At 47.8% G+C, this 59,266-nt stretch overlaps 9 protein-coding genes and 2 pseudogenes across 11 annotated transcripts, besides 2 other annotated features; 8 read left to right on the forward strand and 3 right to left on the reverse strand.

Annotated features, from left to right (window-relative positions):
* Positions 1–2,157: 2,157 nt before the first annotated feature.
* NCS54_00756100 lies at positions 2,158–6,587 on the reverse strand (annotated as a pseudogene). Its single transcript has 2 exons — positions 4,701–6,587; positions 2,158–4,641 (listed from the first exon to the last, which is right to left on the reverse strand).
* Positions 2,158–6,587: a sequence feature.
* Positions 6,588–16,859: 10,272 nt separating this feature from the next.
* Positions 16,860–19,569, forward strand: NCS54_00756200 (Beta-glucosidase; the record flags this gene model as incomplete). The annotated part of the gene is made up of 4 exons (XM_053152983.1): positions 16,860–16,913; positions 16,967–17,038; positions 17,121–18,144; positions 18,209–19,569. 4 exons carry the CDS (start codon positions 16,860–16,862, stop codon positions 19,567–19,569), a joined length of 2,511 nt encoding a protein of 836 aa, XP_053008958.1.
* An 854-nt stretch (positions 19,570–20,423) lies between these two features.
* On the forward strand, positions 20,424–23,207 carry NCS54_00756300 (GH43-C2 domain-containing protein; the record flags this gene model as incomplete). Its single annotated transcript, XM_053152984.1, has 3 exons — positions 20,424–20,586; positions 20,650–22,064; positions 22,662–23,207. 3 exons carry the CDS (start codon positions 20,424–20,426, stop codon positions 23,205–23,207), a joined length of 2,124 nt encoding a protein of 707 aa, XP_053008959.1.
* Positions 23,208–27,853: 4,646 nt separating this feature from the next.
* On the forward strand, positions 27,854–28,804 carry NCS54_00756400 (HTH CENPB-type domain-containing protein; the record flags this gene model as incomplete). The annotated part of the gene is made up of 1 exon (XM_053152985.1): positions 27,854–28,804. The coding sequence occupies one exon, from the start codon at positions 27,854–27,856 to the stop codon at positions 28,802–28,804; it is 951 nt and encodes a 316-aa protein (XP_053008960.1).
* A 658-nt stretch (positions 28,805–29,462) lies between these two features.
* On the reverse strand, positions 29,463–30,726 carry NCS54_00756500 (Hypothetical protein; the record flags this gene model as incomplete). Its single annotated transcript, XM_053152986.1, has 2 exons — positions 29,463–30,432; positions 30,722–30,726. The coding sequence occupies 2 exons, from the start codon at positions 30,724–30,726 to the stop codon at positions 29,463–29,465; spliced, it is 975 nt and encodes a 324-aa protein (XP_053008961.1).
* A 109-nt stretch (positions 30,727–30,835) lies between these two features.
* NCS54_00756600 (FAD linked oxidase) lies at positions 30,836–31,482 on the forward strand (the record flags this gene model as incomplete). The annotated part of the gene is made up of 2 exons (XM_053152987.1): positions 30,836–31,002; positions 31,101–31,482. The coding sequence occupies 2 exons, from the start codon at positions 30,836–30,838 to the stop codon at positions 31,480–31,482; spliced, it is 549 nt and encodes a 182-aa protein (XP_053008962.1).
* A 3,390-nt stretch (positions 31,483–34,872) lies between these two features.
* On the forward strand, positions 34,873–36,515 carry NCS54_00756700 (Hypothetical protein; the record flags this gene model as incomplete). Its single annotated transcript, XM_053152988.1, has 2 exons — positions 34,873–35,022; positions 35,076–36,515. 2 exons carry the CDS (start codon positions 34,873–34,875, stop codon positions 36,513–36,515), a joined length of 1,590 nt encoding a protein of 529 aa, XP_053008963.1.
* A 1,016-nt stretch (positions 36,516–37,531) lies between these two features.
* NCS54_00756800 lies at positions 37,532–39,095 on the reverse strand (annotated as a pseudogene). The gene is made up of 3 exons: positions 39,081–39,095; positions 38,334–39,038; positions 37,532–38,278 (listed from the first exon to the last, which is right to left on the reverse strand).
* Positions 37,532–39,095: a sequence feature.
* Positions 39,096–39,887: 792 nt separating this feature from the next.
* NCS54_00756900 (MFS domain-containing protein) lies at positions 39,888–41,655 on the forward strand (the record flags this gene model as incomplete). The annotated part of the gene is made up of 4 exons (XM_053152989.1): positions 39,888–40,557; positions 40,614–41,065; positions 41,129–41,247; positions 41,307–41,655. 4 exons carry the CDS (start codon positions 39,888–39,890, stop codon positions 41,653–41,655), a joined length of 1,590 nt encoding a protein of 529 aa, XP_053008964.1.
* Positions 41,656–42,416: 761 nt separating this feature from the next.
* Positions 42,417–44,429, forward strand: NCS54_00757000 (Hypothetical protein; the record flags this gene model as incomplete). Its single annotated transcript, XM_053152990.1, has 3 exons — positions 42,417–42,616; positions 42,687–43,890; positions 43,956–44,429. The coding sequence occupies 3 exons, from the start codon at positions 42,417–42,419 to the stop codon at positions 44,427–44,429; spliced, it is 1,878 nt and encodes a 625-aa protein (XP_053008965.1).
* A 12,230-nt stretch (positions 44,430–56,659) lies between these two features.
* On the forward strand, positions 56,660–58,742 carry NCS54_00757100 (Hypothetical protein; the record flags this gene model as incomplete). The annotated part of the gene is made up of 4 exons (XM_053152991.1): positions 56,660–56,770; positions 56,829–57,184; positions 57,251–58,163; positions 58,227–58,742. The coding sequence occupies 4 exons, from the start codon at positions 56,660–56,662 to the stop codon at positions 58,740–58,742; spliced, it is 1,896 nt and encodes a 631-aa protein (XP_053008966.1).
* Positions 58,743–59,266: the final 524 nt, after the last annotated feature.

Here is a 59,266-nt window from a genome sequence, read left to right on the forward strand (position 1 = left end):
CCCTAACCCTAACCCTAACCCTAACCCTAACCCTAACCCTAACCCTAACCCTAACCCTAACCCTAACCCTAACCCTAACCCTAACCCTAACCCTAACCCTAACCCTAACCCTAACCCTAACCCTAACCCTAACCCTAACCCTAACCCTAACCCTAGCGACGCCGCCAGCGCTTGACCCCGTCAGCGTTTACCTCCAGCCCTGCTCAGCGTTTAACCCCGTCAGCGTTTAGCCCCGTCAGCGCTTACCTCCCGCACTGTTTAGCCCCTGACCCCAGTAGCGCTTGCTCTTGTCTTTCTTTTCTTACTTACTTAACTAACCACTTACACTAGCGGTTCGCCTCCGCCTGCCTTACACCAACCCTTACGTCAGTGGTTAGCCCCTTCCTTCCCTCTCCCACAGCACTTTTGTCTTCACTCCTTATTTTGTCTTCACTCCTTAACTCCTCTCTTACCCCAGATCTTACCTTACTTCTCCCGCCCACTGGCGGTTACTTTTACCTTCCTAACCCTCGCCTCACACCCTCTGTCCTTTTCTCTCCTTACCTACTTAACTAGAACTTACTAGCACTTAGCTTTACCTCTCTAACTCTTCTCTCCTGGACAGTAGCGGTTACCTTCACCTTCCCAACTCTCCTCTCCTAGACAGCAGCGGTTAGTTTTTACTTTCCAACTCTTCCCCCCCGGACAGCAGCGGTTAGTCTTGCTTCTTTAACTCCTTTACCTCGTACCTTCTCACACCCTCTCTTTGTTTCTTTTCCTACTTGTGCTAGACGTCAGGGCCTTTACAACACTAACCTCCTTACCCGTTCTAACCCTAACTCTCCTTTTCCCCCTAACCCTAGCCCGACATTGGGGTAGGGTTAGGGTTAGGGTTAGACTTAGGGTTAAGGCTAGGCCAAGCTTGGGGTAACGGCTAAGCAGTCCTTGTCTCTCTTTGGTCTAACCCTCTGAAACACCCGCTAGGCTCTTACCTTCCCCGATTAAATGAAAATTTAACGTTTTGCTTTAGGGTTAGGGTTAGGGTTAGGGCTAAATACCCCCTCTAGTCTCTTTCAGCCAATACTTCCTAGGGGCTACCCTAGGGTTAGGCCTAAGTTGGGGGTTTTTTTTTTTTTTCTTTCTTAACTAACCCCTTAAAGCCAACTTTTCTAATTACTTCCTAGCTTAAAGCAAAACTAAGGGTTAGGGTTATATACTTTTCCTTAATTTCTCTCATTTTTAACCCTAGGGTTAGGGTTATATACTCTTCCTTATTTTTCTTTTCTTTTATTCTCCGGCTAGGCCTATATACTTCCCTTTTTTTTCTTACCTTAAGGTTAGGGTTATATATATATATATCTTCTATTATCCTAGGGTTATCCTAAGAAGATTTCTTTTTATTATTAAGACTTTTTATCTTTTTTTTCCTTTCTTTTATTTAAATATCTAATACTATTTTACTAATAATAACTAACCTCTTTTTATATTACCCTCCCTTTATCTTATTCTCCCCTCGGTAGTTGCCATTATGGCTGCCTGCTGTGCCGCGTTGACCTGGTCACCTTGCCGTCGTCTTCGTGATACCCTCATGTGCCAGCCCCATCTCGACCTTAGTAACTTTGAGAGCGAAAAGGCGCTTCAGCTTAGTGGTCAGAGCGATCCCTCTGACTAAGGGACAGACCCGGGTTCGAGTCTCGGAAGCGTCTAGCCAGCCTCAAAGAGCTTTTTTTGCTGATTAGAATGATATTATTTTTGCCTACCCTGGACTACTATATCTTTCTCTTTTTCGTCTTTCTTCTACTTCTTTTATTTTTACCTCCTCTTATATTATTTATACCATCTCCTATAAGCATTCTAATTATATAGTTAAAGCCAGCTATTATCACCAAGTCCTATTCGTATGTATAGTTACCGTTAAGTATTATGTGGGTAGTATACCTACTGTGGGAGCCCCCCTTCTCTCTCTCTCTCTCTCTCTCATATACTCCTTTGTTTTTTTATTTTTATTTTCCCTTCCTATTATTGCCTATCACATCACATTATATATCATTATATATAACTAGTCAAACGTATTACACTATGCGTAAAACATAGTAATTAACTAAGCTCTTGAGTTTGTCTCCACTTGAGCACTAGATCAAAGACGGCCATAGCATTGGTCATCTCTCGCCCGCATACCAACTTGCTATGCTTACGGCCCAGCCAGTCAGCATAGTCATCCCGACCTTTGAAGTCTCGACCGGCAGCCTCCTGGACTTGCGACCATATATCTGCCTCCGTCACGGCGGCCAACGCCATAGGGACTACAGCATGCTTCCACCGACATGATGCTCCTTTGGTCTCGTAACCGTCCCGACAGAGCTCCTGCGATACGTGACAGTAGAAGCAGCTCAAGAAACGTGCCTGTGGATCCTTCTTGTAGTTGACCAGACCCTGAAAGATCATGCAGCTGGAGAAGGACAGATCCTTCTCTGCTGTGGCACCACAGGTACCCCACTGGTGCCCGGCCTCCTTGACGCCATCGAACATCCAGCAGATGCGGCAGCCCATCTTGCCAAGCTCCTCTATCTCCTCCAAGGCGGCCTCGAAACGTTCTAGAGCGAGGGCATCGCGCCTGCCGCGGGCATGTGATGCTATGATACCCTGCGAGGATAGCTCACTCTTCCACAACAGCTCATCGCGGCGGCAATTATCGCATCGGACGGCATCGAGATCTCCACAGTCCCGTAGGTCACCGTCCAAGCATTGGCCAAGGAGGCGGCGACGGCAACCTTGTGTCCGGATCAGACTGCGTACCTCGCGCGTGCTCAAGTCTAGGTAGCTGTCGCGGATATGGTCCTCAACCGGCCAGTCCTTCTCCTCGACGACTATCTCTGCGGTGACGGGCTCCCCAGCTCGCCCGCCCCGCCCCGCCTCCTGGGCGTAGTCGATGATGCTGAATGGGGCCTCGAGATGGATGACATGGACGATGCCTGCAACATCAAGGCCCGTGCCTAGAGCCGCGGTAGCCACGATGTAGGGTGTTTCGCCGTTGACCCATGCCTGGAAGCCCTGCTCGCGCTGGGCAAGGAACTGCGCATCGCTATCATCGCGCTGAGCGTGATAGTAATGGCAACCAAGCTGCCGGGCAAGCGCTCTACACTTCGCGTGGCTGGTGCAGTATATGACCCCCTTCTCCCCCGGTGCTAGACGTGGGAGCCGGGCGTCCACCAGCCTCTTCACCTCCATGACGCCCCGTCCGTTACGGACGCGAAGGACGGAGTACCGCACGTTCAGCCGATGGCTCGAAGCCCGTATGTAGAGCGGAGCCTGGAGCTGCATGGCTTCTTCGAAGTCGCGTTGACGGAGCGGCGGCAGGGTCCCAGTGAGGAATACGAAGGGACACCCCAAGCTCCGCAGGAGAACGAGGCACCGGAGCTTCGCGCGGTAGGTTTCGGCGGCAGTGAATGACAGATGGCACTCGTCAATGACCACTCGGTCCAGCCTTCCCCTGACACTCAGATCAGCGGCCCACTGCAGGAAGTCATCGGTGACAGCCGCCTCGGCCGAGACCAGCGTAACCCTGGGCCAAGATTCACGCGCCTCGGGCCAGGACTTGCAGTCTAGGCCGGCATCGACGCAGCGTGTGACTAGCTGCCTCTTCAACTCGGCGAACGGAGCCACCACGATGGTCACGCCTGCACCTGCCAGCATAGCCGGGACCATGAAGACCAAGCTCTTCCCGCCGCCCGTTGGCAGCACGGCAACCAGCGGGCTCTGCTTCGCCGCGGCCAACCTGACGGCCTCTTCTTGCTGGGGTGACCGAAACTGGGCAGCGTCATCACGCAGGACAGCCCGGAGTGCCCGCAGGATCATGTCGTCCTTCTTCTTGTCCCCCACTGCTGCTGTCATACCTGCCCTTAGCTTCTCGAGCGAGGCGATCTTGGCCCGCTTCCGGGGAGGGTGGCACTTCTTCTCCTCGCCGCCAGACTCGGCCGCACCCTTGCGCTTCGAGGACGAAGTTGACGGCGGCGGCTCCAAGGCCGATTGCTGCTGCGCGTCGCAGCCGAGGAACTTGTGCCAACGACGGCTCACCTGCCCGAATATGTCCAGAGACTCGGCCGTCAAGCGCTTCAGCACATCGATCGTGACACCGTAGTTGGCGGCTGTCTGGCCGGTGTGACAGGCAGCCAGATCGTCCGGCGCCTCGTACTGCTCCGACTCGTCATCGTCGTCGCCGTCCTCAAAGTCTGCCCGAGCGGCCCCCCGGTCGCGAGCGTGCTTCTTGCTGATGGCGATGGCGATGTGGCGCCAGTCTTGGAGCGTGATCCTGCGGCCGATATAGTGGGAGGTCCACTTCCCCATGGCCCCAGACATACGACTGCTCTCCCATGGCCCCGTCTCGTTATGCCAGATGAAGTCGCTCGGCGGTGCCATCTTGCCATATAGCTCCCATCTGTCCGCCTCCCAGCGATCCGTCAGCGGTCGGATGTAGACCATGTACATCACGAGCAGCTGCCCGATCCTCTCCGGCAGGAAGCGGGGGATCACCTTCGGCGAGTCGAAGTGGGCCAGAGACTTGTGGTACTGGGTGACGAGCACAACATCGCCGTCGATGACAAAGACGTTGCGGTCCCTGTTGATGCCGTTGACCAGGCGCAGGCCCGTGATCTCTTCCCTCGGCTGGGCTGGCCGCCGGTGATGTGGGAGAGGAGCAGCAGAAACTCCTCGAACTTCTTCACCAGCTTCAGGTACTTCCTGATGCCCGCCCACTTCCACTCGCCCGCTCGATCTAGGAACTCTGTCTTCCGCGAGCCCATGACGAGGTCCTCGAGCATCTCGACCTCCTTGCCAGCGAGGTCGTTGGTATGGATGAAGGACCGGCCTCGTCTTGTATGGGTGAGGTCATCCTCAATGCCGGCCAGAGGAAGGATGAAACGCTCGTCGTCGCCCTCCTTGAACATCAACTGACCCCACAGCAGGTCCTCGGCGTCTTTCGTCATCCTAGCCACCATGTGACGAATCTTCTCCATCAGGATCGGCTTGCCCATGAAGTACATCATCTCGCCGTCCTTGCTCCAGGACACCATCAGCCGGCTACCAGTCTCCTGCGCGATCTTCCTTCCGTATAACAGCAAGCTGAGCGTATAGCCCATGGGAGAGTATGTCGCCTTGCAAAGCCAGGCGTCTCGAACCTGGGCGAACCGTTGCGCGAGGTCCGTCATCCCGGCCCGCTCCCGGGTGGGTATAGCCCACTCTCCCAGCAGCGCCCGCCCCGTGAAGACGAGTCCCGCAAGCACGTAGGTGAATAGGTGGGCAGGTCGGAGCTGCCCCGTCTCGCCGTCGATTCCCAGCACCCCGACGAAGTGCCACAGCGGGCTCGCAAAAGGGTCCCCGTCGAGCCGCTGCATCCAGAAGTCCGCCAGAATCTGCAATATCTCTTCCTGCAGCCCCTCGCCCGACTGTTCCTCGTCCTGCAGATGCGCCCAGAGCAGCTCGAGGCTGGCCCTCTGTGCAGGCGTGAAGCGAAAGCCGTGTTCGGCAAACAGCGCATCCTCCTCCAGCGACAGCACGTTGAGGCAATAGCATAAGAACCGCTTCACATATACCAGGTAGCGATCCATGCTGGTCTTCTCCTGCAGCGGCCCAAACGGTCGGCTGTGGGCATCGTGAGGGTGGGGGCTGGCCAGGAGCAGGCGGGTCATCAGGGGCATGCTCTTTAACCCGCCGATGCAGCGGTCGAAGAATAGACGATCTAGAGCCGTGGCCATCCGTCGCAGCTCGTCGTCGTCACAGCCGGGCATCCTGCTGCAGGCTTGGATATCCACCAGATTCCTCCCGGCGAAGTGGGCTGACCAGCCGGTCCTCTTCAGCCAGTTCGTCGTCTCGTGCCTCAGGATCCCCTCCTCCATGACCTTCTGCATCTTCTCCTGCTCCTCCTGCTGCAGTGACCACCCTTGGGTGATGTCGGCGATCATCGTCTGATCTTCCGGGTGCGTCTGCTGCCTGTCTGCCATCGTCGCTCTTCTCCCCCTGCCGACCGGCGTCGGAGGATCTCCTGCTGCCGAGACAGCATCATCGTTACCGCTGGTCGAGATTCTTACGCAGAAGTAGTAAATCGCCCTCTTTGGACCTGTAAAGAAGGTTTGCAGATAGACGCCGGTCCAGAGGCCCGCCTGCGCCTTGGCTCCCTTTATGTTGTGCTCGCCGTTGAGGTGAACCCGCAGGCACTTCCAGCTCGGCGTGAGGTGCCTGCAACCCGGCCAGGTGCAAGCGAAGCCCCGGTGAACGACGAGACCCTTGACGGCCCGGGTCGGGTTTGACGCACCGTGCTGGACGAGCTGCTCCAATGCCGGCCCTTGCAGCTGTAGACCCTTATGGCGGTGGATGATATCGCTGCGGGCCCGATGGTCGATGTCTGGGTGACGGTCCCTCAAGTGACCCTCGAGGCTGCAGACCGCATAGCCGTGAAAGGCGCAGATCAACGACCGGTATTCGCCATTATATATAAGCCACCCTTCTCCCGGTTTGGTGGCTTCTGCATGAACACAGCTGGCGGACTCTCCTGTATCTTCTTGCCGCTCCGGTTCGTTGCCGCCGGGCGAGTCTGTGGGACGCCCTCGGGCCATGGCTGCGATCTGGACTATGTCGAGCCCTTCCCTACCTCCCTCTGGTTCCTCCTCTTAGGATACTGTACGTGCAGTCCTTGTTTCCCTTCTTTCTTTCTTTTCTTGATAGTCTCTCCCTCGAATGATTGCCGCTTGCTGGGAAACTGCTCGGTCGTCCTTAGTTGCGCTCATTTTATAGACTCATGTCCATATGAAAAGGATATCCCTCGTTCACCCGGTCGGTCGCGAGAAGGCTGGCCTTGGGAGACGCGTTCTGTTGTATTTCCCTCCTTTGCTTGCTTTTTCCTTAACCCTGAAGTTGCCCTTCCCTTTATCCTGATTGGCTGCAGCATGAAATGGTAGTTTGGGACTGGTAGTTTGGCCCCCCTGCCCGCGTCTGGGACCCACCCCCGCGTGTATCCCTGCATGCCCATTCGTCCGTGCCCCTGACCCCGAAATGGTAGTTTGGCCCAAACTACCACTGGCCTCCCGGTTAGGTAACTAATTAAAGGAAAAGAAGACGGAGACGGGAGACTTCTAGGCTGCTAGTCAATAATTGGATGTGGTTAAGAAGTGGCCAAAGGAGTATAGATAGGAGTCAGGGAGAACAAATCAGAAAGGTGGAGGAGAGATGGAGGCTTAGAGGTTTGGGGAGGGGAGGGTGCGCATGGATACCTAAACCTAGGTTTAGGTGGGTCCGGGGTAGAAAAATGGCAAGTTTAGTAGCAGGCTTCTAAAATATTTGGGGCTCGTAGTATAGATAGCCCAAAGATACATAACTTTTAACCCTAACCGGGACCTATTCGGGGTGTTTTTTGACTGTAATTTCTACCTTACCTAGGCCAAGGACCTATTACCCTCAAAGGGCCACGAGTGCCTCTAGGGCCTCTTTAGCTCCTTCTAATAGCCCCACTAGTCCTAATCAGGTTAGCCCGGGCTTAGTCAGCTACAGAGGCCTTATAGGAAGAAAGAGACCAGCGAGAACCCCTTCTCCACAGCTACAAAGACCTACAAGGCGGCAAAGGCAGCCACAGCCTAGCCCTACCCTAGAGGGGCCTACCCTAGAGGAGCTTACCCTAGACCAACCAAGCTCCAGGGAAAGCTATAGGTCTTTTTCTAGCTATGAAGAAAGGGGAAGACCTTCTAGCCCTAGGTCCCCTAGCCTCTCTAGGCCCTCTAGCCAGGGACCCACTCTAGAGCCCCTAGAGCCCCTAGAGGAGCCTACCCTGGAGGGGCTTAAGGAGCCTGCAGAGGCTGCCGAGCTTAAGGAGCCTGCAGAGGCTGCTAGGCTTGAGGAGCCTGCAGAGGCTGCCGAGCTTGAGGAGCCTACCCTAGAGGGACCTACCCTAGAGGGACCTACCCTAGAGCAGCTACATAACCAAGCTATAGCCCCAATCCTAGCTAAGGCCTCTATGCAGAAGCTACTAGCTTTTGCAAAGATCCCTATACCAGAGAAAAGGCTACACGCAAGGCAGGCTGCTATTTTCACAGCTACAGCCCATAAAGCTGCAGCTGCCTTTGTAAAGAGGCCTACTGAAAAGGCCCTATTGCATTTCCTTATCTTACCTAGGCTACTAGGGTTAGGGTTGCAAAAAAGGAGGCCTAGCTACCCTTCTTAGGTCCTTCCCTTCTAACCTTCTTACCCTAGAGAGCCTAGAGTCCCTTGAGCAGTAGCCCCCTAAGGCAGCTAGACCCTCTATAGCCCCTAGCCCGGCTCAGAGGGCAGCTAGGCTACTAGAAAGAGGCTACTTAGGCCGGGCTGCTAGGGCTCTTATTGATCCGACCCCTATAGCACCTAATTCAACGGAAAATAGGGCTAGGCTGCTAGAAAAGCACCCTATCGGATCAAAAGACCCCTTCCAAGGCAAGACCCGCCCAAGGGCCGGCCAACCAATCACATCAGAGACAATTATAGCAGCTATAGCCTCTATAGGCAAGGAAAAGGCCCCCGGCCTTAGCGGCTGGACTAGGCCCCTTTTGGACCTAGTGACTAAGAAGGATTCCCCTGTAATAGCTTTCCTAAGGCTGCTAGCTGATATGATTCGCTAAGGCACGGCCCCTGGGGCCCACTTATTATGCGCTAGCCGCCTAATAGGGCTTGAAAAGCCCGATGGAGGGGTTAGGCCTATAGCCATAGGAGACCTGATCTATAGGGTAGCTATGAAAGCGATCCTGATGACCTCCTATCGGCCAAATATGCTCTTACCCTTCCAGCTAGGCGTGAACAGCCCAGGCGGGGTTGAACCCGCTATTTTCCTTCTCTACGAGGCTATTATAGGCCCAAATGAGGCTAATTTCCAGCAGCTAGCCTCTATTGACCTCGCTAATGCCTTTAACTCAGTAGATAGGGCTTCTATAGCTGCCTCGGTAGCTATATATGCCCCTACCTTCTATAAGGCAGCAGCTTGGGCCTATAATGACCCTTCTATCTTAGTCACAGAAGAAGGGTTAGCTATAGCCTCGGCTAAGGGCGTAAGGCAAGGAGACCCTCTTGGACCTCTTCTTTTTTCCCTTGCCTTTCGACCTACCCTAGAGGCCATAGCTAGAAAGCTACCTAGGGCAACCTTAGTAGCTTACCTAGATGACCTCTATATTCTTAATAAGGCTCCGCAAGGCACCCTAGAGGCAGCTAAGGAGGTCTTAAGAGGCTCTCCTTTTAGCCTTAACCTAGCAAAAAGCAAGGAAAAGGCTATAGAAGACCTTAAGCTAGAAGGCTTATATGCCTTGGGCACCTATATAGGCCCTATCTGGCCTAGAAGAGCCTTCTTAGAAGATAAGCTAGCTACCCTGCAGGAAGCCCTAGAGGCCCTATAAGACCTACCTAAGCAGCACTCTTTGCTTCTTCTTAGAGGTAGTATCCAGCTTCTTCTAAGGCACCTTCAGAGGCAGCTAGACCCAATTGGGCTAGAAGACCTTTGGGAAGAAGCTGATTCCCTTATAAGGGAAGCTATTCTGGCCCTAGTGGCTAGAAGCCCTAGTGAGTGCCCTAAGGAGCCTAATCCAAGCCTTATAGCCCTTCCAGTCAGAGAGGGAGGCCTAGGAATACCCTTGCACAAAGACCTAGCCCACGAGCTATTCCTAGCAGCTAGGGAGGCCTCGCAGCCTACCCTAGACCTTATCCGGAAGCCCCTAGCCCCGCAGCCTATCCCTGCCCCGCAGCCTACCCTAGACCCAGGCCAGCCTAGGCTAAGAAAAACAGCACAACAGGTGCTAAAGGACGTAAATAAGGCTAGGCTAGCAGGCTTCCTAGAGGGCCTCCCCTCTAGCTATAGGCAGGCTAGGCTAGAAAATGCTAGCTATCTCGGCCGCAAGTGGCTTGGAGTCTTGCCTACCCAAAAAGCCCTATCTTTCACAGACTCCGAGATCACTGAAGCCCTCCGAAGCCGGCTTTTCTACCCAATCAAGCCTATTAGCCTACCCTGTAGCTCTTGCGGAGCTATAGCCGCCTTAGGCCATCAGGATACCTGCAAGGGTGCTAATAGAAGGTGGATTGCAAGGCATGACGCAATTACTAGGGCCTTTTTCAAAGCCCTAAGCAGCCAGCCTACCCTAGAGGTCGAGAAAGAACCCCTAGTCCACCCGGAAGGTAGCCTAAGGGCCGACTTCGCAGTCACCCTAGGAAATAGCCGCTATTACTATGATGTTCAAATCGTAGCTATTTCAAAGGATTCTGCCAAGGAAGACCCTTATAGCACCTTGAGAGAGGCTGCAGAGGAAAAACGCAGAAAATATAGGTCTCTCGGGGCCTTCTTTCAGCCTCTTATCATCTCAGCAGGTGGCCTTATGGACCTAGAGACCGCTAAGACCTATTAGAAGCTCCAGGACCTTATTGGCCCCTTTGCGGCTAACCAGCTAGACTCCTCTATTAGCCTTGCCCTGATGAGGACTAGGGCGACCTCTGCGGCTTCTATAGCCCGAGATCCCTCTAGTAACCTAGCTAGGTCTTATTAGAATACTTCTAGGGCTTCCTAAGGCTATTTTGCCTCTATCTCTTATCTCTTATCTTTTATTTCTTATCTCTTATTTCTTATCTCTTACCTCTTATCTCTTATTTTTTATTTCTTACCTTTTATCTCTTATATCTCTTATATCTCTTATATCTCTTTTCTACCTATATCTCTTTCCTTTAGTTATATCTCTTTCTTAGCTATATTTCTTTCCTAGTTATATCTTATTCTTAGTTATATCTCTTTCTTAGTTATATCTCTTTCTCTTAGTTATATCTTTTTTATTTCTTTCTCTTAGAAAAATCTCCTCTCTTTACCTTATAAGCTATATCTTTAGCTAGAAGAAACCTCCCGGGCAGACTAGCTTAGATAGTAAATACTAACCCTAACCATAACCCTAAAAAAAAATACCTCTAGAAGGTCTTCCTAAGGCTAATTTCTTCTCTTATATACCTCTTATCTCTTATCTCTTATCTCTTATCTCTTATTTCTTATTTCTTATCTCTTATCTCTTATTTCTTTCTTTACCTCTTATCTCTTATCTCTTATCTCTTATATCTCTTATATCTCTTTTCTAGCTATATCTCTTTCCCTTAGTTATATTTCTCTCTCTTAGCTTTATCTTTCTCTTTTTAGTTATATCTTTTTATTCTTATATCTCTCTTACTTTTCTTTCTTAGAAAAATCTCCTCTCTATACTCTATAAGCTATATCTTAGTTAGAAGAAAACCCCCAGGCAGACTAGCTTAGATAGTAAATACTAACCCCAACCATAACCCTAACCCTAAGAAATAAGACTTTAAAGCTATCTAATTATATTAATCTAGGTTTTTAAATTAGCTAGGGTTTTAAGGAATTCTAAGTTATATAAGGCCTAGACTTATTTATTAGTATTTAATAATCTTAGATTATTTACCTTAAACCTAAGTAGCTATATTAATAGGTATATTAAGAAGGATTTATTTATTAATAAAGTTATATTTTAGTCTCTAAAAAGAGTAAAAAGGGTATAAAAGTATTAGAGGTATTTTTTTATAATATCTAAGAAGATTATAATATTATTAATAAAAGCTATAATATACTCTTAATATAATCTTAGGATATTATCTATAAACCTTTATATATATATTAATAAGTTTTTAAAACCTATAAAGGCAACCTTAGATTATTTTAGCTCTTAGTAACTAATAATTATAAAATAATCTTAATATTTTATATAAATAAAAAACTAATAAAAAAAGGATTTAATATTTATTATACTAATATATTATTTCCTCTTAAGTTTATTTATTACTTTACTTTATAAAGGTATTAAGTATATATTAATAAGTATAGCCTTATTTAATACTTAGAGGTTTATTATAACTCTTTTTTTCTTTTTCTTATTAATTATTTACTAAACTATAAATATAAGGCTTATAAATAATATAGGTTTTTATTAAAACTCTATTTAGTTTTAATTATAAAGGGCTCTAAAGGTTTTATTTAGGCATTTCTTAGCCTTTAGGCTAAGTAAATATAATTAGGACCTAAGCTTTTATTAATACTAGTTATTAATAAGTAGGATTTTTATTTACTTATTCTTATTAATAATAATTAGTCTTATATCTTTCTATAGGGTTAAGAATTTTATAAATAGCGCGAAGATTATATTAATAACTAATTTACCCTAATTATAGATTTATATTCCTAGGTTAATAATAATCTCTAAGAGGTTTTTTAATTAAATAATTCTTAGCTTAAGTCTTAGATCTAGCTTAAATTATTAAAGCTAATTATTATATAGGGGGCTATTTAGTCCCTAGGGAATTATAATTTTATAAGCTAGCTTATACTTAATTATATATCTAATAGAGCCTTTTATAAAAAATATAATAAGTCTCTTACTAGGTTTAAGTGCTATTATTTATAAAAATATTTACTTATTTAATATAATATCTCTATATATTACTAGAAGTTATACCTAGTATTTTCCTTTAAAGCGCTTATTAATATTAGCTAGCCTTAGGATATTTATTTTCTAGCCTTAATAAATAATCTAGGCTTTTAAGGACTTATTATAAAAAAAAATATTATTAGTTTTTTATATTATTATTAATATATTACTTTTAATATATAATTTAAAGAAAAAATTATTATTTCTTTTTACCTTATATATTTTTATAGGGATATATACCTCGCTATAAGCTAATATATTAATAATTACTTAGGCTTTAATTTATTAGGCATAGAATTACTTAAATTAGCCTAGGGTTATTAAGATTAAAATCTTTTTAGCTAATTTAATATAAATATAATTCTTATTATTAAGAATATCTAATTTATATAAGGTATTAAATTCTTATCCTAAGAGTAGTTTTATACTAAGTTAATCTATAATCTAAGTGCCTATTCTAGCTTTAGCTATAATAGGCTACTTATCTTTTATTTTAGGGATATATAAGGTAAACTTAGCTTATTTAATAATATAAAATTACCTTATTTTATAAAAAGCAATAATTTAAGTAAGGTCTTATTATATATCTATTAAAAAAAAAAGGAAGTCTTATTTAATAACTAAATATCTAGCTCTTATATTAATATAAATTTCTCTTTAGGTTTTATTACCTAAGGAATTTATAATTTATATCTATATAAATATATAAATAGCTAATTAGCTAGGTCCTAGTATAATATATATAGACTTATATTTTATTATAATAATAAAAATTAGCTTATTATATACTTTTATTATAGATTTTACTTATTATTTATTAAGTATAAAATTTATAATTTCTAGGATCTTAGCTATTAATAGGGCTTTTATTATTAGGTTAATTACCTCTTTATTTAGTTTACTAGTAGTATTATAATTAGATATTACCTAGGTAAAATATATATAAGTTTTTTTATTCTTAATAATAGCTTATAAGGTAATTTATTATTTCTTAGTAAAAAAATATTTATTTTTTATATTTTTTTATATTTTTTTAATAATAATAAATACTTAAGTTATTAATATAAGGGCTTAAGAAATATTTTACTAAGTATTATTTTAGGAAGATATAATATTATATATATTTCTTATATAATCTAAGGGTTAATAGCCCTTAGCTAGGCTTACTAGGTTATAGTAATTACCTAGGCCTATTTAGGCCTTAGATATATAGACTTATTTAGTATTCCTATTAGCTCTTTTTAAATTAAGAAAGCAAGGGGTTTATATAATTACTAGGACTATAAGTTAATAAGTTAAGGCGCTTTTTTAATTAACTTAATCTCTTATTATTACTTAGATATAAATATTTAATATTTTCTATTTATAATCCTCTATTTAATTATTAAAAGAGTCTATTAGCTATAATTAAGAAAAGTTTTCTTTTAGGTAATTATTAAGCTAGATATAGGCTTATATAACTAATTATAAGTTAAGTTACTTAGTCTTTATTTTTATATATTTTAGGGAGATTACTTAGCTATAAAAGTCTTATTTCTTATAAATATTATTAATAATAAATCTTTCTTTAAGTAAGGCTTAAAATATTATATTTAATTATAAGTAAAATTATTTATAAAAAAGGTTTTTTTATTTCTAGAAGCTCTATATATCCTATAATATATATCTTTTATTTATATTAATATTATTAATATATTATTCTAATATTATCTTAAAGAGTAAAAATAAAATATTAAGTATAAGGGCCTTAATATACTCTTAGCTTTAGGTATAATATTAATTAAAGGTATTAATAAATTATATTATACTTTAAAAAATTATATAAGTGCCCTAAATAATTACCTTATTATAAGTCTAATTATAATTATTAGCTAATTAAAATTTTCTTATATCCTTAATATAAAAATAGATTTAGGGTTAATAAAATCCTTATATAATACTTATTAGTTATTTTATTTAATCTAGGCCAAGGGTATATAATACTAATAAGGGCTATAACTAGCTATTATTATTATTATTATTATTTAGGCTTAAGCTTTAGTAAATTTAATCTAAGAGAATAAAATTAATAAATAGCTAATTATTATTATTATTTATTAATATACTCCCTAATTATAATAATAATTATATTTTTAAATTATTTTAATTACTCTTATTAATAGCTAAGGCTTACTAAGGAATTATATTTTACCTTTATAACTAAGTAATTATTATCTTATTATAATTACTAAAAGTTCTTATTCCTAGATTTTTTATTATTTTAAAGGTTATAACTTAAGTAGCTACTATAAGTAAGCCTAGGGAGTTTAGCTCCTTTAATTTAATCTATAATAATTAGTTTTAGAATTAGCGCTAAGAAATAATCTAAGGGGTATCTTTTAAGGGTAATAAGAATATTAATAAATTCCTATGCTTATTAGTTTATCTAAACTAAGTTTTAAGTCTAAGTACCTATAAAGGTAAATAAAATTTAATAAATTAATTAAATTAAATTAAAGCTAAGTAATTCTAATTTAAGGAGAATTATATAAATTAATTAATAAGGGAATTATTAGTTTTTTAAGACTTATAATAAAATCTTACTTTTAGAGAGACTAATCTTAATAATAAGAAATACCTAGGAAATATAAATAATTACTTTAACTAAGAGGTTATATCTTTATTTATTTATTTTTATAAATCTTCTTAAATATATATATATTAATAATATATTTATTATTATTTTATATTCTTAGCTATAATTATAAGCTATTTTTCTTAAGAGGTAAGTAAGATTACTTATTTTATAGCCTTAAGGTATTATTATTTAATTATAAATAAAGAGATACCTTAAGAAAATTAATTCTTAAAATAAATAAAGTCTATTACCTATAGGTCCTTATATTCCTTAAGCTCTTTAATAATAAGATCTAAAAAGCTCTATAGGTATTTATTAGTTTTATATACTAAGTAAAAATACCTTCTAAGTAGTTTTTCTTTAAGTATAAATAAAAAAGAATAAAGATTTAATAATAGGTAATAATATTATTAATTATTATTATTTATAAGGGAATAATATTAATAATACTTATTTATCTCTTCTTAAGCCTCTTAGAAATTATAGGTCCTTAGAGAAAATATAGATTTCTAAAAGGGATAATAATAAAGTAAGAATTTAATAATAAATTATCTAGTCTACTTAGGAGTTCTTATAGGAGATTTTCCTAGGAATTCCCTTAGTTTTCCCCTAAGGATCCTTTAGGGAATTCCTAGGGAATTCCCGGGGATTTCTCTAGGAAATCTCTAGGAAAGTAGGTCTAAATTCTAGGGAATTCCTAGGGATTTCCTAGGAATTTCCTAGTTATATAGTTCCTAGGGATTTCCCTAATATATTACTTAGTATATATAATTACTAAGCTAGCTGCTAATGCTTATATATTAGCTATAAGGCTGTAATTATATTAATATTTATATTGCTATATAAATTTTATTAAGTCTTATTATTTTTAATTACTATTATTTTAATACATTAAGATTTACTTATTTAAATAATCTAGAAGTATTATTAATTAATTTAATTAGCTATTATATTTAATAATTTAATAAACTTAAGATAATATAAAGGCCTAAACTTATAAGTAAATATATTTAAAATATATCTTTATATTTACTTACCTACTTAATCTCCCTTGGTATTATGAATATTTAAGTATATCTTAGCTTAATATTATATAATAAGAATAAAATTAAAAATATAACAGCTATAATATAAATAAGAAAATCTATTATAAGCCTAAAGCTTTTACGTTTTAGGCGAGCTATTAATAAGAGGCGTAGCTCCGCTTATACTTTTTAGCTCTAGTTTAGCTAATACCTGAGAGAGACCTCTCCGCCGAGGTTGCGGGATATCTCCGGGGTTTACTTCGGGTACTACCCGGCGAAAGGGGAGAGGGGGCAAGCGAGGGGAAGCCTACCCCCCGGACAGCCCGGGTCATGGTCGGTCGCGTTCCAACTCACGCGCATGATCAATCCAGCTGCAGTATGCGTTTCGGCCAAATCCACTCAGTGCACGCACGTAGCGCCGTGAAAGTGTGTCCAAGGGCGGTATTCCAAGGCTGAAGGCCGGCGTGAGGTCGGCAAATGTCCGGCAAAAACTAGGCTCTTCATCGGATTGGAGTGAGAATGGCCTCACCGACCCGCTCTTGGTGTGCCCCACCATGAGTTACTCCTGGGGATACTCCCCGGCGCTCATCGGTGTCCCGGGCTTTTGTCTCACCCCAGGCTTTCACCCCACACTCGTGTTGCTAGGCCTCTGTCATGCCGTGTATAAGAGAGGGGAAGCAGCCGGGACGTGGGATGTCACGATGCGTAGCAGCAGCTCTTGCTTTTGTATTCTTCTTTGCCTTTGTCGTTCACCAGTCCTGACCCACAATGGCTGCCACTGATACCAAGGCCATACTGGCCTCGCTAACACTCGAGGAGAAGGTCTGTACCCACGATAGCGGGCAACCAATGGGTGATTGCTAACCAGTTTGTAGATCAGCCTCCTCGCCGGTGCCAACTTCTGGGAGACTGCCCCTGTCCCCGCAAAGGGCGTTCCTGCTCTCAAGGTGAGCAATTGGCAAAACAGCGGACGCTGACATTGGCCTTCATCAAGTCGCGACAAGAGAAATTACGACTAACCAACTTCAGACCAGCGATGGCCCCAACGGTGCTCGAGGTGAGACCTTCGCCGGCGGCACCACTGCTGCTTGCTTTCCCGCCGCTTCCAGCGTCGCCTCCACTTTTGATGTCGACCTGGCCCGCAAGATCGGTGTCGGCCTGGGTGAGGAGACCCTGACCAAGGGCGCCCGCTGCCTGCTGGGCCCTACCGTCTGCACCCACCGCCACCCTCTCGGTGGTCGCAACTTCGAGTCCTTCTCCGAGGACCCCTACCTAGCTGGAAAGATGGCCTCCCAGAACGTGCAGGGCATCCAGAGCACTGGTGTCTCTGCGACCGTCAAGCACTATGCCGTTAACGAGCAGGAGACCCAGCGATTGTCTGTGGACACCATTGTTGGCGAGCGAGCCCTCCGTGAGATCTACCTGAAGCCTTTCGAGATCGCCGTCAAGGAGGCCAAGCCCGGCGCTATTATGACCGCCTACAACAAGGTCAACGGCATCCACGCCGATTCTCAGCCTTTCCTGCTCCGGAAGGTCCTTCGAGGCGACTGGGGCTGGGATGGCCTCGTTATGAGCGACTGGGGTGGTGTCAACTCCACCGCTGGTGCTCTCAACGCTGGTCTCGACCTTGAGATGCCCGGCCCTACACGCTGGCGTAAGGTCGACCAGGTCCTCGAGGCTATCAAGGAGGGCAAGGTCACCGAGCAGGTCATTGACGACCGTGCCCTGCACATCCTGAACTTCCTGGAGCGCGAGAACTGCTTTAAGAACCCCGAAATCCCCAAGGAGCAGGCCATCAATAAGCCTGAGCACCAAGCCCTTATCCGTGAGGTTGGAGCTAAGGGCATGGTTCTGCTTAAGAATGAGAACGCCACTCTTCCCCTGACCAAGGAGAAGGCCCGCGGCAAGACCATCGGTCTCTTTGGTCTGGCTAAGGAGTGCCTCGCCCACGGTGGTGGCAGTGCTTCCCTAAACGCCCACTATAAGATTAACCCTTATGATGCCCTCACCGAGGCTTTCAAGGGCGAAGATGTCACCTTTACCTACTCTCAGGGTGAGTATCTATCATCCTTCATAGCGAACATATGGAAACATGAACTGATCAATGATGTCTATAGGCGCTCACATGAACAAGCAACTTCCCACTATTTCCTCCAATGTTACGGATGCTGAAGGCAACGCCGGCTTTACGTGGCGATTCTACGACGCCGGTAGCTCAGAGCCCTCCGTTGTTCAGAACGGCAAGGCTACATCTGAGGTTCACGTTATGGACCTCGGTGATATCAACAACAAGAGCGTCCAAGTCGACGGCACCTGGACCCCTTCTAGCTCTGGAACCTACTACTTCACCCTGATGGGCCTGGGTCGTACCAAGGTCTCCATCAACGGTACCGTTCTTTCCGACCAGCCCGAGGACTGCTCCGACCCCATGGGTTTCCTCCTTGGCGGCGTCCCCGTCCCCATGGTCAAGTTTGATATCGAGGCGGGCAAGCAGTACAAAATCCTTATCCAGAGCGCTCCTCCCGTGCCTGGAAACGATGGCGAGTTCGGCATTCTCGAGGGCAAGCTTGGTGTGCGACTGGGCGCCATTCATGCTGCCGAGCACGACAAGGATATCCTGACTGAGGCTGTCGAGCTTGCTAAGGCTGCTGACTACGCCATCGTCTTCACCGGCCACACCCTCGACTGGGAGACCGAGGGTCAGGACCAGTACAGCTTCAACCTCCCTAAGGAGGGTAGCCTGGATGCCCTCGTTTCTGGCGTTGCTGCCGTCAACTCCAACACTATTGTCGTCAACTCCACTGGTGTGGCCGTCGCCATGCCCTGGCTCGACAACATCAAGGCCCTGGTCCAGACCTGGTTCCCTGGTCAGGAGGCCGGTAACTCCATCACCGACGTGCTGACCGGCGCCGTCACCCCCGAAGGCCACCTTACCTGCACCTTCCCCAAGAGGCTCGAGGACTGTCCTGCCTATGGCAACTTCCCCGGTACCTACGAGGGCAAGCAGCTTGTCGTCAAGTACGAGGAGGGCGTCTTCGTCGGTTACCGTCACTTCGACCGCCTGTCCGCTGACAAAGTCAACTTCCCCTTCGGTTTCGGTCTGTCCTACACCTTCTTCGACTTCTCCGACCTCTCCGTCGCGGAGACCTCTTCCGAAGAGTGGAAGGTTAGCATCAAGGTTGCCAACACCGGTGTCGTCAAGGGTGCCATCGCCGTCCAAGTCTACGTCGGCAACCAGATGCAGTCGTCAGAGAACCCCATCAAGACCCTCGCTGCTTTCAAGAAGGTCACCCTCGAGGCCGGCGCCTCCCAGGTCGTGGAGCTTCCCGTCAGCGCTCGGGACATCGCCTTCTTCAGCGAGAAGGACGGCAAGTGGATTGTCGAAGGCGGTGCCTACAACTTCAGCGTCGCCAAGAGCGCCGGTGAGGTTGTCCAGAGCGCTACCGTTAATGTCGCTGCCAAGGAGTACGCTCCTTAGGAAAAGCCTAGTGATTAAAGTAAAATAAATAGAGCGAATAGATTCTCAATTTTAGCGAGGTCTTGCGTTTAGTAATGCGTGTGCTACTTAGGTATTATGTGAATGATTTGAACAAAGGAGGACCATCTGTCGTAGTGTCCCAACAGCTAATTTGTCGGTGACAGCTTCAGAATCTATTGTTTCATTGGCTGGATGAGCTCTTAGCCCAGAAATAGCTGGAAAGATGCAAGAAACCGCCACCATAGTGCTTACGTTTGTGGCCTGGGAATCGTTTTCACCTAGTCTTAGCTTGAGGTGCCGAATATTGCCGGCGTAGGGCCGCAGGCCAACCACGACAGATGAGCTACACGTCCACGAACCCAGTGGCTTAGGTCTAGATCCATGGCAAGATCAGCTAAGTTGGCATAGGGCGAAGGGGGAAAAGCTCAGGACCACAGTTACTCCACACAGGGTCTCCAGGTGGGTTTGTGGGGATGCCGGTGTTCGCATATGAATGACAGGTGCTGTGCATGTAGCTCCTCAATCTTTGTGGAGCTGCTCTTGGTGTGGTGTGATGTGAGGATGCTGCTGGTCTTTCTTATTTCTCCGAGGGCTCGGGGAAACTCGAACGTACCAAGGTTGCTTCGGTGCCAATTTCCCCGCTCACTCCGGGTTCTCGGCGCGGGCCGCTGTCTAGGGCCGAACAGCGCATATATCAGTAGGTATGTTCAGGCGCCCAGTCGCGTTCAATGGGCGAATGTGGGCCTGTAGGGCGGGGTGAGCTTCTGTACTTTAGGTGCTTCGATCTCCCACTCGTAGTGTCTCAGTGTTCCCGCATGCTCGACAGCGTTTCTTTGCATCATACATAAAGGAAAATGGCGACAACCACGTACCAGAACCCCATAGTGCCGGGATTTGCCCCTGATCCGTCTGTGCTGTTCGTGGATGGCGTTTTCTACCTCTGCACCTCGTCCTTCCACATCTTCCCGGGCCTACCCATCTATGCTTCTCGGGACCTCAAGGAATGGACACATATTGGTATGCACCCAAATTCACTAATCGTCTGGATAAAAGAAATGGTACACTGACTATGTAACTTAGGCAATGCCTTCAATAGGATCGAGCAGATGAGCCTGAAGGATGCGACGACGAACAAGTCCACGCTGGATACTGGCAAGATTATTGTCGCCTCGGGTGGCCTGTTCGCTCCCTCGATCCGATACCACAACAAAACATTCTATATCATCTGCACAAATGCTGCTATTACGGCCGCCAGTTTTAGGACAGACAACTTCATTGTGACATCTACCGATCCTCTCAAGGGCGAATGGAGCGACCCTATCTATATCCCATTTATGGGCATCGACCCTGACCTATTTTTCGACGACGACGGAAAGGTCTACTTTCAGGGAGCCCACTACTTCCAGAAGACACAGCCCACCTCTGTTATTCCGCAGTTTGAGCTAGATATCAAGACTGGCAAGCATCTCTCCGAGACCAAGACCATCTGGGGTGGACATGCCAAGTACGATACGGAAGCGCCACATATATACAAGCGCGGCAAGACGTACTACCTCATGGTGGCAGAAGGCGGCACTTTTGAGCACCATATGCTGTGCATTGGACGCTCCGACAATATCTGGGGCCCCTACGAAGATAACAAGCAGAACCCGATCCTAACGGCTGACGGCACTGAGGAGTACATCCAGAATAGTGGGCACGGCGATATCTTCCAGGATGGTGATGACAACTGGTGGGCAGCTGGTCTTGCGGTGCGCAACGAGAATGCCAATAGCAAGGACACCTTCCTGGCTCCCCTGGGACGTGAGAGCTTTCTATCGCCGGTTGAGTGGCCCGAGGGTGGATGGCCCAAGGCGCAGCGATTCAAGATGGAATTTTCCGCCACATCGATTAACCCTACCGGCGGTGCTCCGTTTACCGCACCTCCACGGGTTGAAGACTGCTACATAAGGACTCCTGACCTGAGCAAGTACCAAATTTCCGAGCAAGATGGTGGGGAAATCGGCCTGTTCCCGAGCACCACGAACCTCGATGCACCTAACGGCACCAGCACCTTCATTGGCCAGCGACAGCGGTCGCCGACTTCCGTTGCCACCGCAAATCTCGATATTTCAAGCGTACAGAGCGGTGCCGAGGCAGGCCTGACCATGTACAAAGACCATCTGCGGCATGTGTCGTTGGTCTACGCGGCGGACAGCGGCAGAGTGTCCTGCCGCTTGAGATCTGTCGAGGATCTGGAGACAGTGGGAGGGGAGCTTGCCGTTGAGGGATCCAAGTCGGTCGAGCTGCGAATCACAGCCCACCCTACGAAGTGGTCCCTATCCGCTCGAGTCGGCGAGGGCAACTGGCACGAGTTTGGAGACGTGCCCTCTTTCCGATTGTCGGTGCGCGAAATGACTGGCCCGATCTACGGAGTGTTTGCCCATGCGGTAACAGCCCATGCGGTAACAGCCCAGGCTGATGCCAGCAGCGCTATGAAGTTTGTTGAATTCAATGTACAGAATTAAGACTAGACGACTGTAGCGTACAGAAGCACAGAAAATAGACCACACTTCTACCAATCGTTGCTCCTCGTTCTGTCATCAGTGGATGCAGCCCATGCCGGCGCAGGTCATGGATTACCTCCCCATGGGCAAGTCGCCAGCTCAGGTGGGGCCCTATTTTTCCGCGGCGTAATTTTTCAAGTGCAGGTTGAAGAGGCACAACCATTGTTAGTCGGGTGGCCACAGAATCAAGCGAAATTGAAGAAGAGACAGCGACAAGGGAGCATTCAATAGCGTGTCCGATCCTTATTGAATGATATGACAGTCACCATGGAGCCTCTTCAGCCCAATCTCAACGCCGACTGCAACATCCAAGAATATTGATTCAGCCTAGCCATCATGACAATTGTTGAAGCCCCCCATCTGCAGCGCACAAAAACCTCGGCACAGTGAATTGTCAAGGGAAAACCCTTCTTGATGCTGCCATGTGAGACTCACAACTCATCCTTTTCATCTGCCGACGCTGGGGCCTTTGCCGCCCTACTGCGGCACATCAAGGAGGTAGACAAGAGCTTCAGCACCGTCATGATGGTTCAAGTCGAGAACTAGTGCGGCATCTTGGGCGACTCCCGGGACCGAAGCAAGCTGGCAGACGAGGCGTTCGCTCAGCCTATCCCCGCTGATTTGCTCGAGGATCTGACCTTGAAATACAAGCTGCAACCAGAATTTGAAAGGAAATTCCCTAACTTCCGCACGGCCGTGTCTGCTCGGGGGCCTAAGACGTGGGAACAGGCTTTTGGAAAAAGAGTTTTCGCTGATGAGTTGCTCATGGTGCGGGCATATGCCAACTTCTTGGGTAAGGTGGCCAAGGCTGGCAAGAAGGAGTATCCGCTTCCCATGTTTGCCAACATTTGGCTGAACACCGATAGTGAGTCTATATTCGATGGCGATGATCTCCCAGCGGCTTTTGGCAAATCTATGATGGTTGGAGGAGGCACAAAGCCTCGTGTATTTCCTTCTGGAGGTCCCTGCCCTCACACTATGGATATCTACCGATTCTGTGCCACAGATTTGGACATGCTGACGCCGGCAGCAAGAACCATGGTTGCAGAATGTGCAGTGTATGCGATTGAGGAGCCGGAGGAGCTATTTTGAACACATTAGAGATTTTATGATATGGTTGAGCAGTAACGTACATGATAAGCGAGTGGACCAATTTGAAATTTCTTAGTATTTATACCGTATTTAAAAATATCTTTAAATAATTCTAGAAAATTCAAACTAAGCTTAAAATAGCCTTAAATCTTATATAATATTTGTTATATTTATGTAATAAGTATAAATTAATTTTTAAAATTTTTTAAAAACTAAATTAATATGCTATTTAAGATGAGCTTATTTATATAACTTTTTTTAGTTTTTTTTTAGTTTTTTATTATTTAAAAATTAAGTAAATTATTTGAAAATCTATAAAAAATATTATATAGTTATTATAAATCCCTTTGCTCTAGTAAGAGATAGATATATTGCTAGAAATAGAAGGGGGATAGCTGTTAGATTAGGACCTGTAGAGTAGCTTAGAAGGTGGTCACGTGACTTTAATAGCTGGCCGGGTGATCTCTGGCTCTTTAGTGGACTAGGCCTAATTAGGAAGGCTATATTGCGGCCTAAAGGGGAAAGAGGGAATTATTATTAAAAATAATAATATAAGTAATATATATAAATAAAGGTAATCTATAAGGATAGCCCTGGTTTGCAATAATAGCTAACTCTGGCAGCTATCTAGTTAAAATAAACATAAGTCAGAATGCAAAGAAGGCACACAAGAGGTAATTTAATCTAAGTTGCTTCTTCCTATCTAATAGCTGTTGGATTTAACTATTATAGAGCTAGATTTATTACGTGGGGGGCCCTAGTGACTGGGGCATGTAATAATAGTTTTCTTTTTACTTAAAAAGCTAAAAATATTCTTTTTTAGATTTTTAATAATTATATAGCTAGTTTTAGAAATTTAGGGTTTAGCTCTTTCAGTGCACAGTATAAGTAGTCCACTCGCTTGTCTGATCCACTCGCTTATCACGTACGTTATGTCATTAATATCTAACTTAGTTATGGCAATATGAAAATGGGCCTTTGCGCTTCCTCCATTATCGACTGCCGACAAGTCTATCTGTGTTCCTTGATATCTTCGATCGCTTGAGGCCATTCAGTTGAAAGTGCGGCAATTTCTAAACAACCGTGCCACACCTCCAAGACCCAGTAGGACGGTCACGCGTCGTATATTGCGGTAATCCTATCCTAGGCCCACACTACCGATGCTGATGTTCTACGTCCCCACTTATAATTCTCCCCGGAGAATTGGCCCCACATAATATGGATTGACTCAGGAATCCCCGAAGTCTGGCATCTTGGTGTGATGAATCCTTTGTGCCGGACGAAGTGTGCATTGCAACAATTGAAGCTGCCGGACCCCGTATTCTCTCCATGCGACGAGCGGTTAAGCGAGGAGAGACTGGAGAAGGCGCCGGCAAATTCTCCCTCCCCAGGCTGTCCAGCTGCCCAAGACTGGGGAACGGTTGCTAGAGTGTGACAAGTCTTCACCATCGCTCCGCATGCAACGCCGGATGGACTCGAGAGCGTACGGGTTCTCATGGCTCCCTTGACGGCACTTATGCGCTAGCCATTCTAGGCTCTCATCGAAAACGCCTCAGGATTATAAGTACGACAGGGAGACCATGGCCATCTCATCTTCCATCCTCACTATCAAACTCGAACATTGAATCTTACGACGTAGCAATCCTGCAGTCTTTCGCCATGTCGTCTGAAGCAAAGCACTCCATGGAGAAGGTTGGCGCGGCACGTTTCTCCATTAATAGCACGTTCTAATAGCAACAACAGGATGGCTGACAGGGGTTGTAGGAGACCAACCATCACGAAGACCTCCATGTTACCAGGCTCGCAGCCGGAGCCAATGAGTCGAGCTTCGGCTTCCAGCAGTGGAAAGAGAACCTAAAGTCCTTCAAGGATCACAAGCGCGTCTCAATGTGGTGTCTCATCGCCCTCCTGCTGCTCGTCAACTTCGGTTTCGATGGCATCATTTCCAGCCAAGCCCTTGCCTTCCTCCAATTCCGAAAAGACTATGGCAAATACTACGAGCCGGCCAGCGACTACGTTGTCGATTCTACATGGCAGTCCCTCTGGGCGGCCGCAAACACACTTGGAGCCATCATTGGCAGCTTCGTGTCCGGCTTCACCAACGACAGATACGGCCGCAAGCTTGCGTTCTGGATGCACATTGCGACATCTATTGGCAGCAGCTTTGCGCTCGTCTTCGCCCCAAACCTGCAAACGCTCTTCGCTGCAAAGCTTATCTTTGGTATTGCTATCGGCATGGCCTACACTACAGCACCGCTCTACGTGGTCGAGAACGCCACTACAGAGGTCCGCGGCGCTCTTATGTCCATGTTCAACACCTTTGTCGTTTTTGGACAGTTTCTCGCTGTTGTCGTTGCAAATCCGCTGTCGACCGTCCAGGGATCTTGGTCATATAAGGGCACCTTTTGCCTGACGTTTTTTATCCCTGCGATTCTGTTGTTTATTTTCCCCTTTATGCCTGAGTCGCCGGTGTGGTACGCGATGAAGGGACGGAATGCCGATGCTCGTAAGGCTATTGTGAAACTTCACAACATTTCCGACCCCCAGCTTGTTGAAGAAAAAATGGCAGAGATCCTATCCATCATCGAGTCATCCACGCAAGAGAACCAGACAGAGAAGGACAGTAGCTATCTCGAAATCTTCAAGGGCGGAAACCTGCGCCGCACTCTCCTGATGACTACCATCTATACTCTGCACCACTGCAGTGGCATGCCCTTTGTCCTCTCATACCAGGCCTACTTCTTTCAGCTGTCCGGTGTCGGCAATGCATTCGCTATTACGTTAGGATCTTTCGCTCTCATGTTAGCTGGCAACATTGGTGCCTTGATCTTGCCTGAGTTCGTTGGCCAGCGAAATGTCATGTTGTATGGATCTGCCCTACTGATAATTTGGGATCTCGTCATTTCCGGGGCTGGATTCGCTGGTACAGCCAACAAGTCCGCTGTCATGGCGTCTGTGGCTTTCGTAGCATCCTGGGCCTTTTTCTACCAGCTCACTATTGGCACGATAGGCTTCGTCGTCGCGCCTGAGATGCCGACCCAGCGACTCAGGGCTAAGACTCAGTCTTTTGCTACAATTGTAGCCAACATTGTCGGCTGGGGTATTGCTTTTGCTATCCCATACTTGGTAAGTGTTATTCCTTCTAGTGGTTGTCAGGCAATCTTTGTTGGCTAAACAATTTCTGCAGTTCAACCCGGACCGGGCTAATCTTGGTGCCCGCTTGCTTATTATCTTCGTGGGGCTCGCAACTCCTCTTACTGTATACCTCTGGTGGGCTCTGCCCGAAACGAGGAACCGTACCCTTGAGGAAGTTAATGCCATGTTCAATAAGACTAGCCCTGATGCTGAGAAGCAGGAGGCGGATTCTGCCTAGATAGACAGATACATCGCATCCGCTATTTCGGCTGCCGCCTGTCCATGTATTGGCACATGACATCAATGTTTAATGAAGCAAAACACTTCACTTTGAAAGCATCCGCCCTTTCTCCCCCCGCTGTATATAGTAGAGAATGCGTGCTGCATGTTTCCTTTCCATTGCGGACTCTGGCGACCGGTGAAATACCTCCAAAATAACCAACTCACGTACACATTGACCTGTCCATGCTTTGATGTCGGTACCGCTCTCCAATAGGCTCAGTACAACATGCTCTCCACAATATTCCAAATACACCCCCTTCGTATCCTTGCAGAACCATCCCGGCGGAAGACCCCGCGGATGACTAGCGCCAGTTGAGGGCCAAATTGCTAACTCAAGTAGGAATGGGGCCTTGCGGAATCCACACCTTCAATGTTCATTAGCGACTAGAATCCCCGCATGAGAAACTCCGCGACGAAACTCAGACCTGGATTCTTCCGTATTCAAGCACACGACGGCACTCAGGCGATTATCCGAACCACACAGCAAAGACCCATCGAACCCTGCTCGTGGCATCTCATCATGCCTAAGCGGGCATGTGATGCATGCCGGCAGCGAAAAGTCAAGGTACACTGCAGCATCATTGCGTGTAATGTGAGTGGTTCTGATGGTCTTGTAGTGCGATCAACACGCGCCAGCATGCAGCCATTGCAGAATTTATGACGTGCCCTGCACTTATGCAGTGCCCCAGCGAAGAAGAGGCCCGAAGCCGAAATATGCGCCCGACTCTAGTACCTGGCAGGCCACGGAGCCTGACACCAGCGGCGTCCCACAGGGAGCGACGCCGTCGCCCTTGGCTACCCCAGGATCGAACACTGTCTCCCCGAGGATCCTGGGGTCCCTGCCATCCCCAGAAAATCGTGGCCCGGCTTGTGTGAGGACTCATCCTGATGGAGCAGAATCATCACCAATCCTCGTGGATACGTTCTCTCCCGTCTCCCAGCCCCAGGCCACTCTAGTTGAGCCCGAGATTGGATTCTCTGCTCACCATGCCTTACTTGCAGAGATCGCCAAACACACCGACCATTCTGTACGAACGGAAGTGGATGGTTGGATTGATGAACTCATGTATACTACCTTCACGATAGTACCCATCTTTCATGAGCCAACCTTGCGCGCCCAGACCACATTAGTCCCGCCTCCTAGACTGGACAACTGTAATGAAGCAGTCACGTTGGTGATGGTTGAGAAAGCACGAGCGTATTGCTTGATGACTGCAATCTGTGCCTGCATGTCCCAGGTACCGCTGTCAACCGGCGCCACTTACGGCAAAGCACTTTCTGACCATTTTGCGAAGTCCTCAGAAAGTGTTCTGGGCCCGTACATGGTACATGACGTGGCATGGCCAAGCTCCACCAGCATATCTATTCGCCTTATTCTGTCAGCACATCATCATTTGAACGGGAATGGCTTGCTTGCTTGGTACTACAAGGACCAAGCGGCTGCCCTTGTGCATCAGATGCGTCTCTGGGACGAGGATTCCTACAGAGGACTGGATCCGGTCGAGGCAAAGCTTCGGCGTATTATTTTCTGGCACTGCTTTATCTCGGATAAGTCGGCTGGGCTATTGAACAACCACCCTCAGCAACTCAACGAATTCGTCCTGCAGCAACCAATAACTACATCTCGGCTGATAGACTTGAGCCCTCCCCTGCTTGACGCTGATCGGAACACAAACCGGGGTCTGTCCGAGGAATTTATCTTAGAATGCTTCAAGAAAGATCTTGAGGTATGGGATCGCGGATCTTCCACACTGGCTGAACTAGGACTATTCGTGGCCGCCAACAATCGTATTGGTGCTACGATGAGCGATGCACAACGCCGGAGTCTGTGTGAATCGTACATGCGTTTTGCAAGTGTTAAGGATGACATGCCCCAATGCATAAACTACTCGCAGCCCGCCACTGGCCTCCAAAACCTAGTCAGCAACAACTATCAAGAAAATGGTCTCTGGATGCAAAAAGCCAATATTTTCATCACATACCGCTACCTGAATATGACGATTCTCTGTCGATTTGCGTCCTTGGGCTACGCAAGCCTTCTCGGGCTCGGTGACGATTCGACATCTCTTGCCTGGAGGAAAATTGAGATCGCTCACGAAGTCTTGCAAGAGGTCAATAGTGTCCCACTTGAGTCTGTAAAGCGCAATGGAGAGCCTGTTGTAGGAATCCTGACTACCTAAGCTCTTTGAACAAGCCATGCTGATTTACTTGCAGGTTGAGAAGCTGCGATTTATATGCGCTACCCTTCTTGAGGTAACACAAGGACAGAACATGGAACTGGTTATTGAAAGAGCAAAATCCCATTTTTTGGCTTTACTGGATGTTCTGTCTCGGCTGGACTCGAAGGTTTCAGACAGATTGGCGGCGTTGTACGCCTAAATGGTTGCACCTCCTATCGAGGAGGTTGGACCTAGAAAAACGAAGGCAATTGGGAACTCGATGTTGATTTCGAACACGTGATGGGTTTTATGATGACAAAGAGGCGAGTTTATTGCTGATTCATGGTCCATGGGATGGCGCTACATATCAATTTGGCCCTCAGTAGGGGCTTTTCACAATATTGCATGTCGAGTCGTGCTATCCTAAGCTGTTGTGGGCTGCTCTAATCTATAGTAAGGGGTAAATCCTAGATCTGGATTGAGGTTATCCCAAATTGAGAAGGGCAAAAAGCTAGCTGAAGAAAGTTTGTCGTAGGGAAAGTTCGTATGAACGTCTTAGGGCTAGCCAGCAAAAAGTGGTCAAACGAATAGCACGACTCTGAATAATCGTTATTAAAGATCGAACTGTCAAAAATCGAGAAGTTGCCCTTATTTATTAGCTCTTTACATTAATGTAAGCTTAGACTGTCTTTGTGGCTGTGCCCTTGGTGGTGGCATCATCCTCGTGCGTCGTCTCAGCCAACTCAACTTCCTTCTCCATTCCGGCACTCATCATGGCATTTGAGTAGTCGAAGCCCTCACTTCCATCGAAAATAACTGCCACCTCCTCCAAGGTGAGACCACGCGTCTCCACAAAGGTAAAGTAGACAATTGCCAGAACCAAGGCGTTGAAGACACACTGTACGATATAGTACCGCCATTGAATGTTCTCCAGGGCTACCGGATTCAGGTAACTGGCGATAAAGTTGGATGCGTTGACGCAAAACATTGTCCAAGAGAAGAAAATACCTCGCTGCTTAGTGGTAACCATCTCAAGTGGGTACGTGATGAGCAGCGGGATCCAGCAGATGGCTGTGAAGAAGGAGAAGGCGAAGATAACGAGAATGGTATCGATACCATAGCCATTTTTAGGGTCACGGAGGTATGTAGCGGCCAAAGCAATCCAAATAATGAACGTGACAGTGTTACCAGTGGTGGCCGTCAGGAAAGTGGTGCGTCGTCCAACACGAGGGATGACAAAGGCTGCGGTAACGGCGTAGACCCACTGCCAGATGTTGACCAAACCGTTGATGAGCTTTTTGTCCTTGGAGGTAGTCATGCCGACCTGGTCCAGAATAAGAGGCAAGTAAGTCGAGACAAAGTTGCTGCCGAGGCATTGAGAACCGATTGCAGTCCAGAAGCTCAGCCACAGACGGTGACGGTTGCGCTTGGAGCCAAGAATCGTTTTGATGCCTTCCTTATTAGGCTTCAGCGTGGTCTTGTTAGCGTCCAGGCCTGCAATGATCTCCTGTAGCTCCGCCTTGACGACATCATCTTCGACGCCATTGCCATGATACTTGATCAGAATCTGCCTCGCTTCTTCAATACGCCCCTTGGAGACTAGCCAACGCGGGCTCTCGGAGCAAAACCAGGTGGTGGGGGTTTGGTAGCTTGGTAGGGCCAGTTGCAAGATGCACTTACAATATGTGGTAGGGTTACTACACCACCATTCCCAACTCAAATGCCGTGGGTGCAGTTCTCGGTGGGGGTAATATGTCGCAGAATAGCCTGCATGGCTTCATGGTCGACAATGCCCTCTCGTTCCGCATCATCACCGCGGAGGGCAAGACCATTGAAGTTGAGTCATCGTCGACTGGAGAGGATCTCGCCTTGTTCTACGCTTTGTGCGGTGCTAGGCATGGCCTCGGAGTTGTCATGGCCGCAACGATGAAGGCCTACCCCATCTCTTCTCTGCGTCTGACCGAGAACAAGGTGTAGACCCGTGTGCTGAGGTTTCCTCCCGCCGCCCTCAACGATGTGGTTGAAGCATTTTCCTCCTTTGGCCCACCAGCCATGCCTCTCAACGTCCAAATCACGTTTCTATACAGTCCGCCTAGTGCTCCCGCCGCTGGCTCACCCATCATCGTTCTCTCAGCGATATACTATGGTCCTTCTGAGGATGCTGAAAAGGCCGCTACCAAGTTGTTCGAAGTGATTCTTGTCGGAAAGGTCCTCAAGGCGTACACGCGCTCGTGTCTTTTTCCAACATCAACGACGGCTTCGAGTCGCTCAATGCGCATGGCGGATTCAAGAGCATGAATGCCGCGCCAATCAAAAGCTTGACTCCCCAGGCCATCAAGGAGAGCTTTGCAAAATGGGCTCAAGTCATGGAACAGCCTCCCGATGCGGCTCGCACGTCAGTCGTGTTTTACAAGTTCAGCCCAGATAAACTCCGCACCAACGGAAATATGAAGGGTATTGAGAACAGGTTCCTTGAGGGGCGAGATAGGGGCTCGACAGCCATGGCCTTGACGTGGTGCGTAGCTCCGGCGTCGAGAGACAGGCTAGTCGACTTTGTAGACGAGTTTTTCAACACTTGTCGATGTGCAGGCGGAGTTCCGCCGAAGACATTTGCGAATACGATGAGACTCCGTGTGAATTTGGACGAGCTGTTCCAGGAGGAGAAGGTGGAGGAGTTGCAAAGGGTGAGGGAGCGTTAGGACCCGCATGGCGCGTTCTGGAGCCCGTATAAGCCGAAATGCTTGCTAAGTATGGTAAGTGCACCACCGGGAAGCAGACCATTCTGGAGGGTCAGTGCTACGACACGGAGACGGGCTTCAAAGGCGGGAAAAGATCTTGTACTACTGTGCCAAGGGTTGCTTGTAATTTAATAAATTCCACACTTTCCGCCCGTTCGCCGAACCCCCTGTCTTCGTACCTTCATGAAATTATCCTTTCTATTCATGCACGCTCGTTGGGTTCAAGTCTTTTGATCCCTGATGGGGCTTTTTCCAGTACAACGCCACGACTTCCACTCTCAGCCTCAGGAGCTGCATCCCTCAGGGGAACATACCAAATCATACGAACATGAAGCCCTCGGTGAGGTTAAAGTGGCCAACCTCATAGTCACCACAAGCTATGAGTATAATTGCGCCTTAAGTAAAGCTTCAATGGGAGCATAAGCTATATCAATGTCAAAATCCAAAGAGCATGGGTTTCATTCATTATCTCAATATCTCGTATACCAGCCTTGTGCGTCAATCACAGCCCCCATGTGCCCGGGCAACGGTTCTGTCGAACTACTCGCCAAAGTCCATACCAAACATGTCCGTTGCTAGAGGCTGTCCATTGATCCAATCAGCCAAGATTGACGACATGTCATCATTAAGGAAGCCAGAGAAGCCACCAGACTCTTCATGCTGACCCTTCCAGTATGGCAGTATCATGCTAGCCAGATTTAACCGGGCAACGCCAAATGGGTTCAATAGCCACAACCCTTTCCCCCCGTCGCTAGTAGGCCCCAATCAGTCAGCCTCATTGGACGGTTGCTGGTTTATTATCCATTGATGGCGTCATCAGGTCGCTTATAAAGGCGTGTGCAGTGGAACTCAGGAGTCCGTAGTCGGTTTCTGTGACTCTTATCTAAACAAACTTCAGATACGCAGGATATACATCCACATCTTCATGTAGGTAATGTGTGAAAGAAACAGGCAGAGGCTCTAACAGATGGAGAACAGGCAACCGGGCATGTAATTCAACGGAGGTATTGCCAAAAACTAGCGAGCATCGCCGATCTCAGTACAAAAACCCTTTGCGCTTACCCTAGACTGGAATTGAAAGGTGGAAATGTCACACGCGCACAACTCCCCTGCAAAAAGTCATTCTTCCCCGCAGCTGGTAGCAGCAGTTTGCTAGTGGAGAGGCATTTTTCAGGCCACCCGACCACGCATTTGCCTTTGAGGCCCCATCGGGGCCTTAGCATTAACTTTGCCTACATTTGAAGCTAATCCCCGCACCGTCTCCTGTACGTTCCTGGGGATAGCGTGGGGGGAGGATGGCCCCTGAGTCGAGTCTTGATCCACAGCGGAACACAGTCCGATAGGCTTATGGATATCCATTCTTGATACTACGGTATGATGGGTAAAGTATGTTAGCTCGCCCCACACAACAGCAGGGGTCAAGGGGGTCACTTTCCCAACTCACGATGTATCTTCCAGCTAAATTGGCTATGGTCTTCATCTAGAATCGAGTATGCATTCCTCTAGCATCAATAACAGCTTGGCAACGGTCTTTTATTGACTCTAGTAGCTGTAAGAAGAAGCTATTATCAATTTGTTCCCAAGCTTCCTTAACTGCAGCTCGTAGTCGGTTATAAGACTGATCTTCTGGGAAGTGTCTCTCAATATATTCCTTCATCTCGTTCCATACGGTCTTAATTGGGTTTAAATCGGGTGAAAAAGGCGGCTAATTGATAATCTTGATCCCTTGAGCTTCGAGCTCGGCGATAGTCTCTGCTGAAGCGTGGGTAGGGGCGTTATCTTGTATAAAGATGTGCCTACGATCTGGATGAAGACGATGCTAACCGCATACGATAGGTACGATATGTTTAATATAGCTCGAAGCTTTAATCGAGCCCTAATCTTTCTCCCAAAAAACTCTAGGGCCCTTGCCTGTTAGCCCCGAAAAACAGGCCCAAAATATCTATCCTTTCTTCCGTTGATGACGTTCAATAATGCAAGTCGGGTTAAGCTCTTCGCCGGGCCTGCGAGTGACCTAAGTTCGAGTATGCCTTCCCCCTGTTACCCAGGTCTCATCAGACCATAGGATAGCTTTCCAATCGTCAAGGGACCAGTCGATGCAACGCTCAGCAAAGGCAAGCCGTTTTTGCCGCGTTGGCTCTGTTATTGGCGGTTTCCGGCGCGTAATATATCTCTTAAACCCTGCCCGACGAAGGGCACCTTTGATCGCATCGACGGAGCAGTCCCAGCCTAGTGCCTGTGGCAGCCGCCAGTAAGCCATCCGCCGAGCAGACCGAGAGGCATATACGAACTCGATTAATTCTTCAACTTGGGCTTCCGTAAGCAAGGGAGGGCGGCCAGTAGGGCGGCGAGGCGTGGCTTAGGTCGTAGATGCGTGCTGAACTTGCCGTAGTGAAAGGCGTAGATGCGTAGCTATCTGTTGATAAGTCCAACTAGCTGATCGAAGGGTTCGAATCGATATATGGGTATCGCGGCTTGTATTGGCGGCACGATTAGAAGGCTGTGGTGAGGGGGTTCGCGGAGGGTTATTTCCAAGCCGCGCTAAGAGCTCCTGATGCTGCTGCGCAAGCTGCTCTTGGAGCTGCAGCTGAAGCTGTTCTTGCCGCTGTAATATAAGCTGCTGTTGCTCTTGAAGCTGCTGCAATTGTAGCTGAAGATCTTGACTAGAAGCCATAGCGAAAGCGCGGCCAAAATAGCCCTCAAAATGCGTGATGTTGGTGTTATGTTGAGAATACCTTCAGAACGCGAGGCGCGACTTCTCTGACCCCTGCTGATGTGTGGGGCGAGCTAACATACTTTTCCCATCATACCATAGTAAAGTTTGCCCAGGTTTAGACACGGGCACCCCGCATTTCGATATGTAACCTCTGCAGCCCCAGACAGAGGAACAGCGACGTGGGGGTACAGATGTGCCTAACTCCACCAAACCCGGCTCATTAGCTGCGTAACTCAGGATCTTAGAGCGGAGAAGGCAAAGCAAGAGAGGGGATGATGTGAGCGGGGAGAGGGGGCCAGCCGAGGGCTTCTCCGTGGGGGTCAACGTCAGCTTTTCAACACTACGGATGCGCTGTACGGTATCTAAGTTCTCGAAGAATGACCTCGCAGAGAGCAGAGATTCGGTAATTCGGCAATGGTGCGGGGCGCTCTAGGATCGCCACCCCCGCGGGGGTTGGTTCATAGGCATACCAAGTGGTAACCACAGTGCTCCCGTGGAGGTGTAGAAATTGTTCTATAAGTCGTTGATGAGCGCCGTTGAGATTGACCGGTTGCAAGCGACTTTGAGCATCCTCTTCATCCATTCTCACTTAGACTTCAATTCTTTTTAGAGAGCCAGCCCGCACAGCGACAGATATGGCCGCATCAGAGCACATTGATGATGTCACTCAACACCGCATTGAGGCCGCAGATGTAGAGGATCTCAAGTATCGGAACAATTCCAAGGATGGAGATCGAGCCGCCAACCTTATCGGCGACCAGCAAGTTGAGCTGACCGAGGAAGATGTCAGTCCAATCACTCTAGGCCCAGGCATTTACGAATCTAACAATGTCTATAGGACAAGCATATTCGCCGCAAAACCGACAAGCACATTCTCTCCATCCTCGTCTGGGTCTACTTCCTCCAGATCCTCGACAAGTCCGTTCTCGGCTACGGCGCCATCTATGGCCTCCGCCAAGACTGCAACCTTACCGGCAACCAATACTCCCTCGTCAGCTCCATGGCCCCCATCGCACAACTGGTTTGGCTGCCCTTTTCGTCATGGCTCATCGTACGCGTACCGCACCGAATCCTCATGGCCGTACTCATCTTCGGCTGGGGAGTCGCACAGGCGTGCATGGCCGTGTGCAACGATTATGGCGGTCTGCTCGCGACGCGATTCCTCCTTGGGCTGTTCGAGGCGGCGTGCCTGCCACTGTTCTCCGTCATCACCTCCCAGTGGTATCGCCGCGCGGAACAGCCCATGCGAGTCGCCTGCTGGTACGGCACCAATGGTTTTGCGACTATGATTGCAGCGGCGTTATCATATGGTCTGGCCCAGATCGAGAGCCACCTCCCTCCGTGGAAGATCCTCTTCCTCTTTGTTGGTCTTGTTACCGTCGTCACAGCGCCCATCGTTTATTGGCTCATGGATAGCGACATCCCCTCCGCCCGGTTTCTCAATGACTGGGAGAAACTGCAAGCGATCGAGCGCCTTCGTGCCAACCAAACCGGTACGGGTAGTCGCAATTTCAAGTGGGATCAGGCTCTCGAAGCCTTGATTGAGATCAAGAGCTGGCTTTTCATTGCCATGTCGCTTTGCCTCAACGTCACTGCAGCAGTCACCAACACTTTTGGCCCTCTAATCATTGCTGGTTTCGGTCTTGATAAGCATATTTCCTCACTCCTCAACATTCCATTTGGATTTGTGCAGCTTATTGTGATCCTTCCTGCCTCATATCTCGCACACCGTTTCCGCATCAAATCGGCCTTCCTCATTGCAGCTATGCTCCCGGTCCTGGCTGGTGCCATCATGCTCTACATTCTTCCCCGCGACCACATTGCCCCTCTCCTGGCGGCTTACTATATGCTCGCCTTCCTTTTCGCCGGAAACCCCTTGATCGTATCCTGGATGATCTCAAACATCGCTGGCACCACAAAGAAGTCCGTCATCATGTCCCTATACAACATTGGTTCCTCAGCCGGGAACATTATTGGCCCTCTCCTGTTTAACTCAAACGACGCGCCGATGTACAAGCCCGGATTGACCAAGACAATGGGTATCACTGGTGCAATGATTGCTACTATTATTCTCCAGGCTGTGAACCTGTTCTTTCTCAATAAGATGCAGGAGCACAAGCGAGTCGCAGATGGCAAGCCAGCTAAGATTCACGATCTTAGTATGGAGCACCGCTATATTAATAGTAGGCAAGATTCTAGTGAAGGTCCTCAGTTGGGAGAGAATGCGTTTAAAGATCTTACTGACTCAAAGAACAACGAGTTTGTGTACATTTATTAGCACTAGCCGGAATGACGTTACAATAAACTGGCTTAATTTACATTTTGCTTCTGATAATATAGGATGAGCAACCGGGTTAGGAGATGCACAACATGTCGAACGATGTATCTAGCTATCTTTCAGGCGTTATATCTTGCGCCAGGGTAGTATTATCTTAATTTAAAATTTAAATTACAAGTTATGTATCATACTCGCCCATTCCGGTTCAGCAGTACTACTAAATTGTCAACATCACACGACATTGATTATTAGTTATAACAGCACCTAACCAAGAGGCCGCTGGTAGTTTGGCCCAAACTACTGCCTCAGCCCTAACCCAAACCAAAGCACATCTTTCCGTGACACCATCACACGGCCGAAAACACCAGGCAGTACGTCAGGGGCTGCGAACGGGGCCTCATGAAAACGTTGACAGTCAATCGAGTGTGGGTAGCGAAACCCAACAGGGGCCATTGACGTAAGTAGCAACGGAATAGAGCACTGCAAAGAGACGCATGATTTGATGCCACCTGAATCCATCGCTGAAACCGGCGGTAGAAATGCGACAACAACATCAATCAGGGCGGGTGCCGACAGAGTCCCCGGACATGGCAGCAGCGATCGCACGGCCCCCAGAGCGGCTAGCCCTACCAGTATCGGACTATGTACCGAGAGGAGAGGTCCAGGCTCTTGCGAGACACGTGCGTTAACCTCCGCAAAATTATTATGGACGTCAGACGGGGATCAGGGAGGGCAGTGGAAGTGGCCATTGCTGGCGACTTTAATCGTCACGACCAACTATGGGGCGGAGACGAGGTGTCAATGGAGAGACAGAGTGAGGCGGATCTAATTATCCATCTGATGAATGACTTTATACAAGTATCTCCTTTACTAATATAAACCTATTATAACTAGTTTATCCCTTGTAAACCCTTATAATTGTTATACTTAGACGCCGGACCAAGTTTCGTGATAATTTCCTAGAAGGATTATATTAGTATCTAAAGAGACTTGTGCTATTATGAGTATATCTTACCCTTTAGCAAATGCCTGAGAGGCTCTGTTTTAAGATCAAACCCGTGCGCTCCAAAGCTGTCAAGCTGAGCCTCCGAGAAGCAGGTTGGAAGGTCGGTACCGCCAATGTACTTGAGGTATTCCAATGTAGCGCTCAGGCAAGGCACATGCGCATCGGCCTTCAGACCTTCAAGCACAATAACCTTTAGCGAAGGCCAGAATTTCTTGATCTCATCCGCTATTTCTTGTCTGCACAGAGGGTGCGCGCTGAAATCCTGAGCGTAAGCCGCGTCTAGGAGGTCGAACAAGTAATCAGACTTGATGATGCAGCCGGCTCTCCAGACGGCCAACACGCGCGTCATGTCAACACCCCAATCCTCTTGTCGGTTCTTGCGTTCCAGCACGTCAAATCCTTGGATAAAGCAGACAAGACTTGTGACGTAGACAGCCTGTCGTAGTTTTTCAAGAATGCTGGCTCGTTGATCAGGCGCAACCTCAAACGGCTGGGGAGAGAAGCTGCCTATCGAGGCATTGATAACACTTCTCTGATGCACATCGGCTGAGGCAAGTCGTAGATAATGGGCCGTGGTCAAACTCGGTGCAGGCACATGGGATGCCACAGCTTCGACGTTGGCCCAAACGCCAGTGCCCTCAGAGTCGTTGGCATCTTGGACAACAGCGTCCCTGATTTGGTGTAGAAGGGAACCGCCATCGATACGGCTTTTGGTCCTGCAGATAGGCCCGCTGATTGACACGAGAAAGTTGCCCCTCTGTTACCCGAGTCAGCTCAAACCTCTGGATCAAGTCTTTTCCGAGGAGTCATACTAGCTCTCCCTCAGCGTGCCAAGAGTCGAAGACCTGGCCAATCTCATCACCAGTCATCTTCAGGCACTTGTCCATCAACTCCCATGCCTCGCAGAGGCTAGACATTATACCGTGCTCGATGCCGTTGTGTATCATCTTGACGAAATGGCCGCTTCCCCTGGGGCCAATGTTGGTCACACAAGGACGGCCATGATCGTCCTTGGCCGCAATTCTTGCCAGGAGGGGCAGAACCTGCTCCACAGCCCACTTCTCGCCGCCGGGCATGAGTGAAGGGCCATTTCGTGCACCGAAGCTGCCCCCAGATATCCCCAGACCGATGTATGCGACGCCGAGGGGGCGGAGAATATCCTGCCTCGATTGGGTGCGTTCGTAGTTTTCGTTCGAGGCGTCAATCAAGATATCTCCTTTTGCCAGATGAGGCTGGAGCTGTTTGACTACAGCATCTCCTGGACGGCCGTTGGGGAGGCTGATCATGAAGACCTTGGGTGTACCGAGTCCCTGGCATAAGACATCGTAGTCCTTGCAAATGTGAACTCGCTCCGATAGGCCGGCCGCTTGTGCATTGCTGGCCACCTTCTCGAGACTCGAGTGTGAAGTGTCGTGGACGGATACATCTAGGCCGTTGTCTGCGAAGAGAAGGGCCACGGCGCCACCCATGGTACCCGCACCAATGATGCCGACCTTGTAATTGACGCGGGTCAGTAACTGCCAATGCAAGTTGGAGGGGCCGCAACTTGACTAACTTACTTTCGTAATCTCCATTGCCGAGTAAAGCTTCTGCAGAAGATGTGTTGGGTAAAGAGAATGAGGTTCTAAGCAGTATCAACTTGTGGCCGTTGAAGTTCCTCTACATAAAATGCTGCTTACATTGGATTCTTACTGAAGATAAATACTCCCACTCTCCTGAAGCCCATCTCGATGTCTCTAAACTCTGGTGGACCGTTTCTGAGCCTGCCATCCCCTGTCCTCCCACGAGTTGAGGCTGACAGTCTACCCTCGGCTGGCCTGCTCGGCATCAACCGGTGTGCTTCAGCAGCGTGCAACGAGGAATGATGCGAGTCATGCAGACTGCTCACGGGACTCCACAAACAGATCACCTTGGTGCTTCCCAGAGCCTCAAGAGACCCGCACTAGTGACGGGCTCAGCCAACTGCGGTGTACTATCCCCACTCACTTAGCTTGGCTGACTGTCAGCCCCCCACAGAAGCGCCGAGCGCCATGCTGGAACATGGCCATGGAGGATTCTGCGTTCCGATTGGTGGTGGACAATCGCCCTTCTCCACGATCGGCGGCACTCTCCTAGGCCCAATGAAGGATTTCGACGACAAAGTCATTGAAACCAGGTTTTGGAGACTACTCCGTAGTAGGAGCACGTGAACACCATGTCCTTTCAGATAAAAGTCTTCGTTCATTCCCCATACCCCGGATTTTTAGAACTCATCTACCCCAGATAACAACCCCGGAGTCTCCAGACTTTCTATCATAATCTTTACCCCAAAGGTGCCGACCGTCGTGGTGACTCAGCTGTGCAAGACCTATCCGGGACACACCACCATGGCCGACAACATAAACACGTCAGGCAAACCCGATAAGCCGACCATCGAGACAATGGAAAACTCGGATAAGGTGTTGCCGCTCAGTGAGCGCATCAATGCTGCTTCGCGAATGGATCCAGCAACTCGTGCGCGCGTCGAGAAGCGCCTGAAGCTCAAGCTCGATGCTCGCTGCGGCCTCTTTGTTCTCATCTACATCATGAACTATCTCGACCGCAACAACATCGCCGCTGCCCGCCTCAGAGGTCTGCAGGAGGATTTGAAGCTGGATGACAACGAGTATGCGACCTGCCTCAGTATTCTCTACGTGGGCTATATCCTCATGCAAGTCCCTTCGAATATCTTCATCAACCGGATCCAACGACCCTCGCTATATCTGGCAGCCATTATGCTTATTTGGGGCCTGATTTCAACTCTTTCAGGCAATACCTATAATTTCGCGGGAATGGTCACTGTCCGCTTCTTCTTGGGCTTTACCGAGGCCGCTTTCCTTCCTGGCGCGTTACTTATTCTCTCTAAGTGGTATACGCGTCGGGAACTTACCAAAAGGAACGCAATCCTATTTTGCGGTAACCTTATTTCCAACGCATTCTCAGCTCTCATTGCAGCTGGAGTGCTGTCGAAAATGGACGGGGTTCTGGGGCATGCTTCTTGGCGCTGGCTCTTCTGGAGTAAGCTTTCTACCTTCTTATCGGCGAATGCGACGCGGCTGACAATTTTGTTCTAGTTGAGGGTGCCATAACCATGGGTATTGCTATCGCCGCAGCTTTTATCCTTCCTGATCTTCCACACAACACCAAGGGCTTCTCCAGGGAAGAGCTTGAAGTGGCCCAACTCCGAATAATCGAGGATGTTGGCGAGGCTGATGTGGATGCTGAAGGTCAGGGGCCTTTTGACGGCTTGTACATGGCTCTCACGGACCCCAAGATCTATGTCATGATGATAACTTTCGCCGCATACGTGGTTGGTCTGTCGTTCAACGCTTTCTTTGTAGGGATTCCTCGCCATCCCATCCCTCCCATACTAGTCGGCACATACTTACCTTTGACGCAGCCCACTCTCACCGGCACGCTTGGTCTCGACTACGTTCCAACCCTGCTCATGAGCTCGCCGCCGTGGCTGTTCTCGTGTATCGTTTCTCTTATCGTTGCATGGAGCTCCGATCGATCCCAGGAGAAGGTACGTCTCTGATTCTGACATAAATCCAATGCCTTCTGCCAGCTGACTGATACTCTTGACCAGTTTTGGCATATTGTAGGCCCAATTGGTATCGGCTTAGTTGGCTTCATCATTAGCATGTGTACAGGGAACGTTGCTGCTCGTTACGTTGCTCTCTTTCTACAAGCAGCTTCTTATGCCGGGTGAGTTCACAAACACTCGCGATGCCGCCCAACTTCTACTAACTGGCCCCGACCCTCAGTTACATCGTCTTCTACTCTTGGATCAGCTCAACCTTTCCCCGTCCACCAGCCAAACGTGCCGTCGCTATCGCATTGATCAACGCGTTCGCCCAGCTGGGCAATATCGCCGGCTCGTACGTCTGGGGCCTAAAGGACAATGGGTTCCGCGGGAGCTACGGCATTGTCACAGCCATGTTCGGCGCCACCGTCGTCGGAGCACTGGCCCTCCGCATGATGCTTGTGAGGATGAACAAGCAGCTCGAGGAGCAGGAGGAAGCCTGGGAGACGCAACGTGATGTTGCCCAGCAGATGAGAGACGAGGCAGATGAGGCGCTAAGGATGCAGAAGGGCTTCAGATACCTTCTATGAGCCCGTCGTGGAGATGACAGGCAGCCATCGCTCCTCTTTCACGTTGGCCCAAGGCTTCATCATCCGAGGTGATTAGATGTGAGGATTTCCGGGAACAGGCGTGTTAGCCCCATCTGAGGTAGTACATGATGCAGAATTGCCTGCAAGGCGTTGGAGAAGCCCCATAGTATCATGTGCTCTCCGATGTCCAACCTTTAGGTCGAATCTAGAACAATCACGCGTGGAACATCATGAAACATGACAAATTTCCCAGGCATGGGAGTGGGTGGCGAAGTGTACATCATAACCCACTTACTCTATTAGCCTTTGCGCTAGACCGTCAACTGTCGTGCTCGGTCAATCTATACGAACCTCCGCACTGTTAGTTGGATGTTGTGATCTCTTGTCAGAGCCAGCCCAGACCACAGTCGTACCAAGACAGAGTATCTTCATTTTAAAGGCGTTTTATAAAGATCAAGTGCCGTACACATTGCTGGATTCAAGACAACCAAAAAAGAATAGAGGTTAGAATTATCCCACTCAACTACGTCAAGCCTTCAACATCCCCAACAATGAAAGGGGCTTACGACGTAACTAGCTAACGTTACCCCGTGCGCTAGCAGAGGCGCCCCGCTTAAATCGTAACGCCAAATTATCCGGCCGTGGGGGCACACCTCCAATCTCCAGGGTTCCATCGAGTTGAAATTCTTTCATTGTTCATCATCCTCCCAAGACCTGGTACTCAAATATTCCGACCGGGCATCCTGCATCCAGTCTGAAACATGGAAGGTAAGCTCCCCGAGGCCTCTCTTCTGCATGCAGGCCCGCCTAGTGGATCCACGGCGGAGGAGCCAACCCCGTGTCGTGAATGCCGCCGGCGAAGGATGAAGTGCGACGGCGTCATGCCCGTGTGCTCCATTTGTCGGAAGTATAGACGCCACTGCCTATATGACAAGCACAGCAGGACTCGCTTGACACGAAGGTAGGTCTCTATTGGCGCTTTTGCCCGCGAGAAGTGTTCAGGTGTCGGCTAGTGACTGAGACGGCTACAGGCATGTCACCATCTTGGAGGAACGTCTTGAAAAAGCCGAGGCCCTCTTGAGACGCCACTACACCGACAGCCAGATTGCGGAGCTGATGGACGGAGGTGAGGCTGCAGTACCGGGGCCAGCTAGCTTGCCTCCTGTAACTCCGAATTGTTCTGCCACGTCGCCACCCCAAAGCCTCGCCCAACCACCAGCCCCGGCACCAGACGCTCGGCCTTCCATGTCAACAACAGCGAGCCTGGTGACTCTTACCTCTGACATCTCGCAACTAGCACCATGCACCGACTTGGGAGTCAATGCAGGCCCTCTGCCCGGATCTCAGGCCACCGCATATGAGATTGCCCCGACTCTAGCCGACAGCTTCGAGTGGAACGAGCAAGAGGTATCATGGGGCACGTACGATCCATCTCGTTGGTCGGGTATGGATTCTCTCAATGGGGACTCTACTCAAACCATCATGGATGGCATGGCTGCCCTGACTGTGGGCGACCACAACAGAGGTTACCTGGGTGCGGTTTCCGGGGCCGCTTTGCTACGTCAAATTCTCTCAGCCCACCCAGACGGAGAAGAAGTTGATGTGGAAGTTGCACTGCATCAGATCGAGTCTCTGTTCCAACAGCACTCAGATCACTCCCGCTGGTTTCGCACCCAGGCCATGCTGACCCGGGTGGCAGTAGAGAATCTTATTGACGCCTTTTTCGCCCTCTATCATTCCACGTTCCCAATCGTACACGAGCCCACCTTCCGGGCGCAGTACGCGGGCACCTTGCCTTGCACCAACAAGGACCACTGGAATATTCTCGCAAACATTCTTGCGGCGCTCGGGTCGTTTGCAAGCAGCAACGCCGCCGACGCCACCGATTTGCCCATCTTCCAGGCGGCGCAGAAGAGCCTGCTATCAGACAACCTCGAGGTTGGGAACTTGACCCTTGTCCAGGCATTTGGCCTATCAGCAAACTATCTGCAAAAGAGGAACAAGCCCAACAGCGGGTATAACTATGGCGGCCTGGCACTCCGGCTGGCCATTGGATTGGGCCTTCACAAGGAGTTTGAAGGGGACAGCATCTCGCCTCTGCAGAGGGAAATCCGGCGCAGAGCATGGTGGTGCCTCTGCGTCCTCGATGTGGGTGCCACCATCACCTATGGCAGACCACTGAGCTGGCCGCAGGCCGGTGTTGAGGCAGCCCTCCCTCAGAATATCCACGAGAAGGTCAGTGGGTGGCTACACCGTTGGCGATTTTTTATATTTTTACATTTTTCACTGATTTCTGTCAGAATCTGACATCGACTTCAACTTGTTGCCCACCAGAGGTGGATGGCGTGACGGAATACACCTACATCCGGGTTCAATCCGCCTATCACCTCAGCACAATGAGCATCTACAATCGCCTCATCACTAGTCCCTTCCCGTCAGCTGCGGAGCTGATTGCTCTGGACGACGTATGCATCGGCTCTTGGCTCGCTCAAGTGCCCCACTACTACTTTGCCTCGCCTCCGCCTAAATCTGAACACGCGCTCGGCATTGGCATCTCGAAATGGCGGTACAGAAACCTCAGAATCGTCATGTACCGCCCCTTTCTTGTCCGATGGGCGCGAGCCTCATCCTCAAACACCCAGCAGAGCTCATTAAGTATCGAAAACCTAGCCGTCTTTAGGTGTCTTGACGCCGCCAAGGAAACCATCACGTCGATCCAAGGCTATTGGGCATCTCGGTCTCACTCCAGGCTCGCGGCATGGTATATCTTGTAAGTTGCCACTCTCTCGTGACTCACGTGCGCTGTTTGCTTAGACAATGCGTCAGGTACTTTCTATTCCACGCAACTTTGATTCCTGTCCATTGCCTAAGGCAAAACCCTCGTCACTCACTCGCGCCTGACTGGCGCTCACAAATCACGACGTCGTCGGCCATCATGGGTGCCATGGCGGAACTAAACCCCAACAGCTCCAAATGCCGCGATATCAGCCTCAAGCTCTGCTGGCCACACCTCGACGAGGAAGGCGCGCACACCTACTGTGACAGCGCGCCGTTTCTGACTGGTACGGCAGATAGTGAGGCGGCGTCCATCATCAGCGGTTATGATACGTGGTGTGAGTTGATGAGTAACACAAGCACGGGAGCACCGATGTATCAGTGGACGGACTTGCATGATCCGGCTCTAAATTTCCTTAATAACATCTATTAAGCTTTAGTTAATATTAGTAGGATCTATTAGGCTAGTGATAAAATGATGATATGTTTCCCAAGGGATAAACTAGTTATACTAGGTTTATATTAGTAGGGGGTATAATTATATAGTCTTAAATAAGGTATAAGTTATATCTAATAATATACTTAAGGGTATTAAATATAGCTAAGTTGTATTAATAACTAAGGTAACTAATATATAAAAAAGTATTAATAAATGTATTTTAATAATTGCCTTATTAAAAATTCTTTTTTTTTTATTTTTAAAATTTTTTTGAAAAAACTAAAAAATAAAGTTAAAAGAAAAAAAAAACTTTATTTTTAAAATCTCTTTAACTTAAAGTTATATATATATCTTTTATAAAACCCTAGCCCTATTAAAACCCTATTTTTAAAAACTATTAGCTAATTAAGAAAGAAACTATTAATTGCCCTATAGTTTATTGGCATAAAAAAAATTCTCCCATAGAAAAAAACTATTAGTATCTTAACCGACGGTTTTCATAGATGATAGGCATAGATATCAGGGCCTCTATATAGTGCTTTAGTGGTCTGGTCACAATTACTATTCAGTCTGTTCTGCTTGACCTTGCTTAGGCATTCCAGCACAGCCTTAGACTTTACCAGACTCATTCCAAAAAGCCACGGATGACAGGCGAAGGAGACAAAACACGAAACAAGCAATAGAAGGAGCGAGTCAGCCTCCAACCGGCAGTCGCGTTATCAGATTCGCGATATTAAGATACATCTCTTGCATGAGATCAGCCTGTTTCGACATTAGTGAAACTATCAGCAGCAAGGAATCTAGGGCCTTACTGTGCCTTGCTCGACGAAAACGCCAATTTGATCAGCATGGTCCATTTGATCGTTAACGCCTAAGTGTTAGTAGAATCCCCGCGTCCCAGCTGCGCTGAAGTCGAAACATTGTAATTCGCTAATTTCTTTGACGTAGCCCTCTGGGCCCATCATGGACTCTGTGTTGACGACGCCGTCATTTCGGTACCAATCGCCCAGATTAGGCCCCAGGATGTGTCTTTGCTTGTCGGTGATCTTCTGGCTTCCCATTGCGTAGACACTCGGTAGCAATATCGGTATGACGTCTTTTCGCGGAATGTAGCTTCCTGAATTTGGAAGCACAAGATCGTGGCCTAGTTCCCTGATAACCCGAGTTATCACCGCTTGAGTAACCCACTCCACGAAAGAGCGAAAACTAGTTGAAGCAATAAGAAACGTCCATCCAACGGTCTTGAATGCATTGATTATTAGGTCCACTAGCCCCCCGAGGATTGGAATTCTTCCTATAGCCAGCCGCACGAAATCCTCTAAGCTGGTGGGAAATGAGCCAGCCGCGTCCCTACCCCATGCAGGCCAAACTTGGGGGAAAGGATCTGTTGCATGGAAGGATAGGCTGAAGTAGTAGATATGTTCTGAGGTCTTGATTATGTTCAGGGAGGGATTATGAACGCCTTCGATGCTGTTGTCATGAAGGCCATTGTTGTCGGAATTCAGCCATTTCCACACCGGGCCGTTGTCTGATTCCATACGGACGAGCATGTCCTGGAAGGTTTCTCCCGAATTTCTGCGGATTCCACAGTGGTCAAGCTGAAGATCATAAGCCCGCTTTTCTGGAGGATAGAACGATGCTGTAGCGAAGAGTCTTGCGACCAGGCCCACTGCCTGTTGCCTCGATCGCTACCTTTTGTTAGTCTGAGAAGGCTTAACCGTCCAGTAATTGAGGGCTTGAGTACATACGGAAAGGAAACTTTCGAGGGCATTTATGATAGTCGTCCCTTTGTGAGGGGTCCCAAGGGTTGTGACGGAGATAGTCCAGTTATCTCTCCCTGCCTCACCAAAGTAGGTGGGATGCAGATTTCCGTCACCTTTGGCCATCAGACTGATGAGGTGGGGTACCGTGTTTCCACCTTGAGAGTGACAAATAAAATGAACTTTGTGATCCCGGTCCCATGTCCAGTTGTGAAAGTCTGGTGAGTTTGAAAACATGATTGCCCGCCTTCTGCCCATGGTACTGGTTTGCTCTGGGGCGCGAGCTGGATCTGCGTCAAAGTAAGTTCCGTAGTCAATATCTACATCATAGACCTCATTAATGGAATTTGTGGTCGAATTGACAGTGCTGAATCTGATAACAATGAGCCAAGGATGTTAACATAGGCGGTGATAAGTACGTACTGTCCGAAAGTGAGCTGCCTGTATAGCTCACAAGCGCGTTCCCAGTTGGAAGAGATTGGAGAAGCTGGGGCAATAATGACTGTATATCCCCTGTCGGCCAAGAGTTTGGGGATATTAATTACACCGCCGAAATAGTTGACAGCTCCGAATAGCGGTGCGCCCCAACCAGTGAACCCAGGCACTTGGTTGCATTGTTAGTTGGGTTCGGGAATACTTGGAACACCTACCTAAGACAATCGGAACTGACTTATCGTCGGATGCAATTCCGGCTACCTCTTGAGTGAGGTTCCGCAAATTAACAAGCCCATCGGGGCCATTGAGAATTCGGGTCGATTTCGCGTTGGGTGGTTTTGCGTTCGATGTCTGGGCTTCTGCGGTCGTGTGATCCGTCTGTTCGAGTTCGAGTTCGAGTTCACCTAGTTATTGATAATATACCATGCGCTACCCGTCCCCTAGGAAGACCCCTCTACTACTAAGTAAAAAAAATATTTCCTTATATAAAATGCTTGCTCTTTTGCCCCTCGTTATTTTGCAGCATGATGAACCAGTGTTGATTTACCCCGTCCTCTGTGCGGCGTAATCTACGGGCGATCTCAAGGTCCGACGGCATGCCCCACATTCTTCTGGGTACTCTTCAGTTGCCTGAGGAGGTTCTCCTCCTTTTCCGTCCACCTGCAACGTTGTGTACTCCTATGTCGTGTACCTTTAGGGCTTCCCATAGTGAACTCGCTGGCGTCGTAGGCGCTGTTACCGTCGCTATCGCCGGTGCTGTGACGATCATCCTCGCTATCGTCACCGGCAGGCCCCTCGGTTCTATCCCTGGTTTCCGGGGTGCGCCGAACGCTTCCGTCTGGCAGCGTGTTCTGAGCTCGGCCGTGTCCTAGCTTATCCAGGAGGCTTGAGATCATCTTCTGGATCACAAATAGCCCTAGCCGCATTGATTCTGCTTGCTCCCTCGGTCGGCATAGACACAAGCTCTGCTGGCTGGCTTATATCCTATATAGCAAATAGCTATTCTAGCGCTAACTAATACTAATTAGAGCGGGAAATATTTTATCATTTACTACAGTTATATTACCCCCGTCGCTGGCTATTCCTCAGCTTCATTAAAGTGGAAGACGAAGTACGCGTCATCTAGTAGAAGATCAAACCGGTCGGCAGCGCTATAGACACAAGATAACAACCAGAGTATCTGCTGCATGAGGACATATAGAGTACTGGCGCTGATTCTTCACCCGGCTATTTTCAGAAACTAGAGCCGCCTTCATCCAGTTTCGGACATGAACTGGTTAATATCCTGCACTGGTACATTGCCGACACCAGCACTGGATTGATCCTGGATCAATTTGTATTCCGGAGTGCGGTGTGGACGATAATGATAGAATGTAGTTGGTGTATATGCAGTAGCAACAATAAAAATACAGCTACCACCACGCTTAGAAGACTAATGCATCACCCAATCCGCCACGGTATGTTTTTCTCCGAGTCAAGAACTCCGTCATAGCCACAGCACCCACCTTAGGCACCCTAGACAGAGTTTTGTCCACACCTCGCCCCTCAGGCACGCGCTCTAGGTCTAGAAGTGCCTCATGACGGCCTATCATCCTGTGTTTATCGTGATAATTTGCAAGCACGTTGTGACCCCGCGCGAAAAAGCCAGCCATGAATCCCGAGCTCCTCCTACGGCGACTAGGTAGGTTCACGTGCAGGATGGACACGAGCGCGGCAACACACTTCCAGGGACCGGTGATTATGGAACGCGGCACGATGAGGGCGAGGTTGGACGGCAAAGACGCAGGTGCATCCTGTGAGCCTGCTTCGTGGACAAAACCCATATAAAGATTTCCCGCTAGATGGAGCCGGACTGTTTGGCTGCTGTTCGAGGGGCTCCAGCCCGGAGGCAAGGTCAGGCGGAAGGAAGGGTACTCTGCCGTGATGCCGCGGGGGGAGGGCCAGGAGAACTCATCTGAGAAGATGGCGTGCTCGTAGGGGAGCGGGTTGGTTCCCATGGAGGACTGGGCAAGTAGAGACTTCGGAATCCAACGTGCGCCAGTGTCCTCGTAGCGTTTCTGGTCGAGGAAGATAAGCTGGCTGGGCACAATGGCGAACTGCTCAAAACAGACGCACATGCGCTCCTCCGCTGGGACTTCGATCAAAGGCTCGGCGGAGCCGGCACGCCAGTTAGTGAGGCTAGCGAGAATAAGGCCTTCATCCTCGCTGCGGCTGGTAGTGCGATACGCGATTGTCCGCATTGCACGTGGGACTAAAACGGCCATGCCAGGAACGAGCTGCATGCCGGGGAACCAATTAGGGTCTGGCTGGCTGTACTTGATGTCCAGTTCCTTGAAGAAGGACGAGATACGGGGCCAACAGCAGCTCAGCGGCTTGTGCGCGGAGCATACGAGTGGCTCGTGGTCAGCCGCGCAGTGTGGCGGGTTAGCAAGGTATTCGCGCAGGAAATGGGTCTCCGGGATAGTCACATTGCGGGCGGGAAAGGCGTGTGTCTGGCGCACAGCCTCGTTTAGGTCTTTAAAGGTGTAGGTGGTGTCTGCAAACTGGTAGTGAACCTGGGCCTGATAGAGGCCTTCTTGGAGCGTCCACAGGCGACGCGCCCAGCCGGAACACATGATTCGGAGCCCGATCTCTTCTTTAGACATGCCATGAGAGGGCATACCAGCCAGGGTGCGATCCAGGACAAGGACCTTGGCTGAGGATTTGTAAACGCCCTCTATGTTTTTGATTGCACGCTTCTTTGCCTCCCTGTATACTGATGACTTACCCTTGGCCACTGGGATGCAAAGCGTGTCTATCTAAAACGGAACCGGGCCTTTTTTATTAGGGAATTGTTTGTCCACTAGATTCTGCGTGGGGGCAGTCAGCTCGGCTGTTCACCGGTGAATTATTGGTGCAATAGAACCCTCAACGTGGCTATCTCTTGATGACTCTTATGGATATTTTAAACTCTAGTCCTTAGCATGGATCTAGATTAAAATATTACTGAGGCGGAGTATAATATTTTAAATTTCCGTTGGATCACTTACTTGTATACGCTTAAGTTGGCACCGGGGGAGTGCATTCGTATCTGCATTCCCTAGTCTGTCCGCCTAGACGTGGCTGATAGCCACGAACGGGTGACCGAATAGCTGCCGGACGGACACGGGGATAAGCCGCAGCTGTCCCTTATGATACGCTGCCATGGGAGTTGGGCGGGGCGACGATAGCCGGGACTGATCGCATATGATAGTTTTAACAAGCTTGCTCCTCGCTGGGTCCTCGGAGTCGAAGCCGTCGAACCCAAGAAAGTCGCAACCGTGGCAGTCTTGATGGTGTTGGGTCCGGTACGTGTCCGGGTCCACTTGGTACGCCTCGCACTTGCCCGCGTTGCACTTGCTGTGATCGAGGTTGTGATGGCGGTCGAGCTGGGCATAGAGGAGGAGGGCGCAATGGTCGCCTTCCACGAGGTCGGAAATTATTTTTACTTCACGTGGGCACCAGCTATCCTTAAGGAAAAATTGAGGGCTGAGCCGCGCCGGTAGTGTGTTGAAGGGGACTGTGAATGTGACCGGGGCATCCAGCGGAATGGCATGGTATATGAAGAATGCAGCTGTTTGCAGAGTAGTATAGAGCACGAGGACCGAGTCCCACACAGCAGCGTCAATGCCACGACTGATCGGACCCAAGTTGCGCAGTGTAGTAGCTGCAGTATCCAGCACACGCCAGATACTTGCCGCCCTCGCTCTTGCCTTTTCCCTGCCCTCGTTCCATAACTGCCGCTTGTTGTGTAGCACTGTCATCGCACTAGGTATGGGAGTAGTGTCACGACGAGCCACCCGGATGAGAGGGGCGACCGCGTGGCCAGCAACAGAGCCGACCTTGTCCCCGACCTCTCTTGCAGTAGAGTGGTGCTTGGATCTGTCGAGGATGCCGGGATATTCGCGGCTGGCAGAGACAATCCATGCCGCGATGTAGTCTCGGAGGCACTTCGTCGTGATGGTGGCGTGGCCATTTGCAGCGCGACTCACAAAGTCGTCCCGCAGGATCTTAATGTTGTACACCTTGAAGATCTCGACCAAAGTGCCAAAGAAGAGACAAGACTGGAAGTATTTCGACGCCAACCAGCCCGTTTGGAGGTCGTGAAGCTTTGCAAATTCGAAGTCGTACCGCCCGGGAAAGCCTTCAACGCCGTCGCCATGATAGGCAAAACGGGCATCTTCGAGAAAAGGGACTTCAACGCGGAAGCCAGATCTCCCTTGCAGCTGTGGTAGATGGTCCATGGCTTTCATAGCGCTTTGAATGCCGATGGCGATCTAGCGGGGCTCGCTGCTCAGGGAGAACAGATTCAAGAGGAGGCTGCCATGAGACTAGTAATCGTGTGATTACCCCGCCATCAATGGAATGGAATGGGATTTATTACGCCCGGGAGGAATGATGCCAGGAAGGATAATTACGGATTGTGCAGTCAATTATGGGGTGGCATGTGCTTGTCTACATATAGAATCACCCCGTTGCCTATGTCAAGGCTCGGATCGCTGAGCAATGTGGGGTGGGTAGTTGGACAGTTAAGAGTGACACCTTCACGTCGATCTGATCGCACAACAATAAATAATAAGCTACGACGCCAAGGTTTTGGAGTTGGGAAAGGTGTGGAGAGGCTAGGGAGATGGCTGAAATCTCGTCAGTGAGTATCTCCCCCAGTGCTAGTTCGTCCGCGTCGCAGAAGGGGCTGAAGGAGTAAGTGGCTCATAATTAGCCCACTGTAGGTTCAAATTAAGGCCTCTACGTTAGTTTCTCCCGAATGATGATGTATATACATCCTTCAGTCGAGACCTTCCCATTCAAATGCCCGAACGCATTTGTATATCAGCGGTTCGGGTTGAACGGGCATTGTGGGTGGCCAAAACGAAGGAAGCACCTGGGTGAACCCACCTCGGTCCTAACCCTACCAGAATCCTTTGGTCAAATGAAAGAATAAACTCTTCGTCCACCATGTAATCGTGCGGGCAAGCTCGCAATGACTGGTGATTGTGGGAAACACAAAAGATTATCATCATCCTTGGCTGGCGATGCAGGATTCAGTCGAGGAGTGTGTGGAGGAGAGATCAAATTGGGCGTTGTGCTGTTGTAGTGGCGGTGTTTGTGGTGCGTTGGACAAAGTCACCACACGCTCACACCTTCGTCATCTTCAGTTAGGGATGGGTTGCAAAGTCCTGTGACGGTCAGCTCTGGGTGCTTGTTGACATGTGACCACGCTGCGAAAGCTTCAGAAGAGTCCGTTGCTGAACGGAGTTTATGGAAACTTTTGCAATGACACATGAGCTGTGGGATGCATTCGAGTTATCCTTTCGCTGTGCCTTTAATCCATTCAACTTCATTCCCATCAACCCCCCCTGCGGACGGGCATCACGACCTCTCTTGGTCTACAAATTCTCCCCTACCAGTAGAGTTCTCAGCCTATAGTTTTGTGTCGATCCCTTTCAGGAATGGTGGCGAAGGAAGAAATTGAATTTTCACCAACAAAATACATTGCCTTCTCGCACGTCTGGGGCAACTTCTGCTGGATCAACGTGAAGGGCATCGCATATCAGGTCAAAGTTTCCTCAGACACAGACAGATTCAACGCGTTCACTGCCATCCACATCATCGACGACTTGTAGCACAACTTGCGTGATTATCCTATTGAGCACCATGGCTCCCATGTTACAACTCGTTCGACGTGCCTTCGATGCTAGCCTTCCCTCGAGCGAATTCTCCCATCAATGGAAGCATCCAAGCCACGCCTTCTCCGTGCTCCTGATTCTCGGCGGTGACGTTGTTGCTCGCGCACTCGCACAGTTGGTAGGATCGCGCCTTACGCCAGTCGCATTCTCATTTGGTACGAGCGTCTTCCACTGCACCTTGCCTCTCATGCGTGCGAACCAGCTAACAAATGGTCCCCCTACCCTCACCTTAGGTTGGGTAGCTTACGCGATAACCGTCATCGTGTCCGCCATTGGCGAGAACAAGCTGATGCCGCCCGCCGACTTCCCATGCCTGGTCATCAACGGCGAAACCGGATGCGTTCGCGAGAACCACAGCTGGATCATTGGCCACATGGTGCGGGACTTCGACTCGTGGATGGACAAGCAACCGCGGAAGCCACCGCGGGAGGAAGAATTCCCAGCTTCGCCACCTTGCGCGAACCCGAGCCCGAGCCCGAATCCAGTCAAAGATTGTGTTGAAGAAATCATTAAGGAAAAATGGGTCGAGCTGAAAGAACGCGCCAGGGAAAGGGGCAAACCAGAACCGGAGGAGCCGCCGCCCAAGGCCGGACTTTGCGTTCCCGTCTACAACGCACGGAAAGCCACCAAGAGTTATCCCGGATACGACGCTCCGTATTTCGCCGGCTTCCTCACCTGCATCGTCCAGGTTAGTGTGGCAGCCATACCATGCGGTATCTTCGGCGACTGGAGCATTCTCGCGGTAACGGCTGTCGGCATCGTCTTGTCCTTCGCTGGGGGGGCTCTATCCCAGTGGTCAAAGGAGAAGTGGGCGTGCCGCATCGACACGCATAAGGCGTTTGTGTTGACCCGTGGAAACGGTAGCCAACACGCAATTGTGATCCAAAGTGAGGGCGTCGGACTGGATCTCGAGGATCTCGCTGCGGCCGATACCGGTGCGTTTGCTAAGCGGGGGACTAGATTGGCCGTCGTCGCTCTTGGCTTCCTCTGGATCCTCCTCCTGATCACCGCCTCCGGAATCAGGCAGAACACCTGGTTCCTCCTCGCAGTTGGCGCCATGGGCATGCTTCAGAATATGTACGTTGCTGGCACAAGCCGTCCTCCCGAGGCCTTTGGCGTGCCCCTTGAGTTTGTGGAGGTGATTGGCAAGCCCAAGGTCATGGATGCTCTACTCAAAGTTGAGCATGATTACCCCTGCCTAGGTAAAAGCATGCTGCCTATCTTTTTCCCGGGACAATTACGCGAGGATGAACAAGAAGAATGGGATAACTACGACAAGACCCTCCAGGAGAGGAAGGAGAAAGCGAGGATGGAAAAAGAAAGGAGGAGGCAGGAAGAGTCCAGCAATCTCTCCAACTACCAACAGGCCTCCAGTTCCGGTTCGGGGAAGGATAATCGTTGGGAAAGATGTGCAGCATATCTTTCGCGACGCCGGCGGCAGATGATATACCATATTCGCCATGTGGAAGGACAGCAATGACGACATTGTGCCTCTCGATATTGTCCAGTGCGTAGTTGTTGCTATCGTTCGAGGATACTATTCAGGTCCTTCGTGCTCTTGGTCGAGAAAGAGTTGCGCAGCAAGGTACTCGATTGCAATTAGGGATAGGCACGTAATTAATACACGTGGGGATTAAACTGCTTTGTATTCCGAATAAAAAACGCGCTTTTTATTGCAATATAACTACCCTAACGTGTATGATAAGCGAGTGTAATAAATAAGTAAGTATAATACTTGAAATTTAATAGTATTTATACTATAAGTTAAAATAATTCTCTAAAGTTGGAAAAAAGGGTAAGCTAGCTAAAACCTAGTAAAAATATTTATTATTAAATAAAGATTTATTAAGTCTTATATTATTATTTCTAATTATCTTAGTATTATTATAATTATAATATATTTCCTATTTATTATAAAATAAACTTTAAATAATACTACTAAGAGGTATTTTATTAATATATATAAAAAAAAAAGTAAAAGTATTAAATAAAATAATTTAATATTAAAATTAAATATTTTTTAATTAATTATACTAAAAAAGTATAATTATAAAAAAAATTTATTACTTAAAAAGTTTTTAAATAATAAATTACTAACTTAATATAAATAAGTTATATAGTTAATAAAAAAAGTAAAAGATAAAAATACAAATAAAATTTAATAAAAAAATATATTAATATAAGTTTAAGTAAAATTTTAAAATATAAAAATAGCAAATATAATATATAAATATAATATATAATTTAATTTAAAATTTAAGAAATAGTTTAAGATTATTTATATTTTTTAGTATTAATTTTAAAACTAAATACAATTATAATAATAATAATATAATTATAAGTTAATATATATAATAAGTAAGTAAAACAGATAAGCAAGCAAAATAGTAGACTATATACTTAAAAATTATAAATCTTAAATTTTTAAGAATAGCTATAAAATAGCTATTAATATAAAAAATAATTGTTTTATAAGTCTAACTAAAAAAGTCACAAGTGTATAATTTTTTTAGATTTTAAAAGCCTTTTTATTATTAATAAATAAAAAACTTTAAAAAGCAATGCAAATAAGATATTTATAAATAGCTTATTAAGGTAATTTTTTTTTAAAAAATCTATAAAAACCCTTTTTTAAAATTAGATTTTTTAATTTATATAATATTAAAATTATAGCTATTTTAAGCCTAGTTTAAATTTAAAAGAATTTTTTAAAGTATTTTTAAAATTAGGTATAATTACTAAGAAATAGAAAACTGTTTCGCTCACTTGTCTGTTTTACTTGCTTATTGTATATGTTATAATACTTTATATATAATAAGTAAAAAGCTAGCTGATTATTAATTAGCTCTTAAAGTAATTATTAAAAAATATAAATAAAACTAACGTATATGATAAGCGAGTGTAACATGCAAGCGAGTGCAACAGCATACTGTGCACCTAAAAATCATTAACCTTAAATTTCTAAAAACTACTATAAAATAGCTATAGGTCTAAAAAAAGAATTATTATAGGTTTAATTAGAAAAGTTAGAGGATTATAATTTCTTTATATTTTTAAAAAATCATCTTAATTTTTAAAAAATAAAAAACTAAAACAAAACAGTGCGAATAGGATTTTTATAAATAGCTAACTAAGGAAGTTTTTAAAAAATCTTAAAAAACCTTTCTTAAAATTAGATTTTTTAATTTATATAATCCTTAAAATATAGCTATATTAGGCTTAGCTTAAATTTATAAGAAATTTTTAAAGTATTTTTAAAATAAGGTATAATTCCTAAGAAATAGAAAACTGTTGCACTCGGTTGACTGTTGCACTCGGGTGACATATACGTTAGTTATTAATTTATTAAATACTAAATCCTAATATTTCAATTATAGCCCGCTATATATAAGCCTAGGAAGCATATGTTAGCTCTCTATATTAATTACTTTTTTAAGATAGGATAGCTACTTCTAGGCAGAAACTAAAAAAAGTTAAACAAGCCCATCGGCAAGCCTAGCACCCTTTATGAGGTAGTTTCTTTTATTAAAGTGGCTAGCCGAGGTGGGCAAGGAAGGATTTTATAGAAAACATACCGTCATTGTGTTTTACCGTAGCTCGGCGAGCCCGATCGTTGGGCTCCACAAACCCGGAGCCAAGTTGCGTTCATAAAAAGAACACGAGGCGAGGGATTTTTTTTTCTTTCTTTCTTTTGTTTTTTTTTAAAAAAAAATAAAAGTATTGACCTGGACAAAGCGGAATTCCATGGGTCACTATATGAACGGGAGCAAGGTATTCGGCGACAATGTTAGCGTGAGCTGATCGGTGGCAGCAATTTCTAGTATGACCTACCGTCCTGCCCCGGCCTGGCGTTTACGAATTAAACCCCGCTCTGTATTGCCTTCTGCTATATGTCAGCTGGTTCGGCAAGAGCTATCGTCGTTCATTGTTATCACTTTCGCTGGCTGATCACTATGTTAACCACACTGCCACCAGAGGTGCTGTCTAAGGTGTTTGAGAAGGTCTGACGATCATTATTCGACACAAGTTCGGTTGCCAGTTGCTAATAGTCTTCCACAGTTGTCCAAGTACGAGTTGAAATCGCTTTGCCATGTATCAACGGTCGTGAATGCGGTTGCGGTCGAGGTACTCTGGCGATCCATCACGATCCCGTTGTCAACCAAGTTCAGCTTAGATCATGTCGTCGCCACGCCCTTGACGCAGTCACCTCTTCGTCATACCTCGCATCTTCATTTTATTTCCGATTTTCAGCGCGTTGCTAGCTATCATTGTCATGGTCATAGTAAACGTGACGATGAGAATGGATTTGAGAGTGAATGCGACACCGACGGAGGTCATAGACACTTCGAGAGCCTCACTCAAACGGCGAAGTCACTCGTGAGCCTGTTCGAGTATGGCCAACTGCGCAGCTTCAGGTAACTGTTCATCCAAAGCAACGCAACGAAACGCATTGGTAAATAACTTTCCTGACACCGGAGCAGTTGGGATCTAGGAACATGTATACCAAGTGAAATCCTTGGGCAACAGGGTGTCCTTTCTAAGCAACAACCGTTGATTCGATCATTAAGATTGACAACCGACGGCACCTGTCCTCGATATCGATACTTCAACGACAATGAACGCGAGAGGGGTGTATTAGCTTTCCACTACCTGGATAGTCTTTGCTGGCGATCCCCCCACGCCGACGACCTCGAGGCCCTTGCCGGTGCCATCCGAAACAACGCGAAACATTTATACGAGCTAGAATTGGATTTCGTGAACTGGCAGACTCTTCGAGGAGACTTAGGCTACGAGAGTGATGACGAGGGTGAGGGGCTCGGTTTTTTTGTGGGCAGCATGCTACAACTGGGCGAGCCCGTGCCCGGCCCCGTGTTCGTATCTCTCCGAGACCTTTCACTCTGCCAAGTGCCCCTTAGTGCTGTAATGGCCCGTACAATCAAGTTTGACACACTCCGGTCCCTCACACTTCGGAAGTGCCCCGACTGGCATAGGTTCATCGAACGAGTTGTGCGACTGGGGCATCCGATACGACTCAAAGCTTTAGAGATCCAGGACTGCGAGTGCGTCTCAGGCACCATGGGCGAATACGCTCTTGAGGTTTTTCTTGAGGCCTTCAAGGGTCTTGAAGAACTCTTCTTGGATATTCCCAGACCTACCTCAACTCTTGAGCTCTGGAACTGCGTTGCTATTCATCAAGCCACTCTCAAAAGATTTGTGCAGCATCATACGGTAGTTGGCCGCGCTGGCGAGCTCGCTTCCTTTGAAGGAGCTGGCTTGCTAGATCGAGGATTGCACTGGCACGATCTTTCCAACAACAAGGAAAAGCCTTGGAACAATCCGCTGATGGGACTTGACCTTGAATTCATAGGCGTGAACTATATTACGGAGCCACTGGTACGAGTGTTTCGATGCTACATGATTGCTCCCATACTCCAGTGCTAACATATACATTATTAGGGACCTATTCTTCTGCCATTCGCGCATAGACCTTCACTAAAGATCATTCACATCCGTCAGTCAGGCTGCGATCTCCAGCAGTATCCTTGTTGGGCTATAGACGAGGGTGTACTGACCTCGGTCGTTACGGGTATCTCTGACGCCGACACCAGCAGTGCCATCTCAACCAGCATTTGGAAATCCAGTCACTTAGACAACGTCGATATCGCTGTCTCGAAAGCCGAGGTTGCCAGAGCTGGAGTGGCTACGAACCATGCATTACGAGATCAATTTTACCGATTCGCGGAGTGGGCATTTGGCCCGCAGGGACTGGTCACGCTGGAAGCGATTGCTTACGGAGGCTTTGCCCAGGGTGGCCGGGTTGGTAGGCACAGCTTTTTTCTGTGTAGGACTATGGGTGATGAGAGCGGTTTTCGCCTGTTGAACCAGGACGGCCCCGGATGGAAAGCACTGATGGACAGATACTGTAATGCGCTACAGGCCTGTCCAGACGAGCCTCCTCTTGTAAATACTTGAGTGAAGTAGCCTACCTGGGAAGGGCAGCCGAAGCATGCCATTCCAGAGATGAAGACGAAGACATCATTCAACACACGACGTGGCCGTGTGTCATATGCAGTTTGGACGAGCCCGTGGGTAGCCAGGACAACAAGCCCGAGGTGGGAATAGAAGAAAGTAACTGTCACATCTTATCACCAAGGTTTCTCTGACACATGGGTTATCTGAATTAGAAGAACTCAACTTGGATGAAACAGAGAGCGAGGAAAATCCCATCATAGCTGATGATTACGACCCTATCCAAGGAAGGATGAACAAGGCGATCAACTTCAGTCATTCATTTAGCCCGATCTCAAGAGTTTCAATGCACAGCCGAAATCTCCCGTTGAATGCGTCAGTCGCATTATGGCCAAAGCCATGTCTCTGCCTTGCACAACACAAGCCGACAGTCTTTATCCCCTCTTGGGTGTCAGCGAATGGAAATCCTACAGTGAGCCCGGGCTGGGTGGTGCACTAGCAGTATCATTGAACCCTTGCTGAGTTTT

Source organism: Fusarium falciforme, chromosome 6 (assembly GCF_026873545.1).
Source record: "Fusarium falciforme chromosome 6, complete sequence".
NCBI classification, from domain to species: Eukaryota; Fungi; Ascomycota; class Sordariomycetes; order Hypocreales; family Nectriaceae; genus Fusarium; species Fusarium falciforme.